Raw genomic sequence first — 72,089 nt, 5'->3', positions numbered from 1 at the left:
TGATGTGACCTCTTTACCAAATTGAAGTAGCTGTAGTTATTTTGAATGTTTTTCCCCCATTTAACGTTTATGCTATAATTAAGTGCTTAACAACCTATTCTGATATAGAGTTGGAATTTTCTGATTCTATTTGTCCGTTTATCACCTTTCTCAACATTTTGTGTACTTTTGCCTTTTTGTTTCAGGTAGAAGAGCTCCTTTCAACATTTTTTTGGTAAGACAGTTCTAGTGGCATTGAACCCCTTCAGCTTTTGTTCGTCTGGGAAAGCCTTTATTTATTCTTCATATCTGAAGGATAACTTTGCTAGCTAGAGTATTCTTGGCTGACAGTTTTTAATCTTTCAATATTTTGAGTATGTCATTCTCCTCTCTTCTGGCCTGTAGAGTTTCCTCTCAGAAATCTGCTGATAGCCTAATGGAGGTACCTTTGTAGATTACTGTCATTTTTCCCCCCTGCTGTCTTTAAAATCCTTTCTTTATCATTGACTTTTGACAGTTTTAATATAGTGTGTCTTGGAGCAGGTCTTTTTTTTTTTTTTTTTTTTTTTTGCGGTACGCGGGCCTCTCACTGCTGTGGCCTCTCCCGTTGCGGAGCACAGGCTCCGGACGCGCAGGCTCAGAGGCCATGGCTCACGGGCCCAGCCACTCCGCGGCATGTGGGATCTTCCCGGACCAGGGCACGAACCCGTGTCCCCTGCATCGGCAGGCGGACTCTCAACCACTGCGCCACCAGGGAAGCCCGGAGCAGGTCTTTTTATGTTGAGATAATTGGTTGTTCTATTAGTGTTGTGGACTTGTATATCCAGTTCCTTTCCCAGGTTTGGGAAGTTCTCAGCTATTATTTATTTAAATAAACTCTGCTCCCTTCTCCCTCTTCTCTTTCTGGAATACTCATTATTTTAATGTTGCATTTTCTAATGGAGTTGGATAGTTTTTGTAGAGTTTCTTCATTTAAAAAAAATCTTAGTTCTCTCTCCTCTTCTACCCGAATCATTTCTAGATTCTGTTTTCAACTTGCTAATTCTGTCTTTCATTTGGTCTACTCTATTTCCAATGCTTTGTAATGTATTCTTTGTCTCATGTATTGAGTTGTGCAGCTCCAGAATTTCTACCTGGTTCTTTGGTAAAGTATTCCTTAGGTTCATTAATTTTATTCCTGAGCTCATTGAACTGCCTTTCTGAGTTTTCTTATAGCTCATTGAATTTCTTCATGACAGATATTTTGAATTCTCTGTCAGTTAGATCACAGTCTTCCATGACTTTAAGTTTGGTTTCTGGAGAACTGTTATTTTCTTTTTGTGATACTGTATAACTGTGGCTTTTCATGGTGCTCGATGAGTTTTCCCTCTGCCAGTGCATTTGAAGTAGTGAACACCTTTCTTATTTAGGTAAAGCTTTGTTTAATTTGATTCTAACAGTTCAAGAGATTGGTAATTAAAGGCATTTATTTTATTTTTCAGTAGGTTTCCCTATAGCACAAGTTTTTTGTTTCATTTACCTGAGCTGCCTCTGGCTACATTTGGAAATTGGCACTTTCCACCCTCTGCTGCCTGTGCCAGAGGTGTTGCTGGTGCCCTTGTTGTTGCTGCTTGTGCCTCTGGGTTTGCTGGTACCTTGCTGCCAGTGTCACTGCTGTCACTGGTGTCATTATGGGGGCACGAGGATGGTGGGCACCTCTGCTGCCTCCAGGATCACCTAGGGCATGGGCACCACTGTTGCAGTGGGGGGAGGGGGAAAATGGAGGGGGGAGCCAGGATCTCTGGCACCTACACCACATTTGGGTTTGCTGGGCTTTTGAGCTCTGCTGCTGCAGGTGGGGTGGGGTGCAGAGTCACGTGGCTAGAGGGACCAGGGTTTGGGCCCTGCCACTGCTGCTGTTCACTTCCTTGTGGCCATGGGCATGGCTGCAGTCAGGAGGCGGGTTCATGTGCGCTGCCTCCACTGCTGCTACTAGGTTCTCTGGGCTGTGGGACTCAGTCACTTCAGCAGGGGAGCCAGGATCGTAGGCACTGGTTTCACTCTTCCCCGGGTTCTGCCTCCTTTATGTGTTCCAGTCCACCCACCTTCAGAGATGCAGATGTACAGATCTTTCCGGGGTCCTGGTGTGTTGGTCAGGGGAAACTTTGTTGAGTTATAGTTGTTTTAGATGGAAAGGGAGAGACAAAGAGAGTGTCTCATGCCACCATGATGCTGACATCACTCGGCAATCTTTTCAAAATCATTTTAAATATAAAAGTAACGCAGATGGTCTGGTCTCATATTGGCTGAACACTGATAAGAGACATACCTGATTCATATTTTTGGGCACTGAACAAATTCAGTAATTAAAACGTGCTTTCTTATGTGGTGGTGGTGGTCTGAGTCAAGTTGAGAACAGATTCCTTTCCTATCCTCTTTGTTTTTTTAACAAAGTTGGGAAGAATGTGAGAACTATCAGTGAGTTTATAATTTAGTTTGAATTATTTGACTGAGTTCCTATTTTAAGTTTGATAAAAATTAACTGCAAAGCAGAATTAAATCCAAATAGTTTTGAACAGGGAATTAATTTTTACAATGGGAAGAGGCCTTAAGATTGTAAATGACTTAGAGAACTACAGTGACCCTTGAACAACACAGGGGTTAGGGGCACAGACCCTTTGTGCAGTCAAAAATCCAAGTATAATTTATAGGTCCTCTGTATTGCAGTTCTGCGTCTGCAGTTTCAGCCAGCCATGGATCGTGTACTACTCTAGTATTTACTATTGAAAAAAAAATCCTTGTATAAGTGGACCTGCACAGTTCAAACCTGTGTTGTTTAATGGTCAACTCTACTTCTAGTTTTGGAGGGCCTACTCAAAGGAAAATCATGAGGCTTAAAAGCTCTGGGTAATATTCAACTCTGGAAGTACAGTGTAAGTAACAATATTTAAAAAATATTTCTATCATGAAATGTAGTAGTATATGAAGTTAAAAATGTACAACCCAGTGAAGTTTCATAAGATAAGCTCCCCTGGAATCACGAGCCAGACTCAGATCTAGAACTTTGCGGGAAACTCAGAAGTCCCCTCCTGCCATTCTCGATCAATTCCTCTTCCTTCCCTTTCCTACAAAGTAAACTATATTCTGATGTATTGTAACAATTTCCTTGCATTTCTATCTTTTTACCACCTAAACACACTCCCCTAAACATTATAGTTTTGCTGTTCTTTGTTTTGTGTGTGATTTTACTTTAAATAGATGGGACCATATGTATTCCTTTGTGTCTGGTTCCTTTTCATCCAAACTTATGTTTGTGGGATTCATTTCTGTTGTGTACCCCTGGCTGTTTCATTTTTGCATGAAAGTGTAGGCAGCACAAGTGGTCACAGAAGATCTCAGCAGGTGAGCTTTTCAAAGTCCTGACAAGAAGACTGGAAAGTAAAGTGCCATAGGAAAGGAATAGATACTCTTTTTTTTTTTTTTTGGTACGCGGGCCTCTCACTGTTGTGGCCTCTCCCGTTGCGGAGCACAGGCTCCGGACGTGCAGGCTCAGCGGCCATGGCCCACGGGCCTAGCCGCTCCGCGACATGTGGGATCCTCCCGGACCAGGGCACGAACCCGTGTCCCCTGCATGGGCAGGCGGACTCTCAACCACTGCGCCACCAGGGAAGCCCAGGAATAGATACTCTTGATCACTCACCACCCTAAAATTTCCTGGAAGTTAAGCCTTAGTTGTTTTCATCTTTCCAGCTGAGATGAAGGGAAGTTTTGGATGTGGAAATTTTGCTGAAGAAAGGAAATCGAACAGACAACCCAGTGGAATCTTAGGAGCTATTCTCAGGACCCATATCTGTGGGGTCTGGTGGGGATATAAGGGTAAATGCCCAAGGAGGGAGAGTGGGGTTCAGCAGTTCAGGGAATATGTGCTGGATCCTGATCTTAGATGGACCAGACCTGGGGAAAGAAGGTTGTAAAGTCAAGAATCATCAGCTTAGGGAATTCCCTGGTGGTCTAGTGGTTAGGACTCAGGGTTTCCACTGCCGTGGGCCCGGATTCAATCCCTGGTCAGGGAACTAAGATCCCACAAGCCTTGCAGCGTGACCAAAAAAAAAAAAAAAAGAATCATCAGCTCATTTTCCTCGTCACCATAGCAAATGTAGCACCTCAGGTCCCGTGCTGGCTCCATGGGTGTGCAGTTGCACAGGGCCCCGTGCTTAGAAGAGCTTCACACTTGCTTTAGTGCTCTGCTGTCATTCTTTAGAAATTCAGAATAATTTTGAACATTTTGCACTTGACCTGGCAAATTATGTATCTGGTCCTGATCAGATCACAAGGCAGCCCCAAATTAATACTTCAGAGACCAGCACTGCCCACTGAGAGTGGCTTTTGTGAGCTGAGAATTATCTGAGACTTGAGGCAGCCCCTTTGGAAAACATTTTGGTGGTTCCCCAAAATGTTAAATGTAGAGTTACCATACGACCCAGAAAATCTCATGTAAAATTGTCTCTTGTGGCCCCTTTAAATACACAGAACATAAATATGAATATACAGAACAAAGAATGGAGTTTTGGAAGACAATGGTCACCCTAGCCTAGTTGAGCCAAGTTTATTTCCCGTACTGACATGTTATGTGTCTAACCAACATGTTTAGAGTAGTTGCTACTTCTACATGGCAGGTCTCATCACCATAATATCATCAGTATAATGGACCAGTGTGGTATCCTGTGGGTGGAAAAGTGATCCAAGTACCTGTAAACTAGATGGTGACTAGGGCTTTTGAGTTGATATAGCGCTGAAGTAGCGTGAAGGTGTATCCAGCTGAAAGCAAACTAACTGCTTTTAATGGTCTTTACTAAAAGGTATAGAGAAAAGATTTTGCCAGATTAGTAACTGCAAATAAGGTGCCGAATGTGTTAATTTGCTCAGCAACAAAGCTACATGTGGAAACAGCAGTTGCTCTTGGAGTCACTGCGTGATTAAGATCATCCGCTGTCCTTCTCCAAGATCCGTCTGTTCCGCACAGGTCATGTAGGCGAGTTGAATGGGGATGTGGTTTCAAGTCTTTGATGGTGGCACTAATCTAGGCAATCTCTCCAGGGATGCAGTATTGCTTCAACTTACTACTTTTGTGGGTAGAGACAGTTCTAGTGGCTTCCACTCGGGATTCTGCCAGCTGCTGAGTATGTCTGTTCCAAATATGTATTCCAGACTGTGAAAATAATCACAGGATGGGTTCACAGTAGGATGTGCCTACTGTGAGATGGATCTGAGCCAAAACTCCATTGATCACTTGAACTCCGTATGCTCATACGCTGACCAGGGGACCACAGTGCCATTCTGAGTCTCCCATAATTAGTGTCAGTTCAGAACCAGACTCTGGCAATCCCAGGAAAGTCTGATTATATGCCCTTCCCAATGCACAGTCACTCTGATAAATGTTCTTGGGTGCCTTTGGGGAAGAGGAGGATTAAAAGTATAAATACTTCTCATTGGTAGCAGGGTTCTGCTTCAAAGGGACCTGCTTACTCTTCATTCAAGCAGTTCTAGGTCTGTGAACTAGCTTAAGTCTGGAAACTGAGTGATGGATTGTAACTCTGTTTTTGTGACTCAGGTCAGACTTCTATTTACTAGACCTGGAGCTTTTCCACTTACTTAGATCAAGTAAAACTTTAGTAGGCTGCTCCATCCATTTCAGTTCTAAGGATACCATGAGCAACGAGCTAACATCAAAGGCCTCTGTGGGTCAGACTCTGCAGTTTACTCCTTTGACTCTGTTGTTTAGTACAGTAACCACACCCACCTTCTCTTTGGTGAGTGTTACCACATGGTTGCTGTCTCCTCAGGATTCCATCAGCCCCATTGCATTTAGGTAGTGATTCCCAGTCTATAGACCTCCTTGTTTTTTTCTATGTAGATAATCTGAGCAACTATACTAATGGCAGTTTTGTTTCTTCCTTTCCGATCTTTATACTTTTATTTCTTTGACACATGTTAATGAACTGGCAAGTTTTGCAATTTGAATCCTCATCTGATTCCTGATTTTAAAGGGAATTATTCTCAGATTTCACTATTAGGTATGATGTTTGTTCTATGATTAAAATACTAGCCTTATTGTGTTAAGGAAGCTCCCCTATAGTTTTAGTTTGCTGATATTTTAAAAATTATGAGTGGGTGTCTTATTTTGTCACAAGCTTATTCTGCTTCTGTTGAGATGTGGTGACTTAAATGGATTTCCTAATGTTAAACCGTTTGTGAATTCTTAAGATAAATCCAAAGATGTATTTTTAAAAGTATCTATAAGCTGTTAGATTTGATTTGCTAATATTTATAATTTTGCATCTATGTTCATGAATGAGATTGGCCTATAATTTTTAATTTTCCTTATCTAAATTTGGTGTCAAGTTTATACTAGCCATATAAAATAATTTGAAATATCTTCTGTTTCCAACTCTCTGGAAGATTCCATATACAATTGGTGTGGCAGTGACCACTAAATGTCCCCCATGTTTTGGTCTCCCTTCTTTTTCAATAGTAGAAGGCTTAGCTATTTATAGGACCACTGAAATTAAAGACTCTAGGTCCCAGCCTTTTTTGAAGCTAGGCATGGCCATGAGATGTCCACTTAGTGTTGTAGGGGTTTTCTGGGATCTTCTTCAAGAGTTAGCAGACAAAATTGTGGCTCCTACTTGAACTCTTCCTCCACCATGTGGTTTGGAATGCAGATGTCACTTTCTTGTACCAGAAGGACAAGGTTCAGTCCCTAGGGATGGCAGAGGGTGAGCTGGGAGGATCATGCATGCTCAAGGATTTCCACACAGCACATGAGATGTAAACTGCACATTTCTGGACTTTTATGTGAGCATGCAATAAATAAACTTGTATCTTTGTTAGCTTACTGTTACTCATTGGCCAACCTAATCTTAATTAACGTAATTGACATTTTCCATGCCTTGTATGTTCGCTCGATTTTTCCTATAAAGTTCCTATGACTTTGCTTTGTATGTGTGTGTGTGTATCTTTTTTTGTTTACTGGAGTATAATTGCTTTACAATGTTGTGTTAGTTTCTGCCGCCCAGCGAAGTGAATCAGCCATATGCAATGTGTATCATTTTTAACTTCTCATTAAACTTCAGTGAGGAAAGAGCTACTTAGGTTTTATATTTTTCTTTATATAGATTTTGGAAAATGAGATTGTTTCAGGAAATTGACCATTTAATCTAAGTTTTAAATATAATATCAAAAAGTTATTCAAAGTTATGTAATATCAAAAAGTGGATTTTATTATTTTAATTTTTGCTATAGCTAGACTTACACCTGTTTTAAAATTTCCATGATTGTGCTTTTTATTTTTCTCACTCTTTTAAATTGAGTAATCTTACCAGTTTTCTCACTTTCTTTCTTTCTTTTTTTGTGCTCAGAGAACCAAGATTTGCTTTTGTTGATTCCTTAGATAATATCTTTGTTTTTACTTTATTATTTCTTTTATCCTTTACCCTTTCTTTGTATTTATTATTTTTAAATCTTAAGTCAGATACTTACTTAGCCTATTAATTTTCAACCTTTTCTATTAAATAGAAAGCATTTAAGGCTATACTTTTCCTGTAAGTACCATTTGAGCTGTGTTATACAAATTTTGATTTGGAGTATTTTCATTATAATTTAATTCTGATTTTCTTATTTCCATTTTGTTTTCTCCTTGGCCCATGAGAATGGCAGATTTCCTGACTGTCAAGATCAAAGTTCTCTAAATTGGATCATGTTTAGGAATTGTGTTATTCCCATGATTGATAGCCTTACTAATTATTTTCTGCATCCTCTCTCAATTACTGAGAAATACATGTTTTTTAAACCCCTCAATGTGATGGTAGGATTACCATCCTCTCCATGTAAGTATATCTATCTTTGTTTTGTCATGTATATTTAGGACAACATTAATGAGCTGAATTCACACTTAGGATTGTTAAACATTCCTGGAGAATTGTTATCTTTTATCATTATGTGAACCTCTATATCCCTGATAATGCTTTTTGCCTTAAGGCAGAGGTTGACAAACTATGGTCCATTGGTAAATCTGGCTGCCACCTGTTTTTGTATGGCCTGCAAGTAAAGAATAGTTTTTACATTTTTAATTTTTTTAAAAAAGTTTTTGGCTGTGGCATGTGGCATGTGGGATATTAGTTTCCTGACCAGGAATCGAACCTGTGCCCCCTACACTGGGAGCTTGGAGTCTTAACCACTGGACTGCCAGGGAAGTCCTGGTTTTTACATTTTTAAATGGTTGGGAAAAGAATCGAAGGAAGAATATTTTGTGACATGTAAAGATTATATAACATTCAAATTTCAGTGTCCCTAAATGAAGTTTCACTGCAACAGAGCTACACTCACTCATTACATATTGTCTATGGTTACTTTCACTCTTCAGGTCAGAGATAGCCCACAACTTTTACAGAAAGTTTCCTAACCTTTGCTTTAAAGTTTTTTGTTTTGTTTTGGTATGGGAGCTCCACCAGCATGTTTTGGTTAGTATTTTTATTGCAGACCTTTCCCCCTCCTTTTACTTTCAGTCGGTGTCCTTATGTTTTTGGTGTATATCTTGAAAATATCATTTAGTTGCATTTTTCCTAGTCTGACCATTTACTTGCCTTAAAAATATCACATTTACTGATATTCTTGGAATCAGTTCTATAATCTTATAGTGTTTTAATTTGTCCTGCTTTATCTAAGGTGTTCTTTTCTACTTTTGTTTGGATTCATTGAAGCCTTTAAATTCAGTTTTTCCTCTATACTGTTATATGCTGTTTCTACTATTTGAAAAGATCATGCATTTTTATACTATATAAACACACTTGTATTGTACTTGTATTAACTTATAAAGTTAATACATCTACCTCAATTACTTTGAAACACTATCTTTAATCACTCTCCATCTTTTAAATGTTTTTAATTTTTGAAATTATTTTTAGCCAAAAAAATTAAAATTAGCAATTATTGCTTACATAATATAAAGTTTTATAAAGAAAGAATTAATCAGATGCTCAACCAGAACTGCTTGAATCTCTCCCACTTCCTTTTTTCATTTAACAATATATCATGGACTTCCTTCCAAGTCAGTATATATAGACACCCTTTATCTTATTATCTAAATTTTTATTTTGTTTGGTTTTTATCCCATAAACTGGACATTTTTATTATTGGTTTCTACAATGTTTACTACCGATGTAGACATCTTTAAATATAGTTTATTTTTTCCTGTTTTTTTAACTTTTTTATATAAATGGAATCAAACTGTTTTCTGTCCTTCATCTTGCTCAAAATTATGTCAGTTTTATGCATGTTTCTACTGCATGTCACTGTGCTTTATTTTGTTTTATGATATTCTGTATGATAACACCACAATTGATATCCAGTCTACTCTTTTTAAAAAATTATTTTTATTTATTTTTATTTATTTTTTTATGCACTTCTTTCATTTTTAATTTTTTTATTTTAAAAATATTTATTTATTTATTTGGCTGCACCGGGTCTTAGTTGCTGCATGCGGGATCTTAGTTGCTGCGTGTGGGATCTTTAGTTGCGGCATGCGAACTCTTAGTTGTGGCATGTGGGATCTAGTTCCCTGACCAGGGATCGAACCCGTGTCCCCTGCACTGGGAGCGTGGAGTCTTAACCACTGGACCACAAGGGAAGTCTCATATCCAGTCTACTCTTGATGAACATTGGGCTCTTTCCAGTTTTTGTCCTGGCTTATTGAGAATGCCTATGTCCTATGCTCTAAAATAATGCCAAATTGGAGCAGTTCTCATTAATGCTTGATTTTTTGTGAGCTTTCTTCACATTTACCAATATGATAGATGTTACAGAAAAGCAACACCCTTAAACTCATCTTTGCTAGCAGCACCAGTGTTATCTTCTGCAAAGTCTGCCTCTTCATAGCCACAGCTAATAACTGCCTTGGCTGAGTATATAGAAGTGGTTAGTTTTCTCAGACTTGTAAGGAAAAAACTTATTCAACTGTCTGTGTATGGCAGGCCACAATTGGATGTTAACTACATTAGCAACACTCTGGATCCTTCCAACTCTCATTGCATACTGGCTAATTCCAGCCAGGGACCACTTTTCTCACAGGACTTTGCTAAGAGCAGCCAAGGAGCAGCCAACAAAACTACCATTCTGGATTCTTATTACCATTTTCTTTTCTTTCTTTCTTTCTTTTGGCTGCACCATACAGCTTGTGGGACATTAGTTCCCCCACCAGGGATTGAACTTGGGTCCACAGCAGTGGAGTCACAACAGGACCACCAAGGAATTCCCTTATTACCATTTTCTTAATGCCACAGATGTGTTCAAATTGTGGTCTCCCTTCCACACAGATGTAGAGAACAAATGTATGGACACCAAGGGGGGAAAGTGGGGTGGGTGGTGGTGGTGGGATGAATTGGGAGATTGGGATTGACATGTATACACTAATATGTATAAAGTAGATAACTAATAAGAACCTGCTGTATAAAAAATAAATAAAATAAAATAAAAAATTAAAAAAAAACCAAACAGGGCTTCCCTGGTGGCGCAGTGGTTGAGAGTCCTCCTGCCGATGCAGGGGACACGGGTTCGTGCCCCCGTCCAGGAAGATCCCACATGCCGCGGAGCGGCTGGGCCCGTGAGCCATGGCCGCTGAGCCTGCAGGTCCGGAGCCTGTGCCCCGCAACGGTGGAGGCCACAACAGTGAGAGGCCCGCGTAGAGCAAAAAAAATAAATAAATAAAAATAAAAATAAAAAAAACCCCAAACAAATTGTGGTCTCCCTTCCAAATTAAGATTGCAACCTGACCAAACATTTTAAAGCACTGGCCTTCCTGTCTCTGCCCAGCTGAAATCCGGGATTTCTATTACTAAGGAAAAGCCGAGAATGGACATTGGTGAACCCTAACCTTGTCTTTCTTCCAGCAAGCTCTGGCATCATTTTCTTTCTTCCTGAATAACACCCTTTAGACCAATGGTTTTCAACGAGGGGACATATGGCAATGTTTGAAGACAATTTTTGTTGTCACAACTAAGAAGGGTGACATCCAGTGGACAGAGGACACAGGTACTGCTAAATATCGTATTGATACAATACACAGTACTGCCCCCCAACCCCCCACAAGAAGGAATCACAGCTGACCCTTGAATAACAGAAGTTTAAACTGTGGGTCCATTTATACATGAATTTTTTTTTTCAACAGTAAATACTTCAGTAGTACATGATCCCTGGTTGGTTGAATCTGAGGATGCAGAGGCACTGTGGATACCTGGATTTTCCACTGCATGGGGGGTCCGAGCCCCTAACCCTTGTGTCTGGCCCAAAATGTCAAGGGTTCTGAGGTTAAGAAACACTGCTTGAGGCATTCCTTTAGTCTAGGTCTGATTGTGATAAACTTTTTATCTCGAAAGTCTTTATATTTTCCAATTCTTGAAAATTTAGGTGAGCACAAAAATCTGGGGTAACTGGTTTTTCTAAGTATGTTAAAAATGTTATTTGATGAAATTCCATCATTGTTGATGTCATAGGTTATTTACTTTCTTTAGCTGTTTTCAAGATTTGTCTTCAGGGTTCCATGGTTTTGCCACAATGTGAGTGTGGATGTTTTTAATTAGCCCACTTGGGATTCAGTGGAATCTCTGAGAATTCCTGTTTTGCATCAGTTTTGGAGAATGCTCAGCCTTCTATCTTTGATGTGGTCTCCTCCCAGCTCTCTGTTCTGTAATCCTCAAGCTTTCTTTCTGTGATTTGTATATTGTCTAACTTCCTCATCTCTATACCCCTGAAGGAAAATGGCACTTGAGATCCCGTTCAAGTTCACTTAGCCCTTCTGCCATCTGTGTCCTATCTTACATTCAATCTGTCCACTGAGTTCTTATTCCTAATGAGCATATTTTTTCTTTTTTAAAATGGAAAACACATAGTAGCACAAAGACTCAAACGTTGGATATTATTTTTTTAAATTTATCTAAAATAACATTTAAAAGAATTTTATGTATGTATACATAATGATAAAAAGAATTTATTAAGAAAGCCTTCAATATTAGATTTTGAGAAATTTTAAAGGTCAAACCAGGTCATGATTTGTATCAGGCTGGGGGCCTCTGAGGACCCTGTGCAGGGTCCTGTGAGTAACGCTAACAGCCTGGAATATGACTTTCTGGGGGATGAAGGATGTCACCTTCATGGACAAATTATTAAAGTAGGAATGCCCTTGAGCTGGGGGAGTGCCTGGAAGGGAGGGAAATGTAGAGGGCAGTGGCCGAGGGGGTGGTACCAATGGCCTACAGAGCAGGGGAGGGCCTGTGTCTGGCAGCGAAGGAGGGCTGTTGATGGCAGCAGGCACCCAGCCAGCGCCTGGAGAGTAGCCAGGGCTCCTTGGGCTTTCTTTTGGGGAAGCGGCAGTAGGGGGTGCCACTGGACTCCATGTCTGTGCAGGGACAACAGGTGGGCCTCTGGAACAGGGGGGAGCCACATCCCCAGCCCTAAATCCAGATAGAGGTTCATATCTCAGGCTCAGCAGAGAAGCAGGAGATGGTGCCAGAGGATCTATCTTCCACGTGGGGTAGGTGATTTGGGTTGTGACTTCATTTACCCACATAAATGTAGGTAGAGGCCGGTTCTTTGACCCCACCTGACTTCTAGACATCTAAAGGAGAGGAGAGAAAACCTGGGTGAGTTCTCCATCAGTGGGCAATGGAGGGGCCACCCATCACACAGCATGCGTTCTTACATAGCAAGGAACCCCATGGTCCGTGGGCTTCAATGAACTAACCCCATACCCCGTGGGGCTACAGCTTTTCAGAAGCTTTTGCAGGAACAAGAGAGGTCTCATAAACTGTCCAAGGTTCATTTTTAGGTTTGATCAGAACTCCAGTAAGAGAAACACTGGATGTCTCCAAGTCCACTCCTGCTCTAAATAACTGACACGTTTGCCAAAGGCTATTTCTATGCATTTATAAGTTCTATTTCTTTTATAAGGTATGAAGTGACGTTCCTTCCTGGTGAAATCTGAAAGCCCTTACCTTCTAGGTTAGAGTAGGTTTCAAGGTCTGAGCAGCTTTTCAGCTGTTAGATGCTGGGTGGGAAATGTGGGTCCGACTGAGGAGCAGTGAGAAGTCTTCAGGCCTGGGACTGGGATGCTACATGGGTTCCAAGGCCATGTTCACTGGGTCTGGGGGAAGGAAAGCTGCGCCCACTTCCCATGGGAAGTCCCCTCTCCGCCCCATGGCCCTCTCCTTTTATTCTCTGGCACTAGCACCTGGCCTTTATGACAGCAAGGTCTTCATTCAGCCAATCACAGCACTCACCCTTCGCTGTCACAGTGGACTCTCCAAGGCAATTTGTGGAGGAGAACACCTTTGCTACCAGTGTAAATATGTACCTCTTTGCTTTTGCCAGTTGGCATGCCTGGGCAAGGGCAACTATTTTAGTCCTGTGGACTTTAATTTTGGGAAATTTAATTTTGGGGAGTGGTCTATATTTTTAAGGGTGAATTTATTTCCATGATATTTAAAAATATGAACAAATAAAATTAGATCAGAGCTATGCAAGGGAATCACTAACAAGATGATTTAAGTGTATGCCAAAAGTACCAAGAGTTAACAGAATAGTTTGGTGACAAAAAAGGAACCTCTATAATTTGGGCATTTAAAAAAGTAGTCATGGGCTTCCCTGGTGGCGCAGTGGTTGACAGTCCACCTGCCGATGCAGGGGACACGGGTTCGTGCCCCGGTCCGGGAAGATCCCACATGCCTCGGAGTGGCTGGGCCCGTGAACCACGGCTGCTGAGCCTGCGCGTCCGGAGCCTGTGCTCCGCAACGGGAGAGGCCACAACAGTGAGAGGCCCACATACAGCCAAAAAAATAAAAATAAATAAAAAATAAAAATAAAAAAGTAGTCATTTTACCTGAGAGACTGTATTAGGGTTGTCCAGAGAAACAGAACCAGTAGGATGTATGTGTGTGTGTATGTGTGTGTGTATGTGTGTTTATGTGTGTGTGTATAGAGAGTTCTTATAAGGAATTGTCTCACATGATTATGAAGGCTGAGAAGTCCAGACCTAAGAGGGCTGCTGGTGTAGTTCCAGTAGATGTTGGAGGGCAAAGGCATGAGAAGACAGACGTCCTGGCTTGAAAACAGCCACACAGAGATTTTTTTCCATTCAGGCCTTCAATGGATTGGATGAGGCCCACTTTCCACTAAGTTATGGAAACAGTAGAAACATATTTAACTTATGAAACCAGTATAGGAAATATAGGAAGTCTGAATCATGAGAAATATAATATTGGTCTTAGTCAAACCAAAATATTGTGCTAACATGTTTTTAAATGATAAAGTAATAAAGACTGAATAATGCTAAAGTCCTTTTTAAAAAATTGATGCCTTATTATCTCATAAGTAGTTACAAAGGCTATTAGGTAAATATACTTTTTTTTTGGTACTAAATTACTGGTTTATTATAAAAGGATATAACCCAGGAACAGCCAGATGGAAGAGATGCACAGGGCAAAGTATGGGGAAAGGGTATGGAGTATCCATGCCCCATCTGAGCAACTGCTGTCCCAGCATCTCCATGTGTCCACCAGCCCAGAAGCTCCTAATTATACTTTCTAATGTCCGTAAATAGAAACACTTTAATAACGTTTCTTTCCTTTTTCTCATTTAGACAATTTTGGCTTTATCCAAACTAAATGTTCGTGGAGTATATGTATAACAACTGAATGCATTTTTTGATGAGTAAATCCTTCCTGTCTTCAAGAGAGGGAAAAGAGAGGAAGTGTGATAGAAAAAAATAAGAGGGAATTGGCTTTAGACAGATAGCTAATCATTTTTCTCTGTAAGGAGAGAGGAGAAAGTTTAGACATGCACACACACAAAAAAGAGTGTCATATATCTGGTTCTGACATAATTTGGTCCTTGAAAATTATATCCAGCCATGAGATATTTAAAGCCAGCACTTATTAATTCCTTATGTGTGGAAAGGAAGGAAGTAATGCTTCCTGAGTGAAATAAAATTATGTGTTGCTCAGGCAAACAAAATTAATCATTTCCTCATGAGAATTCTTTCATATTTTGGTGTCTAAAGTCTCCTTAAAATATATAACCGAATGTCAATGTTTGTTGATGAAAATTCAATTAACAAGTTAAGAAAAAAAATTTGTTCAAGCCAAACTGAGGATTATAACCTGGGAGACAGACTCTCAGAAGCTCTGAGAACCGTTCTGCCTGTTAGAAGTGGAAGGCACAGTCATACACATTTTTGAGACAAAAGATTGTACATCAAAATGACATTGACATTTTATTTAAAGTTCAACAAATATACATAATCCAGGTAACAGGTGCAAAGAGAGAAGCAAGTCACCATGACCCCTCACAGAATTGGGAAAGAATGTTCATCTTTTAAGAAGTTACATTACTAGCATCAGAAGAAAGGAAAAAAAATTGAACTTTACAGTTGAGCAGGCATTCCCACCTTTGAGGAGGTCCGGTTAATGTATAAGGCAGATGCACATTAGGGAGGGAGGGAGGAGGCTGAAACAGAAAGAATTTTATGTTTAAATTTTCCTGTCCTGCCTTAAAATATAAAGTTTATTTCATCATGCCACGGAGTGATTTACCAGCCAACATTTTTGTTTACCTAATACATCTATGATTTCTGACTTTTAGCCATTAACCAACAGTGGAAAGAGCACTGGAAATAACATCAAAAGCTAATCCTGAACACTGTCTGAAGGTGCTGATGAAGGAGAAGATTCTCATATTTTACATTAGTTTTCACTAAGTAATATTTAGGGAGGCAATTTTTGAGTTCAAGTTGTGTTTAGAATCCTTCTCATACCAATTAAGAAAGCACACCATTGGACAGTTAGAATTTTGCTTTGTTTTTTGTTCTAAGATGCTTCTCAAATGAGTAATTTTGTCCATATCAAATTTCCTCAAAAGTGGCTACTAGGACTTCCCTGGTGGCGCAGTGGTTAAGAATCCACCTGCCAATGCAGGGGACATGGATTCTAGCCCTGGTCCAGGAAAATCCCACATGCCGTGGAGCAGCTAAGCCCGTGCGCCACAACTACTGAAGCCCACGTGCTTAGAGCCCGTGCTCCCCAAAAAGAGAAGCCACCACAGTGAGAAGCCCATGCACCGAAAAGAAGAGTAGCCTCCGCTTGCTGCAACTAGAGAAAGCCCACGTGCAGCAACGAAGACCTAATGCAGCTACAAATAAATAAATAATTTAAAAAGTGGCTACTATAATTCCAAATTATAATTGCTGAAATTGAGCCAGTGAGAAAGATACGCACAGGCATTAGCATCATAGTGAGAACACATTCAGGGAGTAGGTGTTTCAGAGTTTTAGATGGATAACACCCCAGAGAACTGGGTGTGTGTCCAGAGGTGTGTAACTTTTCCTCTTGGAACTTGTCAAAGGCCAGTCATCACCAATCAGAGTTTTCAGATGCGTGGAAGACAAAGCTCTCAGAGCACGAATTTTAAGAGCTGGACACTGTGGTGAGAGCAAGTGAAATCTTAAGCTTGGTAATATTCTCAGCAAGCTGAGTTTCCAAGCTCAGTGAGATGAGGTCTGAGTTAACATTCCTGGGGGAAGCTGCCCTTGTGTGTACATGTTACTGAGTCCAAACTCATACTGCTCGCCACAAGACAGGCCAGTAAATCGAGAGACGAGTTGTTGGGGCCAGGTACAGTGACTTTATTTGCAAAGCCAGCTGACAGAGAAGATGGTGGACTTGTGTCCCAAAGAACCATCTTCCCTGAATTAGAATTCAGGCCTCTTTTATGCAGGAAGGGGAGGGAGTAAAGTCCTGGTTCCTGTCAAACTCTGGAGGGGATGTGTTAATTTCTCCCTTCCTGCAGTCATTCACAGGTGGGCCTGGTCAGGATGTTTGCTGCGAGCTAAACAGGTATATTTGCTTAATGCTGGTTACCTAGGAGGCAGGGTTCCCAGAGATGGGCCATTATGTATAATTTAAGCTTATAGACAACATCCCTTTAGTGATTAACTTGTAATAGAATACAAAGGTTCTTCCCTATCACAGACAGAGATGGGAGTGCTGGGGAAAGAAGTGGGAGACTCACTTAGGCCTAGACAAGTAGCAGGAGGGGATAAGTAGAGCCAGGGAAGGAGGAGACAGAGGGCTTTTCCCTCAACTTAGCAATGGCCTCATGCAAAGGACAGGCTCACAGCACTCCCTGGGAAGAGTCAAGGCCACAAATGCCCAGGGGAGAAAGTTGTCGGTGGCAGGCTGCTGGGTGGAGAACACCTGGGGGCATAGAGGAGACTCAGCAGTGCTTCTGGACTGCCCTCCTTCAGGTGGGCCGCACCAGGCAGATGAGAAGAGGGGAAAACCTAATGGGATGACCTGGGGCCAGTCTATGAGGTCTGCCATTCCATCTCCACCAGCGTGATGGGCTGGCACCCTGTAACACTTGGCAGCTGCTGGGTCCACAGTGTGGGGCAGCCCCAGGTCAGAGGCAGCTTGGTGAAGATTCAAGGTGGTCCTGGGCTGGGGCAGAATCTCAGTGAGCAGATGGTAACATGGGGAATGGGTCTAATTCTCAGGGAGCTGAGGCCGTGAAGAGGTTGTGGGCCCAAGGCTGAGCCAAACCCAGCTGTGAGCCAAACCCAGGCAGTGGCTCTGTGAGAAATCCCTAACTGAAGAACCCCTGGTATCCACTACGCTAAAAAGAAACTAACCTTGCCAGAGGAGGGCATCCTCCCTTGTCTGTAAGTTTATGTCCTAGAAAAAACAGACACTGCTTGTGGAGCCACACAGTGGGACTGGCAAAAGTCAGGAACTATGGGAAGGGGAAGGGTGGGTGTCAGGGACACCTCTAGGTTGGGGATATCAGACACTATGACAGAGGGGACTGGAGCAGGAGTGAGGTGTGTTTGTGGCTGTGCTGGAGAGATCTGAGGTCACCAGGTGGAATCAAGGCTGGGATAGGGTGGGAAACACTTTACACAATAAAGATTGGGTTGCTAGGAGCCCCTGGTCTTCTACTGCTCCTTCTCCTCTCTGAAGCTCCCTCCACAGACTTCTCCCCCCAACACCTCCTGACAGGTGAGTTTCAAACCCTTCATACCTTTTTAGTCCCCTAGCTCCTGGCCAGCCCCTACCTGTTCAACCCACTGAGCCCTTGCTACCAGCCACCCTGACTCTGGGAATCCCTACAGGATGTGCTGACTTCCCCATGGCCTTGTGGACCATCAGGGGAAGGTGGGGGAAACCCTCTCTTCCTGAGGGCAAATTGGAGCTTCACGTAGGATGCAGGTGTCAGGACCTTGAAAACTCGTTGACTTGGTTGATGTTCTAGGTAGTGTAACTTGATGTTTCTCAGGGGTGACAGTTACTGTCCACTTTCAAGAAGGTGAAGCAATTATCAAGCTTGACAGAAGGAAAGTAGGAAGAGTCCCCAGACTGGCTAATAGGCCCACACCAAAGGCAGGCTTACCCTGAGCTCAGGAAGAGTCAGCTTTGAAGCCTCTCTCTTGCACTGTTCCTGGAAAAGTGTTCTCATGGTGTATGAGTTTGTTGCTGCAGTAATAAATGACCACAAATTTAGCTGCTTGGAACAAGAGCCATTTACCATCTCACAGAGCCTGAGTCTGGCAAGTGTGGCTTGGTACGCCACTTAGGGTCTCACAAGACCACCATCAAGGTTTTGTCCACCCTGGGCTCTTACCTGGACACTCCGAGGAAAATCCACTTCTAGGCTCATTCATTTTGTTGATAGAATTGATTTCCTTCTCATGGTCTTCACTTGGTCCCTGCCATCATCAAGCCAGCAATGGTGGGAAAGTCCTTCTCATACTTAATCTGTCTTCCACTTCTCCTTCTGCTCCATTTCTCTGATCCCAGCCAGAGAGATCTCTCTACTTCTCAGAGCCCAAGTGATTAGATTGGGGCACCCAGGTGACACAGGATAATATCCCCCTAGTTTTAGGTCCATAATTTTAACTACATCTGCAAAATCCCTTTGGCCATGTAATAAAACATATTTACAGGTTCCGAGGATTAGCGCAAGGACATCTTTGGGGAACAATTCCACAGACTACACATGGTCATGTTTTTGTAAAATTTGTAAGAGTGATTTTTTTGTCTTCATTTATAGAAGCTCCAACATTCTCCATTCTCCTCTTAATCTCAGACTGTTTTTGAAGCTATAGTTTATTAATCATTGCTGCTTCCCTTATAAAATGAGTTTAAGGAATGGCAAAGAGCATTTTTTAAAGGAATATAGGAAAACTCAATTGCATAGAAAAATATCAGAGACCGCCGCACACAACCACTCACATTCCATGAAATTGTTATCATTCATCCATACACACATGCACATGCATTCACACACACACGCACACACACAAATATATCTGAACTAGATCAAGATGTAAAGAATACTTTTTAGTATGCTTGGTTAAAATTTTAAAATTTGAAAAGATAATTAAGAAAAGACCCTAGGGACTTCCCCTGCAGTTCAGTAGTTAGGACTCCCTGCTTTCACTGCGGTAGCCTGGGTTCAATCCCTGGTTGGGGAACTAAGATCCCACAAGCCCACGTGGCACTGCCATTAAAAAAAGAGAAAGAATAAAAGAAGAAGAAGAAGGAGGAGGAGGGGAGGGGGAGGAGGAGGAGGAGGAGGAGGAGAAGAAGAAGGAGAAGGAGAAGAAGGAGAAGAAGAAGAAGAAGACCCTCAAAATCATCGGAGCCTCCAGGTAGGCCTGCTTTTGGTCCTGGGAAGATTTCTGGAGCATCTGAGACGACAGAAGCCCAGCACAGTTTGTTTACAGAAGCCCAGGGCTGGTGGCTCCCTTTGATGCTGGTTGTGTAGGTGGAGCCCTCCCTCAGTATGGACGGCTGAAGACCCTCCTGTGTTGTCTCCATTTTCTCCTTTGCAGCGATGTCAAAGAGTCAGGACAGGGGAAGAAGCCTCTAGATACGTTTTTCTGGGTAAACGAGATAACTAGAGAAATCACCTACCCCCCGCTGAGGACAGACACACCCGCAGCTTCTCCAGCTCCGGTAGAGAAGCCAGGAGAGAGACCCACATCTCAGCGCGGGAGCGTGCAGGGGGGTCCTCCCGGCGCCCAGGGCTCAGCCAGCACACGCGCAGAAGGCCGCCCCTCCACCCCGTCCTAGGGCTTCACTGGAAGAGATTGGCTCCCGAAACTCCATCCCAGCTACGCCGACCCATCTCCCGGCCAAAGCTGGAGCCCGGAGCCCCACGCTGTTCTCAGCAATTCCTGTCACCATCTCACCGCCAGGAGGCGCTCCTCCGCCATTCGGCCCCCTTGGGCTACCGCCTCTGCCACAAGCCTCTACCTTTCCTCCCAGCCCTTCTGCGCCCCCACCTGCGCCTTCACCTGCAAGCTGAAAAACGTCCTTACTGGGAATAACCGATTTTCCTTTTGAGGCTGAGAGAATGTGCCGGGGCACGCCCTCTGAGCATCTTTCTGAGCCATTGTCCCCTGCCACCTGTACGCCTTCATGCCCTGCAAGGACCATTCTGCCTCCCCTGGAAGCACTCAGGACCCTCTGTGGAGTTCTTATAGGAATGTGCCCAATGTTTTCAAACCCCATATAAATTTAACTTAGATTTTGACAATGTTTTCTAGAACTTCCTTTACCTCTTGAGACATCTTGGTGTTTTTAACTCTTTGGGGTTCAAGAATCCAATTCTAATGTTGGCAGCAGAGTAATAGTTCCCAGCCAGAGCCAGAAGGATCCCCCACTTGGTTGAGATAGGAACAAGCCAGGATGAGTGGGACTCGAAGGCCTGGTGTCCCTGGGCACAACCTGGGGCCACCTGGGCTTGGGGGCAGCATTGAGGGCCAGCCTGGGCCCTGATCAGAAAGGAGCTAGAGCCGGGGCTGGAGGGACGGCCTGAAGCCAGGGGGCCTTTGGGCAGAGGGCCCCACCCCCAGCCCAGCTCTGTGCCTTCCCTGGTGGAATAGGCTCTGGGTGATGCTTTGGGGGGCCAGTGAGCAGCCTCTCGGCCCTCCAGGAATGGAGTGACTGCTGCCTACTGATGCAGCCATGCTGGGCAGGAGGTGGTAAGTGGAGGCTCTGAAACACACTGTCCCAGCCTGAGGATCCCCAGAAATGTCAGTTCTCTGGGCTGGAGAGTAAAGGCCTGGGGTCCAGCGTTGATTCTCTGGCTAATGGCCCTCTGACGCAGCCAGGACCCCTCCTCTCTTGGCCTCAGTTTCCCTCCCTGCATGACATGGGGGTGAGCAAGCATGTCTGCACTTCTGTTCAACTGCACAGTCTGTGACTGTGTTCCCAGGAACCAGGACTGGGTGAGGCCCCGGGGACACAGGGGGCCTGGAGGTCAGGCCTGGGGTGGGGTCAGCTGATGCCAAGGGCATGACTGCTTCTGAGAGTGGCAGGGGCCATTAGCTCCACAGGGTGGGTGGTGGGAGGACCAGAGTACACTCTCCGGGCTCCCTGCTGGTTGGCCTTGACAAAGACCTCGTTGTCATGGCTGGGGGTGCTGGCTTCTCAGGCAGAGCTGTTGGGGCCAGGCCCCCAGCCCTGACCTTGCAGGGGCTTTTAGCCTCACTCCCATCCAGCCCCCAAGAGTCCCAACAAGTGTCTCAGAGAGGCCCAGAGAGGTTCAAGCTCAGCCTGGGGCAGGGACCAGGGCTCAGTCTACACCAGTAGAGTCCCCAGGGTAACAGTGACTGTTATAAATCCCATGGACAAAACCGTCCAAGCCCTTCTGGGACAGCATGGCTTGGTCCTCTACTTCATGACCTCTCAGGGCCACTTCCGCTGACAGTGTATGTGTGAAAAATTCTTGGCAGAAGTTTCCTGTCAAGTTTGGCCTGATTGTCCACAGGGTCTCTAATCTGGAAAACCAGCCAGCAGTGGGTATAACCCTCACCTCCAACCCTCTCCAAGCAAGTGGATAACAACAAAGGCCCTGCAGTTAACGAAACCTCCAAGGCTGGAGGTACTGCTGAATCAGGTGTGCATGTCCTACTTCCTCAATGGCCTCCTGGCTCTATTTTAGAGAGCTCTCTTAGCAATACTGGCTCCATTTTTATTTTCCTTTCACAACCTGGAGATAGCATCGGATTTCACAGGCCAAGGGTTCAGTCCTACAAGACTGCCCACCCTGTCCCCCACTTCAGACACCAGTTGCAGGGCCAGGTTGTCACCTGTGCATCTGACCCACTATAGATCAGAGGTTCCCACAACCCCTTCCTCAAGTTTGATTAATTTGGTAGAACAGCTCACAGAACTCAGAGGAACATTTTACTTCCTAGATCACCAATTTATTATAAAGGGATAAAACTCAGAAACAGCCAGATGGAAGAGATGCCTAGGGCAGGGAACGTGGGAAGGGGCACAGAGCTTCCAACCCTCTCTGAGAGCCCCACTCTCCCAGCACCTCCACGTGTTCACTAACCCTGTCTATTGGGGGGTTTTATGGAGGTTTCATTACCTTACAATGGTTAAATCATTGGCCAATGGCAATTGATTCAACCTGTAGCCACTTTCTCCTCCTTGGAGGTCAGGGGGTGGGACTGAAAGTTCCTACCCTCTAATCACATGGTTGGTTTCCTGGGCAACCAACCCCCATCTTCAGGTGTTTGCAACAGTCACCTCATCAACGTAACAAAAGACACCTTTACACTCTCAGCACCCAAAAAATTCCAAGGGTTTTAGGAGCTCGGTGCAGGGAGTGGGGACAGGGATGAAGACCAACAATATATCTCTTATTATAAATCACCATATCACACTGATTGAGCAGGACCTCTTATTCCCTTTGTGTGCTAATGTTTTCATGCAGCCATCAGCCAACCCTGGGAGACCCCGAGCACCTTATGGCCCCTTCACTGGGTGAACCTTCCAATGTTATGCCAAGCCTGGTGCCTGCCCAGAGAAGGCCTTGGGAAACACTCCACAAAGGATTTCAAGACCCCCAAGACTGCAGGACTCCCTTCCTCAGGGTGCTCATGACCCTGTAAAGTACCTGTTCCCCTGGGGCTGGGCCCCTTTGGTATCCTGATCTTACCTGTTCCAGGTCACTGTGGGCTGCAGGATGCCTTTGCTGATGGGCTGACCTGGAGCCAAGAGCCCCCGGGGCCTGCACATCCCCGCTGGTGACCTGCATGGACGGGGGTCCTGAATGGGGAGGGGGCTGTGAACCTCAGTTGCTCTGACACTGGCCGCATGAACACGGGCAAGCAGCCCATGAGCCCACCCCCTGCCCCACCCCAGGTGCTGGAAAACAGGGCTGTCCTTGTGCCCCCAGCAGGTCGTCACTGAGCCTCTGAGTTACTCTGGTGGTCTGTGTTGCTTCCCAAGTGATAGAATCACCACGTCCTGATTCTGGTGAGTTCTCTGATGGTCAGGAAGTTCTTCCTCCTGTCTAGCCACTGCCTACCTTGCTTTGACTTAAGCCAATCCAAAGGTACCTGGTTAACTGTCCAGGATGATAGACCAGGATAATAGTCCAGTGTGTGAACAACATGCAAACCTCAGGCTATCAGGGGGAAAATGGCCCCAAATTCTCTGCTGCCCCCTTGTAGAGTTCACCTCTCCCCAAGGAAGCAGTTTTGGTCAGAGCAGAGTGATCCAGCCATCCCAGGCGATGGCCAGGGACAGAGGGTAGGACTGAACGGCTGGCCCTGCAGATGGGCAGTGGGGAGGGTCCTGGGCTGGGAGATGCTGGATGGCTTCAGCTGGCTCTCTGTACAATGATCCCCTGGCCCTGGGTTCCAGGGTCACGTGCAGCACAAACGACCCTGGCTTGGCCCAGTCCTCCATCGCACTTTTGGTGTGTGTGTTGCTGGTCAAGTGCACAGGGTCCTCTGTGCGGTTTCCCTGAACGTGTCGTCAGGCATGTTTCAGAGCCAGCTTTGCCCGCTATCATGCGGTGACAGGTGCTGAACCTTCCTGCCCAGGGCTGTGGCTGGGCAGAGCATAGACGGCTTGTGCTCTGTTTGTTTGTTTTGGCCACACCACTCGGCTTATGGGGTTTTAATTCCCTGACCAGGGATCGAAACTGGGCCTTCGGCAGTGAGAGTGCAGAGCCCTAACCAGTGGACCGCCAGAGGGCTCGTGCTCTGGAGCCAGTGGGTCTGGGTTTGACGACCGGCCTCTCCACTTCAGGGCATGTTGAACCTCACCTAGAGGATGGGCTGCGCCTTGCCCTGCCCCCGCTCGGGAGGCTTTAGCAAAGACTTCAGCTGGGGTCTCGCTCCAACAGCTTTCTGTGCTGAGACCACTGGCCCACTCCCTCCCTCCTGTACCTCCTGGACGCTCCTTTCAGGCTTGCCCTCCAATCCCCGTGCCTCTCCTGCTGGCTGAGAGCCGAGTGGGTGGGTCCTGCCCTGACCCCCGTGGATCACTGCATGCTCTGGGGAGACTGCTGGGTGGGGACAGCCCCCACCTGTGCCATCTCCTGTTCCAGGCCACACGGTGGAGGGGCTATCGCACCTTCCTGGTCTCATCTCGGACTTGGCTTGGTGAGACAAGGCGGGAAGTGAGACCCAGCCCGGGATGGACCATGGGTGCTGCATGGGTCCCAGAGTGGGGGACGAGGGGCTGGCCAAATGGGCTGCACCCTGAGCCATGTGGAGCTGTGCATCACCCTTGTGGGTCATGCACTGGTTCTGGCTGGGATGCACCTGATCTTGGAGAGACAGCAGGGAGTGGTAGCTTGAAGCAAGATCTTCGTTCTCTGCCCAGGAATTGGACCTGGGTAGCATGGATGAAAATCAGGAATCCTAGCCATTAGTCCACCAGGGGCTAGAGGCTGGAAGCTAAATTCCCCTGGTCCTTGCCTCCATTGAAAAATGCATTTCTCAAGAAGGCAAAAACTGTAAAAACAGGTACAAAGTTTATTATTAGAGACACAGCACAAGTGGGAAAGCACACAGAGAAACAGTTTGTATAAGACAGAAGCAAGGCAGAAATACACACCTGGAGAGGGCGTCTCCGCTACTGAGGGGGAGCACGGGAAAGAGGCAGTTAAGTCATTTATATAGGGCAGTTCTTCCGGCTCTTTGTTTATCTTTGGCCCATTATTTGGTTTCTTTTTCCACACCTGCCCTGCCCTAGGATGCTCCCCGACATGGATTCCAGCCCAGAGGCCGACGGGGGGCCTTGGCATGACCTATTATGGGGTGGCGCCTCCTCCTTTTTGACCCCCAAGGAGGCTTTCTGCGCATGTGCAGTGTCTCCCTTGCCCCAAGGATGGGAAACATGTGACCTCTTTATTTTTTACTCAAATAGGGTTTAGCCCCTCTCTGTCCCCACCATGACTGTTATCTTAAAGTGTCCTCAGGAGACAAAGTCGAGCTACTTACCCTGTTGCTGTTGTTATTTCTATCTCCTAGTGCAAACAGGAGGCTGGTTGTAAATATCTAGCCTAGAGCCCATCTGCCTGCTTCCTCAAGAAATGTAAATAGGAGGCCAGTTGTAAATGCCCAGCCTGGAGCCGGACGGACAGCCGGTGGGAAGCAACCAGAGCAGGGTTCTCCAGGGCACTCCCAGGTCCTAAAATCCCCCATGAGCCCTCTCTTGGCCTGCCTTGGCTTCACAGTGCCTTACTTGATTCAGAAGCCCTGAGTGTTTCTCTCCTGCCGGTTTATACCCAGGCAGGTTCAGGTTCAGGTTCACGCTGCAGGGCCTAACTGTGCAGACAACACCACAGCAGCTCTTCCTTCCAGAACACATTCAGGCTTCCCCCACCTGAGAAATGTCACAGAGCCTGTGAGCTTTTTTTTTTTTTTTTGCGGTACGCAGGCCTCTCACTGTTGTGGTCTCTCCCTTTGCGGGGCACAGGCTCCGGACGCGCAGGCTCAGCGGGCATGGCTCACGGGCCCAGCCGCTCCGCGGCATGTGGGATCTTCCCAGACCGGGGCACGAACCCGCGTCCCCTGTATCGGCAGGCGGACTCTCAACCACTGCGCCACCAGGGAATCCCGAGCCTGTGAGCTTTATGTCCTTTGAGGAAGAGGTGGGCTGCTGAGGCCGAGCCAGCCTGCTGTATCTCAGCACCAAGGATATAGTCAATTTTTTTTTTTTTAAATGAATGACCAGTATGCTAGCTGAAGGCTGGAGCATCTGTGCAGGATCCTCTAGGTGGGGAGCACCCAGGAGGAGCGAAGCCTGGACTCATCCCCAAGGCTGGAGGTACTGCTGAATCAGGTCTGGGTCCAATCACAAGACGGTTTAAACGGAGAAACAATATAAAAATTGGTAAATTTTGTCTGATCAGGTCACCCAAGATGGCTGTTCTCTTGCTCTCTGTATATCCCCTGCTCGATCAGCCCCTGCTTTACCTATACCTTATTCACGTGACTGACCTTCCCTCTCAGTCGTAGAGCCTGATCAGTAAATGCCTGTGTACTTGCCTCTGGCCCCAGCTGGTGATTGTTCTAATCTTTAGATCAGAACTCTCTCCACTATGCTGGTTTATCAAAGGGGCAGTGAGGGGCGTGCTCCTCTGCTGGTTTCTCTGGCAACCAGTGAGTCAGTCTGACGTCAGTTCCTCCTTTAACAGGTAACCTCTCCCCGCTCCTCTCCCGCTGGAGTGAAGACTGCCGCCATGTCCCGCCCACTGTTTGCTGCACGCCATGGGTGTCTCGCTCCAGGACCTTGCTTCAGACGTGTAAGATACTCCTATCCATTAAACCATTGAGGATGCTCTTGCTGACTCTGGGCTGCTTCTTCTGGCTTGAGGCTGGGCAAGCACAGGGCTTGCTGGCTTGAGGGGTGCGGCCCAACAACTTAAATAAAAGAATGACTGTAAGATGTAATGAAACTCAATATGGGCCTTAGGGCTGAGGGAGAGCCCCCCAGGAAGAAAAAAGCTTGGAAGGGGTCCTCTCTCAAGGTCCTGTGTTCAGGCCTCATTGGTGGCAGAGAAGTTGGCTGGGTTGCTCCTGCCGTGGCTCCCCAACCACTGGGTAAGCAGGAAGCAACTCTCTGGGGCACAAACCAGGTGCAGGCAGGTCAGCTGATGGATAGGCTTGTGGACAAGCAGAGGAGGTTGGCGTGCCAGTGTGGGCAGGAGGCCCAGAGTTTGCAGTGTGTTGACGTTACTGAGTCCAAGCTCATACTGCTTGTCTCATGACAGGCCAGTAAATTGAGAGACAATTTGTTGGGGCAAGGAATAGTGACTTTATTTGGAAAGCCAGCACACCGAGAAGAGGGTGGATAAGTGTCCCAAAGGTCCATCTTCTCTAGAATTCAGGCTTCTTTTATACTAAAAGGGAAGGGAGTAAAATCCTGGTTCTGTTCAGACTCTGATTTCTTCATTCCTGCAGCCATTCACATGTGGGTCTGGTCAGGATGTTTGCTGTGAGTTAACAAAGATATTTTAGCTTAATGCTCATTACCTGGGAGGCAGGCGTCCCAGAGGTGGGCCATTATGTATAATTTAAGCTTACAGGCAACATCCCTTTAGTAATTAACTTGTAGCAAAAGCAGTAGGATACAAAGGTTAAAGTAAAAGAAACAGATCCGATATGGAGTCAGATTTGTCTTCTCTATTACACTGTGAGGGCCACGGGTTCTGCGCCCATGGCTGGGCAGGTCTGCACCAGATGCCACCACACCTACACTTGTGACCAATCAATCTTGCAGCCTCCAAAACCAGCAGGAGGGCCCTTCTCTCTGCAGTGTCCCCATAGCGCCCTCTACTGGAAAAGCTTACCATTGTGCTCACCCTGAAGGACAGAAGCTTAAAGGAATCCTGTTCATTACTGCAGAGCATGTGTGAAAGGTGGGTTGGAAGTTGAGCAGCAATAAAGGGGAACTGGCACAGAAGACCCATGACGCAGCTCTATCCTGGAACCCATTGGCCCAAGGAGAAAAGAGAAGCGCTGTGCACAAAAAACTCACAATTAGCCAATTAGAAAAGTGAGAGGCTGGATCCAACCCAAGTGCCCAATATAGGGCAGACTCAGTAGAGGCTGGAATCATGGGAGACCCTAACTTTGGGGGTGTGAGTGGATGTGAAATAATGCCAGGTGGACTTGGCGTGACACCCACAGATGGTGGCTTCTCTCTGCAGAGTCATTCAAAGGCAGAATGAAACAAAGGGGAGTTTATAATGGTGATCCCGTCACCAAGTGTAATGGATTGCATGCTGGCTCCAAAGGATGTGTCATGTCCTAATTCCTGGAACCTGTGAATTTTACCTTGTATATTAAGGTACGTGACTTAGTTACAGATTTCGAGAGGAGGTGCTTATCCTGGATTATCCCATGAGCCCTGGATGCAGCCACATGCTTTTTTTTAAAACTTCATAGGAAGAATTTTATATTTTTCAATAACTTGTCTTTAATATGGGTGCAATTTACATCATTTTCACTTTCATTTTACCTAAAGATTTGGTCATGCTCTTTTTTTAATTAAAATTTTTTTTATTGAAGTATAGTTGATTTATAATGTTGTGTTAGTTTCCAGTGTACAACAAAGTGATTCAGATATATATATGTATACATATATATATATACACACACATATATGTGTGTATATATATACATATATATGTGTGTATATATATTCTTTTTCATATTCTTTTCCATTATAGTTTATTATAAGTTATTGAATATAGTTCCCTGTGCTATACAGTAGGACCTTGTTGTTTATCTATTTTATATATAGTAGTGTGTATATGTTAGTCCCAAACTCTTAATTTATCCCTCCCCCACTTCCCCTTTGGTAACCATAAGTTTGTCTTCTATGTCAGTTTTCCCCTGACTCTTGTAGGGCACGTTCATCCCTTTCTAAGGGAAAGAGGCATAGAGTCGCATGTAGTCGTGGCATCAGGCCAGGATCTCAGAGTGAAGCACAGTTGTTGCTGTTTTATCCTCTTAATTTTAATTCAGTTTTAAAATAGGCAAAACATGTATAGGTTTCAAAAATCAAAGCTAAACACAAAGTTTACTCAGGAGTTTCACTCCCATCCCAATTTCATTTACCCCAATCGCATTAACTTCCTGTTGGCAGTCATTTTTATTCTTTTCTGGGTTGTTCTGCCTGTTTTTGTTTTTGGCAAAAATGGAAATATGTATCAAAAAATAATTTTGAAGATTTAGTCCTTCACTAACAGGAAATTCTCTCAGCTGCTCATGGGACTGTCATAGCTGAGAGTGGTGTATTATAATAAATTAAACAAAAATAAATGGACTGTTCCTAATTTCAGATCACACTGTGTTTCTGAGAAGAGACCTATAGGGATAAGAAGAAAAGTTATTATTTATGCCATTTCTTGGAGCTGTTACTTCACTAAAAGACATTTCTTTTTTCACTTAACAGTATATCCTTGAAATCACTCCATGTCCTTTCATATATATTGCCCATGTCACATTCTTTCCCCCTTTCCTTCTTTTGGTTGTGTAGCACTCCATTGAATGAAGATACCATAATTCAACCAATCTCTGGATAGGCATTTTAAGAGCCTTTTATATAGAAAGAAATTAACTCTTTACTATGAAATAACTTGCAAATATTTATTCCCAGTCAATTTTTGCCTGTAGACTTGTGTGTGTGTGTGTGTTTTCCTTAAAAATGTGTGGTTTTTTATGTGTTCTTTTTTTAAGATCTTAAAAAAATTTTACAATATTGTGTTAACTTCTGCCGTACAGCACAGTGATTCAGTTATACAGAAATATGTATATAGTTTTTCATATTCTTTTCCATTATGATTTATCACAGGATATTGAATATTGTTCCCTGTGCTATATTGTTTTTAAACTATCTTAGGTAATTGGATTTATCAATCATTTATTACTTGAGATATTCAGTCATAGTTAGGCTTTTCCCACATCTAACTCAGCCATGTTTTCTCTAGTTCTTATATGCACTTTTTTTTTTTTTTTTTTAACACACATCTCATCCCTATGGAGTTCCATGTTGTGAGGTGTGGATCCAATTTTATCCTGTACTGAGGAGCTATGAAATCCCACCATTTTTAATACTAAATTCTTTAATACACTCAATAATGTGTTTAAAAGGTCAGGATATAATTTCTGATGTTTCCTTGTTCTATTTTGTGTATAAATGCCTCTTAATATTTTTTTCCAGGAAGTCAATGAAAATTCTCTTAAGAGATTAAGTGCCTGCTTAGAAAACCTCCAGAAACCAGGCTTCAAGTCTTTGAAACCAACCCAGCTTGTGTTTTATGTAAGAGAAACAGACCAGAATTCCTCTGATGGCCAGGAACACTTAAGCACTTCTGGTACATTTCTTATTTCTCGTGTGTCCCTTGCAGGCTTGGTGTGATGTGTCCGATCTGTCTAACGTTGCTAGAAGACCTTCGGATTGAAGCCTTGTCATAGGAAATAATATCATTTAATTGAGTGTTTTCCTGGAGTTAGATTCTATTCCTGGCTGCATGTGTTTGATGAGCCATTTTTTATGTTTAAACTTTTCTGACTAGAAAACTGAAGTGTTCCTATTTCTTCCCTTCCTATTTCAGTGCTGTTTTAAGTATTAAATATCTATATAACAATTTATATCTTTAAAAAATATAGCTTACATTCTCTAATTTAGTCCTCAAAGTACCCTGTGAGGAAGGTAGAATTTGCCCAATTGTAACTTAGTAATGTCCCAGGACCATGGAGACAGAATAGGGGTCTTGAGCCCTTTAACTCTAGCCTCATGCTGTTTCTAAAATCTGATCACTCCTCATGTACAGCCTTCTCTTTTATCCTTTGTCACTGCTTTAGCCATGATCCAGTGATCCTTTAAACTAAGGATGAATGTGGGTCTGTCCATCCTTTTCGTGATCCTTGAGGAAATAACTTTATTTTTAGAATGAACTTTAAAGCAGTTTAAAGATTTACTAAGAGCTTTCTGTGAACAAATGCTAACACAAATAGCTGTCAGCTCTGGCTGAGTAAAGAGAAAAATGCTCTACTTTCAGTTAATGGTTAACTTTGAACCATTTATTAAATGAAAATAGATTATAAAACAATAAATTAGTGGGAATTCCCTGTTGTTCCAGGGAATTCCACGCTCTCACTGCCAAGGGCCCAGGTTCAATCCCTGGTCAGGGAATGACGATTCCACAAGCTGCATGGTGCAGCCAATAAATAAATAGATAGATAGATAGGTAGATAGATAGATAGATAGATATATGGATAGATAGTTAGACTTCTCCGGTGGCGCAGTGGTTAAGAATCCGCCTGCCAGTGCAGGGGACACGGGTTCCATCTCTGGTCCGGGAAGATCCCACATGCTGAGGAGCAACTAAGCCTGTGCACCACAGCTACTGAGCCTGCACTCTAGAGCCCGCGAGCCTCAACTACTGAGCCCGCGTGCCACCACTACTGAAGCCCAGGTGCCTAGAGCCCGTGCTCCACAAGAGAAGCCACCGCAGTGAGAAGCTCGCGCACCGCAACAAAGAATAGCTGCCGCTCGCCACTAGAGAAAGCCCATGCGCAGCAGGAAGACCCAACACAGCCAAAAATAAATAAAGTAATTAAAAAAATAAATTATATATATATGGAGTTCTTAGAAGTCAAAAAGAAAACAGAGTAGCTTGGTTACAAAAATGGGCAAACACAATGACTAGACAGTTCAGGAAATAATACACATAAATTGCCAATAAGCATATAAAAATGTTTAGCCTCAGTAATCAAATGCAAACTAAACTAATTAGGTAATATTTCCCAATAAAAGTTGTGTGCAGTCTGGCACAAGCATCCCACACTATAAAGTAGCATTTACATTGGATTAAATAATTAATGGAATTGATAAGAGAGAAACTGAGATTATTCCTTGACTTACCTCTTCTGAAGATAAACTATTTCTTCCTAACTTCAAATGCAGGAATTTGGATTTTCCTTTCCTCTTTCACTGACTAGAATAATTTTCCTACCAGTATTTCTCATTTTACCATCAATGATTCAACTAAAAAGTCTTTCTTAGTTTGCATGTTATAGATTCTATAAATCTATGTGACAGGCATAGCAGGTATATCTGAGAATGATTTAGATTGTGGTGATGGTCATCGTGGCAAAGAAAACACAGTCTTGTATGGAATGGTGAAAAATTAAAAACAACTTTTATGGTCATCAGTTTTGGAAGTGTTAAATAAATTGTGCTACATTGATTATGTAGATTAGTATAGAGCTACTAAAAAGAAAGAGAATGATGTATACATACAGATAATGGAAGAGTCACCAAGGTTAAATAACAAAAGCAAGTTCAAAGTAATAGATCCAGGGAATTCCCTGGCAATCCAGTGGTTAGGACTCTATTCTTCCATTGCAGAGGTCCCAGGTTTGATCCCTGGTCAGGGAACTAAGATCCTGCAAGCTGTGTAGAGCGGCCAAAAAAATTAAAAAAAAAAAAAAAGTCATAGGTCCAGAATGGTGCAGTTTATATGTTAAAAAGGAACAATTCACACTGTGGGTGTGTGCTCATGCAGACACAAAAGTGTATATATCATATATAACATACACACAAAGCACATAGAAAAGGTCTAGAGCAGTGCTGTCCAAGAGAACTTTCTGCGGAGATGTAACTGTTCTGTATGAGCGCTGTCTGGTACAGCTGGCACTAGCCCCATGTGGCTACTGAGCACTTGAAGTGGAGCTAGTATGACCAGGAACTGAATTTTAAATTTTATTTAATTTCAATCAATTTAATTTTACCAATAAATAGCCACATATGGCTAGTAACTACCGTACTATACAGTGCAGTTCTAAATGCTTGTGTACCTAAATGTTAATAGAGTTACATCTAGCGAAAGTGTGAGGTTGTGTGCCTGTCAACAGGAGACTTTTACTTTGTATATATAATTTTACAAGAAGGATGTACTTTTATAACACTTGTATAATTTTCAAAACCAATTTTAAAAATTTTTCCAAAGAAAGAAAAAAGAGTCAGCATGTTATAATGGGGAAAATGCTTGGCTTGGTGGCAGCTCAGATTTCAGCCCACTTCACGCTTCTTAACCTCCTTGAACCTCTGCTTCTTCACATTTGAAAAGAGAGATAATAATGGCACTGGTGAGAGTGTTCATTGAAAAGTTATGTAAATTCAACTAGCGCCATGTTTAATACCCAATAAAGGTGCAGGGGAACCAGTAGATTTCCTACTGTTGACGTAAGTTAGATTACTACCCTGAGCCCAGTGACTACTTGCATTAAAGTCAGATTGTGAAGTGCTAATTTTAAAATATTAGGGAATTTTGAGTCACTTCTGAAAATATTGTGTCCCTAGCTAGTTGGATGGGGGAGTATGAGGACAGTCTCTTTCAACTGTACAGAAAATTTGAGATGGGTTTCTGTGACCCCTGAGACTGGATTGGCCCCCCTCCTTGAACCACTGTCGCAGGGCAGCCTGACCCATCCTCCCCCTTCTCTTTAGCGCTGGACACCCTCTCTGGTGGACACTTGCTCATAGGAGAGCTTTTCCATCCCTTAGACTGTAGAGACCAAATTTATGAACAACATTGAAAATACTTTCAATCCCCTTCTTGGGCTGGGGTGGGTTTGGTCACTGGCGCCAAACTAGAAAAGGGAGCTGACAGAGGACTTCATGAAGATGGAGGTAGTGTGGTACAGTTTTGGAGAAGGGATGTAGTTTTCCATTTACAGATGGTTTTCCAATAGGATGAATTTTAATCAGTAATGGAGTGTTTTAAAGATTTTGATTCTATAAATGTATGAAAAGAAATGTTTTTCAAGTAAAGCAAATAATCATCTGTATTAACTGTTTGGGGGAATTATATTCTCTAGGATTTCGAGCAGTCAAATTTACTTTGCACACCAGAGATCTGCTAAGCACAGCGTTATATATTCTCAACTCCTGCAGTTTATCTATTGAACATATCCAAAGCTTGAATACTAATGTGCACTCCCAGCCTCTCAGAGAGGCGAAAAGGACATCTGACCGGCCCATCAAATGGGACAAGTCTTACTACTCGTTTACTGGATTCAAGGACCCTGATGAAGACCTCGAGCAAGTCTGGAGAATGGAAACAACCCTAACGTATGTAAGAGTTTTTATTTAACTAAACTTGTAGTTAGTAGCCCCCACTCGCCTCAACTAGAGAAAAGCCCGCATGCAGCAACGAATACCCAACACAGCCAAAAATAAAACAGAAAAAACAAAAAACATGAGCTAGAAGAGAGGGTCTCAGCCTTGCATGCACTGGGATCCAGCCCATGAAACTTCTGCTTATACCCATTGCTCTAATTATCTCACAGTGTGTCCAGATGAACAAAAACTTGGGAATGTCTGACCTACCTTTTGGTATAGAAAAAAAGTGGGATTGGATAAGTCACGGCATAAAAGCAACAATGAGAGTTGTTGGACCTGAAGTCAAGAGGCTTTAGAATAACATATTAAAGAAATTCAGCAATTAGTCTGTGGTTCAGTTGAGTGTTTCATAGGGTACAATTTTGGTCTGGAGCTAGATGTGTAGCCATCATGAAAAGATTGTCCCGGGACCCAGAACTCAGAGTTAGTCAGCTGGCGAACAATGAAAACAGACTGGAACTGGGAAAAGCTAATTCACCAAGATAAGTGCTATTCCACTGGTTCCTTGTCCAAGCTGAGTATTTATAATTTCCTTATTTGTATGTAGTTCACCCAGTAAAATTCTTCAGTCTTTAATAAAAGTAGACACTCTTACATTATATTATATTACATGTTACTAGATAATGCATTTTTAAGAGTAGGGAACATGTTTTAATCATCTTTCTACTAATCTGCTTTGTAGATTCATAAAACCCAACCAGCATTTTTATTTCACTGAATTAAAGAATTGTTGAAAAAGTGTGAATGTGAAGTACTGGAGGCTGGGTGTGGAGAACTCAAGGTTTAATATGGAAATGTAAAGTAGTTTAATACAGATGGTAGCAGTAGAAGTGACTCAGCAATGAATGTAGAGGACCATTTTTTTTTTAAAACAGTGCCTCTGTTAGTTTCATTAGTGTTGACTTAAAAGTATCTGCTGTTTTTAGCAAGAGATACATTGTCTTAAGGAAATTTTCCAGTGTACATGAGTTGTGTTACTATGAATTCTTCATTTCCTTCAGAAGTATACTTTGTTTTAAATTCAAGCTCTCATGTTGACAATTACCAGGACAAGCTCAAAACGTGTCATTTTGATTTGTCTACCCTTAAAGAAGATAGCAACATAAATTAAATAGACCACTGTTTTAGAAATTGAAATCAGTGGAAATATAACTGTCTAATTTATTGATCATTATTATCCAAATTCAGTTGTCAATAGCTATGTATCTTGTCAAAGAATGAAGTAAATCCATTCATAGCCAGATAGAACCTTTGTTTTCTTAGCTTTGACAAATGAAATTAACAACAATAAAGCATTACATGTTTTAGCCTTGTTTATAAGAGAGATCTTGCATTTGCTTTAAAACTGTGATTTAAAATTAATATTGAATTATCCTAAATGAAACAGACAGTATTTAGAGTTGCTTACAAAAGAGCTGGAATAAGGCTGTGGCTGGTTCTTGGTGTAATGCTGTTTCATATCTTTTACTTCCATATATGTTTCTTGGGCTAGAGAATATTGAGAGTTGACTGGTATCACCTTAAATCTTCCTACTCAGAGCTTCTCTTCTAAAATCGACCGGTTAGAGATTTCTGTTTTGTTTAGTTTTTGATGCTTGTATCGGAGGTGCTTGGGTTATATTTCTTGAACGTTGATATGTTAGTGACTTACCTGAACCAGATCATCACACCTCATAGAGTTTGAGTTTAGCTTATTAGGTATAATTTTAGAGCAGAGGGTCCAGGCTGGGTAGGAAAGGAGAGGACAGCTCTACACTGAAAAAAGGCAAGAAAAGGAATACATACTGCTCTTTGGGCCCTTTGGGTAAATTACAGTATAGACTAAATGCCGCAAAAAAAAATCTGTTGCCTTTACCAGCATGCTTTAGAGCGCCGATGCCCCGGTTACGACAGTTGTATGAATTTGGAAGATTTCATATCTCTTATTTCCATACCCTAACCTGGTCTCCCTGGTCCAGTGTGTTCACACAGGCCCAGCACCCCTTTCCAATCTTGACCTTTTCCCAAATATGGATGTTGCCCAGTTTGCAGGAGCCCTGATGAGGGTTTGTTCAAGGTTTTGTTTTATGTTAGTTTTTCCCAGTAAGGATTCCAGGAGCTTATGCCATCAAAGCCAGAGTGGTGTTTGTATCAGTTTCTTGTTTCAGTTATTAATTTTCTATTTGGCCATGCCACGTGGCACATGGAATCTTAGTTCCCCAACCAGGGATCAAACCCGAGCCCCCTGCATTGGAAGTGTGGAGTCTTAACCACCGGACTGCCAGAGAAGTCCTAATTTTTTAGATTTGTTATTATTTTGCAAATAATTATAAAATTGTTGAACCTTTGAGAGGTTTCAAACCATATGAATGGAGTGACTGTCCCATAGTCAGGAGATTTAGGGGCTGTAACTCGGACAAAACTTATTCACCACCATGGTCATTTTGGCCATATATGGTTTGTTTTTATTTTTATTCTTGTATTGTTTACCTCATCTTTATTAATATGAAGTTATACAAGAGGATGCATAAGGAGCACATGCTGAATTATACAGTACAGAGGGAGCATAAAAATAATTCTGTAAATTTACATCCAGCTGATCTTCACCTGATTTACAAATTGCATTCACCTGATCAAAATTTAATCTTGAAAACATGTTTTTTCTAATATTTCAGAATGTAATGTTAAAAAGAGAAAATATAAGTTTTATTTAGTGTAAACTTTCAAATAATTTTCCTTATGTTTCCGCAGAGACATGCAGGCTGAAATAAAACAGAGAAATTATGAAAATAAATTAGTTGAGTTTTAAAAAATACAAGATAGAACAATTATCAGGTCATAAAAGCTCCATTTAATCTATTTTCTTCTTATATCTGGCAGTTACATTTCAATCTACATTTTAGGACATGCTGTGTAATTTTGTATTTCTCAGCAAATTATGCTTTATCTTACTGTAAAATCACTTTATAGTGATAAAAACACTACAATGAAATGTTTAATATGTAAGGTTTTCTAATTATATACTCTAATATAAAGAATTTACCAGTCTAAAAAAAATTAGAAAATGCTACTTTGTGTTGTAGCTTTTAGTATTTCCATATTTTGCATATATTCTCTGATTATCAAATAATTTTATAACTAAAATGTATTGCAATTATAGAATTTGTGTTTGGAAGGAGACAACAGGATACATTTGTATCTAAGCAAAATTATCCCATATGTAATGTCTACCCCACTGAAAAAAAAATGTCATTGAACTATAGAAAGACCATTGAAATGCTATTCTTTTTTTTTTTGACAAAGAACATGTCATGTTAACTTTTCTTTTTTAATACAACAGGTTCTTATTAGTCATCCCTTTTATACACATCAGTGTATACATGTCAATCCCAATCTCCCAATTCATCACACCACCATCCTCACCCTGCCGCTTCCCCCCCTTGTGTCCATACGTTTGTTCTCTACATCTATGTATCGATTTCTGCCCTGTAAACCAATTCATCTGTACCATTTTTCTAGGTTCCACATATATGCGTTAATATACGATATTTGTTTTTGTCTTTCTGACTTACTTCACTATGTATGACAGTCTCTAGATCCATCCACATCTCAACAAATGACCCAATTTCATTCTTTTTTATGGCTGAGTAGTATTCCATAGTATATATGTACCATATCGTCTTTATCCATTCGTCTGTCAGTGGGCATTTAGGTTGCTTCCATGACCTGGCTATTGTAAATAGTGCTGCAATGAACATTGGGGTGCATGTGTCTTTTTGAATTATGGTTTTCTCTGGATATATGCCCAGTAGTGGGATTGCTGGATCATATGGTAATTCTATTTTTAGTTTTTTAAGGAACCTCCATACTGTTTTCCATAGTGGCTGTATCAATTTACATTCCCACCAACAGTGCAAGAGAGTTCCCTTTTCTCCACACCCTCTCCAGCATTTGTTGTTTGTAGATTTTCTGATGATGCCCATTCTAACTGGTGTGAGGTGATACCTCATTGTAGTTTTGATTTGCATCCCTCTAATAATTAGTGATGTTGAGCAGCTTTTCACGTGCTTCTTGGCCATCTGTGTGTCTTCTTTGGAGAAATGTCTATAGGTCTTCTGCCCATTTTTGGATTGGGTTGTTTGTTTTTTTAATATTGAGCTGCATGAGCTGTTTATACATTTTGGAGATTAATCCTTTGTCCACTGATTCGTTTGCAAATATTTTCTCCCATTCTGAGGGTGGTCTTTTTGTCTTGTTGATGGTTTCCTTTGCTGTGCAAAAGCTTTGAAGTTTCATTAGGTCCCATTTTTGGTTTTATTTCCATTACTCTAGGAGGTGGATCAAAAAAGATCTTGCTGGGGCTTCCCTGGTGGCGCAGTGGTTGAGAGTTCACCTGCCGATGCAGGGTACGCAGGTTCGTGCCCCGGTCTGGGAAGATCCCACATGCCACGGAGCGGCTGGTCCCGTGAGCCATGGCCACTGAGCCTGCGCATCCGGAGCCTGTGCTCCACAACGGGAGAGGCCACAGCAGTGGGAGTCCCATGTACCGCAGGAAAAAAAAAAAGAAAAGAAGAAAAAAAAGATCTTGCTGTGATTTATGTCAGAGAGTGTTCTCCTTATGTGTTCCTCTAAGAGTTTTATAGTGTCTAGTCTTACATTTAGGTCTCGAATCCATTTCGAGTTTATTTTTGTGTATGGTGTTAGGGAGTGTTCTAATTTCATTCTTTTACATGTAGCTGTCCAGTTTTCCCAGCACCACTTATTGAAGAGACTGTCTTCTTTCCATTGTATATCCACGCCTCCTTTGTCATAGATTAGTTGACCATAGGTGCGTGGGTTTATCTGGGCTTTCTATCTTGTTCCATTGATCTATGTTTCTGTTTTTGTGCCAGTACCATATTGTCTTCATTACTGTAGCTTTGTAGTATAGTCTGAAGTCAGGGAGTCTGATTCCTCCAGCTCCGTTTTTTTCCCTCAACACTGCTTTGGCTATTCGGGGTCTTTTGTGTCTCCATACAATTTTTTTTTTTTTTTTTTTTTTTTTTTTTTTTTGCGGTATACAGGTCTCTCACTGTTGTGGCCTCTCCCGTTGTGGAGCACAGGCTCCGGACGCGCAGGCTCAGTGGCCATGGCTAACGGGCCTAGCTGCTCCGCGGCATGTGGGATCTTCCCAGACTTGGGCACAAACCCGTGTCCCCTGCATTGGCAGGCGGACTCTCAACCACTGCGCCACGAGAGAAGCCCTCCATACAAATTTTAAGATTTTTTGTTCTAGTTCTATAAAAAATTCCGTTGGTAATTTGATAGGGATTGCATTGAATCTGCAGATTGCTTTGGGTAGTATAGTCATTTTCACAATATTGATTCTTCCAATCCAAAAACATGGTTTATCTCTCCATCTGTTGGTATCATCTTTAATTTCTTTCATCAGTGTGTTATAGTTTTCTGCATACAGGTCTTTTGTCTCCCTAGGTAGGTTTATTCCTAGGTATTTTATTCTTTTTGTTGCAGTAGTAAATGGGAGTATTTCCTTAATTTCTTTTTCAGGTTTTTCATCATTAGTGTATAGGAGTGCAAGAGATTACTCTGCATTAATTTTGTATCCTGCAACTTTACCAAATTCACTGATTAGCTCTAGTAGTTTTCTGGTGGCATCTTTAGGATTCTCTATGTATAGTATCATGTCATCTCCAAACAGTGCCAGTTTTACTTCTTCTTTTCCAATTTGTATTCCTTTTATTTCTTTTTCTTCTCTGATTGCCGTGGCTAGGACTTCCAATACTATGTTGAATAATTGTGGTGAGAGTGGACATCCTTGTCTTGTTCCTGATCTTAGAGGAAATGTTTTCAGTTTTTCACCATTGAGAATGATGTTTGCTGTGGGTTTGATAAATATGGCCTTTAGTATGTTGAGGTAGTTTCCCTCTATGCCCACTTTCTGGAGAGTTTTTATCATAAATAGGTGTTGAATTTTGTCAAAAGCCTTTTCTGCATCTATTGAGATGATCATATGGTTTTTATTCTTCAGTTTGTTAATAATGGTGTATCACATTGATTGATTTGCGTATATTGAAGAATCCTTGCATCCCTGGGATAAATCCCACTTGATCATGGTGTATGATCCTTTTAATATGTTGTTGGATTGTGTTTGCTAGTATTTTGTTGAGGATTTTTACATCTATATTCATCAGTGATATTGGTCTGTAATTTTCTTTTTTTGTAGTATCTTTGTCTGGTTTTGGTATCAGGGTGATGGTGGCCTCACAGAATGAGTTTGGGAGTGTTCCTTCCTCTGCAATTTTTTGGAAGAGTTTGAGAAGGATGGGTATTAGCTCTTCTCTAAATGTTAGAATTCACCTGTGAAGTCATCTAGTCCTGGACTTTTTTTTTTTTGGAAGATTTTTAATCACAGTTTCAATTTCATTACTTGTGATTGGTCTGTTCATATTTTCTATTTCTTCCTGGTTCAGTATTGGGAGGTTATACCTTTCTAAGAATTTGTCCATTTCTTCCAGGTTGTCCATTTTATTGGCATAGAGTTGCTTGTAGTAGTCTCTTAGGATGCTTTGTATTTCTGCGGTGTGTGTTGTAACCTCTCCTTTTTCATTTCTAATTTTATTGATTTGAGTCCTCTCCCTCTTTTTCTTGATGTGTCTGGCTAATGGTTTATCAATTTTATTTATCGTCTCAGAGAAGCAGCTTTTCGTTTTATTGATCTTTGCTATTGTTTTCTTTGTTTCTATTTCATTTATTTCTGCTCTGATCTTTAGGATTTCTTTCCTTCTGCTAACTTTGGGTTTTGTTTGTTCTTCTTTCTCTAGTTCCTTTAGGTGTAAGGTTAGATTGTTTACTTGAGATTTTTCCTGTTTCTTGAGGTAGGCTTGTATAGCTATAAACTTCCCTCTTAGAACTGTTTTTGCTGCATCCCATAGGTTTTGGATCATCGTGTTTTCATTGTCATTTGTCTCTAGGTATTTTTTTGATTTCCTCTTTGATTTCTTCAGTGATCTCTTGGTTATTTAGTAACGTATTGTTTAGCCTCCATGTGTTTGTGTTTTTTACATTTTTTCCCCTGTAATTCATTTCTAATCTCATAGCATTGTGGTCAGAAAAGATGCTTGATATGATTTTAATTTCCTTAAATTTACTGAGGCTTGACTTGTGACCTAAGATGTGATCTATCCTGGAGAATGTTCCGTGCGCACTTGAGAAGAAAGTGTAATCTGCTGTTTTTGGATGGAATGTCCTATAAATATCAATTAAATCTATCTGGTCTATTGTGTCATTTAAAGCTTCTGTTTCCTTATTTAGTTTCAATTTGGATGATCTGTCCATTGGTGTAAGTGAGGTGTTAAAGTCCCCCATTATTATTGTGTTACTGTCGATTTCCTATTTTATAGCTGTTAGCAATTGCCTTATGTATTCAGGTGCTCCTATGTTGGGTGCATATATATTTATAATTGTTATATCTTCTTCTTGGATTGATCCCTTGGTCATTATGTAGTGTCCTTGTCTCTTGTAACATTCATTATTTTAAAGTCTATTTTATCTGATATGAGTATGGCTACTCCAGCTTTCTTTTGACTTCCATTTGCATGGAATATTTTTTCCCATCCCCTCACTTTCAGTCTGTATGTGTCCCTAGGTCTGAAGTGGGTCTCTTGTAGACAACATATATATGGGTCTTGTTTTTGTATCCATTCAGCAAGCCTGTGTCTTTTGGTTGAAGCATTTAATCCATTCACGTTTAAGGTAATTATTGATATGTGTATTCCTATGACCATTTTCTTAATTGTTTTGGGTTTGTTTTTGTAGGTTCTTTTTTTCTCTTTTGTTTCTCACTTAGAGAAGTTCCTTTAGCATTTGTTGTAGAGCTGGTTTGGTGGTGCTGAATTCTCTTAGCTTTTGCTTGTCTGTAAAGCTTTTCATTTCTCCATCGAATCTGAATGAGATCCTTGCCAGGTAGAGTAATCTTGGTTGTAGGTTCTTCCCTTTCATCACTTTAAGTATATCATGCCACTCCCTTCTGGCTTGTAGAGTTTCTGCTGGGAAATCAGCTGTTAACCTTATGGGAGTTCCCTTGTATATTATTTGTCATTTTTCCCTTGCTGCTTTCAATAATTTTTCTTTGTCTTTAATTTTTGCCAATATGATTACTATGTGTCTCGGCATGTTTCTCCTTGGGTTTATCCTGTATGGGACTCTCTGTGCTTCCTGGACTTGGGTGGCTATTTCCTTTCCCATGTTAGGGAAGTTTTCTACTATAATCTCTTCAAATATTTTCTCTGGTTCTTTCTCTCTCTCTTCTCCTTCTGGGACCCCTATAATGTCAATGTTGTTGCATTTCATGTTGTCCCAGAGGTCTCTTAGGCTGTCTTCATTTCTTTTCATTCTTTTTTCTTTATTCTGTCCTGCAGCAGTGAATTCCACCATTCTGTCTTCCAGGTCACTTATCCATTCTTCTGCCTCAGTTATTCTGCTATGGATTCCTTCTAGTGTAGTTTTCATTTCAGTTATTGTATTGTTCATCTCTGTTTGTTTGTTCTTTAATTCTTCTAGGTCTTTGTTAAACATTTCTTGCATCTTCTCGATCTTTGCCTCCATTCTTTTTTTTTTTATTTTTTTTTTATTTTTATTTTTTTTTTATTAGTTTCTGCTTTATAACAAAGTGAATCAGTCATACATACACATCTGTTCCCACATCCCTTCCCTATTGCGTCTCCCTCCCTCCCACCCTCCCCATCCCACCCCTCCAGGTGGTCACAAAGCACCGAGCTGATCTCCCTGTGCTCTGCGGCTGCTTCCCACTATCTATCTACCTTACGTTTGGTAGTGTATATATGTCCATGCCTCTCTTTCGCTTTGTCACAGCTTACCCTTCCCCCTCCCCATATCCTCAAGTCCATTCTCAAGTAGGTCTGTGTCTTTATTCCCGTTTTACCCCTAGGTTCTTCATGACATTTTTTTTTTTAAATTCCATATATATGTGTTAGCATACGGTATTTGTCTTTCTCTTTCTGACTTACTTCACTCTGTATGACAGACTCTAGGTCTATCCACCTCATTACAAATAGCTCAGTTTCGTTCCTTTTTATGGCTGAGTAATATTCCATTGTATATATGTGCCACATCTTCTTTATCCATTCATCCGATGATGGACACTTAGGTTGTTTCCAGCTCCGGGCTATTGTGAATAGAGCTGCAATGAACATTTTGGTACATGTCTCTTTTTGAATTATGGTTTTCTCAGGGTATATGCCTAGTAGTGGGATTGCTGGGTCATATGGTAGTTCTATTTTTAGTTTTTTAAGGAACCTCCATACTGTTCTCCATAGTGGCTGTACCAATTCACATTCCCACCAGCAGTGCAAGAGTGTTCCCTTTTCTCCACACCCTCTCCAGCATTTATTGTTTCTAGATTTCTTGATGATGGCCATTCTGACTGGTGTGAGATGATATCTCATTGTAGTTTTGATTTGCATTTCTCTAATGATTAATGATGTTGAGCATTCTTTCATGTGTTTGTTGGCAGTCTGTATATCTTCTTTGGAGAAATGCCTATTTAAGTCTTCTGCCCATTTTTGGATTGGGTTGTTTGTTTTTTTGCTATTGAGCTGCATGAGCTGTTTATAAATTTTGGAGATTAATCCTTTGTCAGTTGCTTCATTTGCAAATATTTTCTCCCATTCTGAGGGTTGTCTTTTGGTCTTGTTTATGGTTTCCTTTGCTGTGCAAAAGCTTTGAAGTTTCATTAGGTCCCATTTGTTTATCTTTGTTTTTAATTCCATTTCTCTAGGAGGTGGGTCCAAAAGGCTCTTGCTGTGATTTATGTCATAGAGTGTTTTACCTATGTTTTCCTCTAAGAGTTTGATAGTTTCTGGCCTTACATTTAGGTCTTTAATCCATTTTGAGCTTATTTTTGTGTATGGTGTTAGGGAATGATCTAATCTCATACTTTTACATGTCCCTGTCCAGTTTTCCCAGCACCACTTATTGAAGAGGCTGTCCTTTCTCCACTGTACATTCCTGCCTCCTTTATCAAAGATAAGTTGGCCATATGTGCGTGGGTTTATCTCTGGGCTTTCTATCCTGATCCACTGATCTATCTTTCTGTTTTTATGCCAGTACCACACTGTCTTAATTACTGTAGCTTTGTAGTATAGTCTGAAGTCCTGGAGCCTGATTCCTCCAGCTCCGTTTTTCGTTCTCAAGATTGCTTTGGCTATTCGGGGTCTTTTGTTTCTCCAAACAAATTTTGAAATATTTTGTTCTAGTTCTGTGAAAAATGCCAGTGGTAGTTTGATAGGGATTGCATTGAATCTGTAGATTGCTTTGGGTAGTAGAGTCATTTTCACAATATTGATTCTTCCAATCCAGGAGCATGGTATATCTCTCCATCTATTTGTGTCCTCTTTAATTTCTTTCATCAGTGTCTTATAATTTTCTGCATAAAGGTCTTTTGTCTCCTTAGGTAGGTTTATTCCTAGATATTTTATTCTTTTTGTTGCAATGGTAAATGGGAGTGTTTTCTTGATTTCATTTTCAGATTTTTCATCATTAGTGTACAGGAATGCCAGAGATTTCTGTGCATTAATTTTGTATCCTGCTACTTTACCAAATTCATTGATTAGCTCTAGTAGTTTTTCGGTAGCATCTTTAGGATTCTCTATGTATAGTATCATGTCATCTGCAAACAGTGACAGCTTTACTTCTTCTTTTCCAATTTGGATTCCTTTTATTTCCTTTTCTTCTCTGATTGCTGTGGCTAAAACTTCCAAAACTAGGTTGAATAAGAGTGGTGAGAGTGGGCAGCCTTGTCTTGTTCCTGATCTTAGTGGAAATGGTTTCAGTTTTTCACCATTGAGGACAATGTTGGCTGTGGGTTTGTCATATATGGCCTTTATTATGTTGAGGAAAGTTCCCTCTATGCCTACTTTCTGCAGGGTTTTTATCATAAATGGGTGTTGAATTTTGTCGAAAGCTTTCTCTGCATCTATTGAGATGATCATATGGTTTTTCTCCTTCAACTTGTTAATATGGTGTATCACATTGATTGATTTGCGTATATTGAAGAATCCTTGCATTCCTGGAATAAACCCCACTTGATCATGGTGTATGATCCTTTTAATGTGCTGTTGGATTCTGTTTGCTAGTATTTTGTTGAGGATTTTTGCATCTATGTTCATCAGTGATATTGGCCTGTAGTTTTCTTTCTTTGTGACATCCTTGCCTGGTTTTGGTATCAAGGTGATGGTGGCCTCGTAGAATGAGTTTGGGAGTGTTCCTTCCTCTGATATTGTTTGGAAGAGTTTGAGAAGGATGGGTGTTAGCTCTTCTCTAAATGTTTGATAGAATTCGCCTGTGAAGCCATCTGGTCCTGGGCTTTTGTTTGATGGAAGATTTTTAATCACAGTTTCAATTTCAGTGCTTGTGATTGGTCTATTCATATTTTCTATTTCTTCCTGAGTCAGTCTTGGTAGGTTGTGCATTTCTAAGAATTTGTCCATTTCTTCCAGGTTGTCCATTTTATTGGCATAGAGTTGCTTATAGTAATCTCTCATGATCTTTTGTATTTCTGCAGTGTCAGTTGTTACTTCTCCTTTTTCATTTCTAATTCTATTGATTTGAGTCTTCTCCCTTCTTTTCTTGATGAGTCTGGCTAATGCTTTGTCAATTTTGTTTATCTTCTCAAAGAACCAGCTTTTAGTTTGGTTGATCTTTGCTATTGTTTCCTTCATTTCTTTTTCATTTATTTCTGATCTGATCTTTATGATTTCTTTCCTTCTGCTAACTTTGGGGTTTTTTTGTTCTTCTTTCTCTAATTGCTTTAGGTGCAGGGTCAGGTTGTTTACTCGAAATGTTTCCTGTTTCTTAAGGTGGGATTGTATTGCTATAAACTTCCCCCTTAGAACTGCTTTTGCTGCGTCCCATAGGTTTTGGGTCGTCGTGTCTCCATTGTCATTTGTTTCTAGGTATTTTTTAATTTCCTCTTTGATTTCTTCAGTGATCACTTCGTTATTGAGTAGTGTATTGTTTAGCCTCCATGTGTTTGTATTTTTTACAGATCTCTTCCTGTAATTGATGTCTAGTCTCATAGCATTGTGGTCGGAAAAGATACTTGATACAATTTCAATTTTCTTAAATTTACCAAGGCTTGATTTGTGACCCAAGATATGATCTATCCTGGAGAATGTTCCATGAGCACTTGAGAAAAATGTGTATTCGGTTGTTTTTGGATGGAATGTCCTATAAATATCAATTAAGTCCATCTTGTTTAATGTATCATTTAAAGCTTGTGTTTCCTTATTTATTTTCATTTTGGATGATCTGTCCATTGGTGAAAGTGGGGTGTTAACGTCCCCTACTATGATTGTGTTACTGTCGATTTCCCCTTTTATGGCTGTTAGTATTTGCCTTATGTATTGAGGTGCTCCTATGTTGGGTGCATAAATATTTACAATTGTTATATCTTCTTCTTGGATCGATCCCTTTATCGTTATGTAGTGTCCTTCTTTGTCTCTTCTAATAGTCTTTATTTTAAAGTCTATTTTGTCTGATATAAGAATTGCTACTCCAGCTTTCTTTTGATTTCCATTTGCATGGAATATCTTTTTCCATCCCCTTACTTTCAATCTGTATGTGTCTCTAGGTCTGAAGTGGGTCTCTTGTAGACAGCATATATATGGGTCTTGTTTTTGTATCCATTCAGCCACTCTGTGTCTTTTGGTGGGAGCATTTAGTCCATTTACATTTAAGGTAATTATTGATATGTATGTTTCTATTCCCATTTCCTTAATTGCTTTGGGTTCGTTATTGTAGGTATATTCCTTCTGTTGTGTTTCTTGCCTAGAGAAGTTCCTTTAGCATTTGTTGTAAAGCTGGTTTGGTGGTGCTGAACTCTCTCAGCTTTTGCTTGTCTGTAAACGTTTTAATTTCTCCATCAAATCTGAATGAGATCCTTGCTGGGTAGAGTAATCTTGGTTGCAGGTTTCTCTCCTTCATCACTTTAATTATGTCCTGCCACTCCCTTCTGGCTTGTAGAGTTTCTGCTGAGAGATCAGCTGTTAACCTGATGGGGATTCCCTTGTGTGTTATTTGTTGTTTTTCCCTTGCTGCTTTTAATATGATTTCTTTGTGTTTAATTTTTGACAGTTTGATTAATATGTGTCTTGGCGTATTTCTCCTTGGATTTATTCTGTATGGGACTCTCTGTGCCTCCTGGACTTGATTAACTATTTCCTTTCCCATATTAGGGAAGTTTTCAACTATAATCTCTTCAAATATTTTCTCAGTCCCTTTCTTTTTCTCTTCTTCTTCTGGAACCCCTATAATTCGAATGTTGGTGCGTTTAATGTTGTCCCAGAGGTCTCTGAGACTGTCCTCTATTCTTTTCATTCTTTTTTCTTTATTTTGCTCTGCATCAGTTATTTCCACTATTTTATCTTCCACCTCACTTATCCGTTCTTCTGCCTCAGTTATTCTGCTATTGATCCCACCTAGAGTATTTTTCATTTCATTTATTGTGTTTTTAATCGATGCTTGATTCATCTTTAGTTCTTCTAGGTCCTTGTTAACTGTTTCTTGCATTTTGTCTATCCTATTTCCAAGATTTTGGATCATCTTTACTATCATTATTCTGAATTCTTTTTCAGGTAGACTGCCTATTACCTCTTCATTTGTTAGGTCTGGTAGGTTTTTATCTTGCTCCTTCACCTGCTGTGTGTTTTTCTGCTTTCTCATTTTGCTTATGTTACTGTGTTTGGGGTCTCCTTTTTGCAGGCTGCAGATTCGTAGTTCCCGTTGTTTATGGTATCTGTCCCCCGTGGCTAAGGTTGTTTCAGTAGGTTGTGTAGGCTTCCTGGTGGGGGGGACTAATGCCTGTGTTCTGGTGGTTGAGGCTCGATCTTGTCTTTCTGGTGGACAGGTCCACGTCTGGTGGTGTGTTTTGGGGTGCCTGTGGCCTTATTATGTTTTTAGGTAGCCTCTCTGCTAATGGGTGGGGTTGTGTTCCTGCCTTGCTAGTTGCTTGGCATAGGGTGACCAGCACTCTAGCTTGCTGGTCGTTGACTGAAGCTGGGTGCTGGTGTTGAGATGGAGATCCCTGGGAGATTTTCGCTGCTTGATATTATGTGGAGCTGGGAGGTCTCTTGTGGACCCGTGTCCTGAGGTTGGCTCTCCCACTTCAGAGGCACAGCACTGACTCCTGGCTGCAGCACCAAGAGCCTTTCATCCACCCGGCTCAGAATAACAGCGAGAAAAAGTAGAAAGAAAGAATTAGTAGAAGAAAGAAAGAGAGAGGGAAAGAAAGGAAGAAGGGAAGAAAGGAAGGAAGGAAGGAAGAAAGAAAGGAGGGAGGGAGGGAGGAAGGATGGAAAGAAAGAAGGAAAGAAAGGAGGGAAGGAGGGAGGAATGAAAGCAAAAGGAAGAGTGAATGGAGGGAGGGAGGGAGGGAGGAAGGAAAGAAAGAAAGAAAGACAGGAGGGAGGGAGGGAGGAAGGAAAGAAAAAGAAAGTGGAAAGAAGAAGGGTGGGAGGGAGGGAGGGAGGAAAGAAAAAGAAAGAAGGAAAGGAGGAGCGGAGGGAGGGAGGGAGGAAGGGAAGGTAGGAAAAAAAGAAAGAGCAGGTAAAGTAAAATAGAATAAAGTATGAAATATAGTAGCGTTATTAAAATTAAAAAGTAATTATTGAAAAAAAAAACACGGACCGATAGAACCCTGGGACATATGGTGGAAGCAAAGGTATACAGAGAGAATCTTACACAGAAGATTACACATACACATTCACAAAAAGAGAGCAGGGGGAAAAATAAAAAATCTTGCTCTCCAAGTCCACCTCCTCGATTTGGGATAATTCGTTGTAAAAAGAGGAAAAGGGCGAGAAGTCTGAAATCTTGCTAAGTCCACCTCCTTAATTTGGGATAATTCGTTGTAAAAAGGGGGGAAAGTCTTAAATCTTGTCCTCAAAGTCCACTTCCTCAATTTGGGATGATTCGCTGTCCATTCATACACTCCACAGACGCAGGGCACATCAAATGGACCGTGGAGCTTTAATCCACTGCCTCCGAGGCTACACAGAGAGATTTCCCTGTCTCTGCTCTCACAACTCCCGGGTCTCAGCCTTGGACCTGGCCCCGCCTCTGCGCGTAGGTCGCCGGAGGGCGTCCGTTCTTCGCTCAGACAGGACGGGTTTAAAGGAGCCGCTGATTCGGGGGCTCTGGCTCACTCAGGCAGAGGGGAGGGAGGGGAATGCCCTCTCCTCGCGCACCAGGCAACAAAAGGGAAAAAAGTCTCTTGCCTCTCCGGTAGCTCCAGACCCTTTCCCCGGACTCCCTCCGGGCTAGCACTAACTCCTTCAGGCTCTCTTCCTGCCGCCAGCCCCAGTCCTCTTCCTGCCGCCAGCCCCAGTCCTCTCCCTGCGCTCCGACTGAAAGCCGATACCCGAGCCTCAGCTCCCAGCCCCGCCCGCCCCGTGGGCCGAGCAGACAAGCCTCTCGGGCTGGTGTGTGTCTAAGGGCACCGATCCTCTGTGCCAAAATCTCTCCGCTTTGCCCTCCGCACCCCTGTTGCTGTGCTCTCCTCCGCTACTCCGAAGCTTTCCCCCTCCGCCACCTGCAGTCTCCGCCCGCGAAGGGGCTTGTAGTGTGTAGAAACCTTCCCTCCTTCACGGCTCCCTCCCACTGGTGCAGGTCCCGTCCATATCCTATTGTCTCTGTTTATTCTTTTTTTCTTTTGACCTACCCAGGTATGTGGGGAGTTTCTTGCCTTTTGGGGGGTCTGAGGTCTTCTGTCAGCGTTCAGTAGGTGTTCTGTTGGAGTTGTTCCACGTGTAGATGAATTTCTGATGTATCTGTGGGGAGGAAGGTGATCTCCGCGTCTTACTCTTCCGCCATCTTCCTCTTCCGCCCGGTCTGCCTCCATTCTTTTTCCGAGGTCCTGGATCATCTTCACTATCATTATTCTGAATTCTTTTTCTGGAAGGTTGCCTATCTCCACTTCATTTAGTTGTTTTTCTGAGGTTTTATCTTGTTCCCTCATCTGGTACATAGCCGTCTGCCTTTTCATCTTGTCTATCTTTCTGTGAATGTCGGTTTTGCTCCACAGGCTGCAGGATTCTAGTTCTTCTTGCTTCTGCTGTCTGCCCTCTGGTGGACGAGGCTGTCTAAGAGGCTTGTGCAAGTTTCCTGATGGGAGGGACTGGTGGTTGGTAGAGCTGACTGTTTCTCTGGTGGGCAGAGCTCAGTAAAACTTTAATCCGCTTGACTGCTGATGGGTGGTGCTCGGTTCCCTCCCTGTTGGTTGTTTGGCCTGAGGCAACCCAACGCTGGAGCCTACCTAGGCTCTTTGGTGGGGCTAATGGCAGACTCTGGGAGGGCTCATGCCAAGGAGTACTTCCCAGAACTTCTGCTGCCAGTGTCGTCGTCCCCACGGTGAGCCACAGCCACCCCCCACCTCTGCAAGAGACCCTCCAACACTAGCAGGTAAGTCTGATTCTGTCTCCCCTGGGGTCACTGCTCCTTCCCCTGGGTCCTGATGTGCACAGTACTTTGTGTGTGCCCTCCAAGAGTGGAGTCTCTGTTTCCCCCAGTCCTGTTGAAGTCCTTCACTCAAATACCAGTAGGCTTCAAAGTTTGATTCTCTAGGAATTCCTCTTCCCGGACCCCCAGGTTGGGAAGCCTGATGTGGGGCTCAGAACCTTCACTCCAGTGGGTGGACTTCTGTGGTATAAGTGTTCTCCAGTCTGTGAGTCACCCACCCAGCAGTTATGGGATTTGATTTTACTGTGATTGCACCCCTCCTACCATCGCATTTTGTCTTCTCCTTCGTCTTTGGATGTGGGGTATCTTTTTTGGTGAGTTCCAGTGTCTTCCTGTCGATGATTGTCCAGCAGCTAGTTGTGATTCTGGTGTTCTCACAAGAGGGAGTCTGAAATACTATTCTGTTAGTTACTGAGATATTAGTAAATGTCAAACTTCCATTTTTTCACTTTGAAGTTTGCGCGCAAAGTTTTATTTCACTTTCATTGTCTAAGCTCTGAATCCTCTTAGTGTCCACAAAATGCCACATTGGACAATTACAATATTGGAATTATTTCTGTAGGATATTTGGAAATGTTACAGTCATGCTTTAACTCATATCATACATTTATTCAGTCTTCTTATTTATAGGCTAAGTCATTGTTTTTCAAATTATGTCATAACTTTAGTCTCTGTAACCTCCTTTAATCGGGAATGGTTCCTCAGTGTTTTCTTGTCTTCCATTACCTTGCTGTTATTTTGTAGAATGTCCCTCAATTTGAGTGTTTTGATTATCTGGTATTTCTCATAATTAGAGTCAGGTTATTCATATTTGGCAGGAATACCCGGCAAGTGAAGTGTGTTGTTTTCAATGTTATATAGGAGGCATATGATGTTGATTATCCCATTACTAGTGATATTAACTTGGATCATTTGATTAAGGTGGTGTCTCCCAGTTTTTTCCCCAGTAAAGGAACTATTTTTCCCTTCAGTTAGTTTCTTTTGAGGAGGTGATTAGGGCTATGTAAATATCCTTTGAACACTGAATTTTTACCCCTTAGCTCTAGTGCTCATTGATGATTTTTGCCTGAATCACATATTATGATGATGGTTGCCAAATGGCAATTTTCTAACCTTATCATCCCTTCAAGCCGGCTCCTATGTCCCCATCATTCTTTGAGAACTCTCTTACTTCCTGGTTCACCAAGGTGTTCCAGGCTCATCTGGACTTTCCCTGGCCCAGTGTTTGATTGAACCATTTTGCTGAGAAGCTCTGGTTCTTTTTAGGAGGGAATGATTTTTAGAAACCAAGATCTGGGTGGTGCATGTCCTAACTGCTACTGAACTTCTCAGTGGCAGAACTACGAAACATGTATCTTTGTCTTTTTTTTTTTTTTTTTTTGCGCTACGCGGACCTCTCACTGCTGTGGCCTCTCCCGTTGTGGAGCACAGGCTCCGGACGCGCAGGTCCAGCGGCCATGGCTCACAGGGCCAGCTGCTCCGCGGCATGTGGGATCCTCCCGGACCGGAGCACGAACCCATGTCCCCTGCATCGGCAGACGGACTCTCAAACACTGCACCACCAGAGAAGCCCCTATCTTTGTCTTTATATCTATAGATAGATCTAATATCTACATAGATAGATAGAAAGAAAATGCCATGTGTAGAACCTTCATTTTTAGCTTAGTGATTAGATACAAAACACAAAAATTGTTAAACTAGATCAGTTAAATTTTATACACTAAATGTAAGAATTCCAACAATCAGGTCATGAATATATGGTCATAAGATTATATTTCAGTCTGCAGTTTAAGACATTTGGTCCCCAAACCCAACCTGGTATGCCATTTGATAATTCATTTGTCAAAAAAAAATCACCCTATTACATAATTTAAAGTAAATTGATTAACAGGTATGAGTTAATAAATGAGGAAAATGTTGAAAAATTGTTATAGCTAATAATCGTGACATAAAATAAGATATTATTTTCTTATTTCTCACACAGAAAGCAGAAATAAAATCTTTACCAATATTCTTAAAGGGGGAGTAGGAAGAATTATTAATGACTGTACACATTTAGTGAATCAAAAAAATGTGGAATATAGGGAATTCCCCGGTGGTCCAGTGGTTAGGGCTCCGAGCTTCCACTGCAGGGAGCACATGTTCAATCCCTGTTCCAGAACTAAGATCCCTGCAAGACCCTCCGCATGGCCAAAAAAAAAAAAAAAAAAAGAACATCTTTAGTTAGAGGAAAAGGTCCTAATTCCTTATCCCAATGTGCAAGACCTTTTGTAATCTCACACACACACACACAAACACACACACACACACACACACATGCCTCTCCAGTCTCATCTCGCACCCCCCTCCCTCTAGGCATTGTGTGATCTGGGCACGTTGGTTCATCTTATACTTCCCTGTGCACTGGCGTGGTTGGCATGCCCTTTCCTTTCACTAATCTGCTTGGAAAAATCTGGTCCACCTCTCAGGTTCAGGTCACATATCACCTGCTCTATAGAACCTTCCAGGCAGAATTAGTTAATTCTTCCTCTGTTCTACTAGAAGCGCATATATTCTCTTCCAGTTGCTTCTCTCTCTATTCCTTACTAGATGTATCTTCCTTATATTCCCAACACAACACACTGTTAGGCTTTCAGGATAAATATTTGATGCCTGCATAATGATCTGATTGGTTCTGAGAGTTTCAACTTGATTACTATTATTTTTGTGGCCGCGCTGTGCAGCGTGCAGGATGGTTGTGCCCCGACCAGGGATAGGACCCAGTGTCCCCTGCAATGGAAGCGGGAGTCCTAACCACTGGACCGCCAGGGAATTCCTTGAACTTGATTATTTTTTAAATGTTTTAGATCACAACATCTCAAACCTTTAAAGTGACTTAATAATTAAGGAACCTTAAAAAGGTTTATTTGGCAAGCACTTTTGAGATGGACATATGAGCCCTTCTGCAGAGTTATCCTAACACCTGACCATCAGTCACTGACAGGTGTCCCACAGGGGGTGTCAGGTGGCCTGGGGATGGCGTGCTTTAGACCATTTTTCTCCTAACCCCCTGGAGCTCTCTCTTGCACGGCTGTACCAGGGCCCACTCCACCACTACCATCTTGGACCCAAAATGTTCCTCTGATCCCCGAGTCACCTTGCCATTCTGCCCTGCCTACCCTGCGGCAGCCATTCAGCCTCCTAGGCACCACCCAGGCCTCTCGTTTGTCCAGCCTCCCCTAGGGGACTAGAGGCTCTGAGCGACAGCCAGCATCCCTTGTGCCATGACCATTATAACACCGAGGAAGTGATAACCTCCCAGGGGGCCGTGCTGCTTGGTACGAGGCCACCTGGGCTGCCCTCAGCTCTTTTCAGAAAGCTCTCCCCTTCTAATCCTTATGCCGACTTTGATGTTTATTTTCTCTTTTAAGACTTCATTGAAGTAAACGTTCTAAGAAATGCAGAATTAAAAGAACATCTTTCTGCTGAGCCTATATGTAGTTGATGGGGGAAAAAATAAAGATGGAGAGAGGTGAGACTAGAGCTGGGCATTTGGTTGGGTGGAAAGGAAGCGAGGGGCCAACAGACCCACCCGACAGGAGCATGTGGATGGAGACACCGAGACTGGTGAGGTCTGACCAGTGAGAGCCCTTGGACAGAGCGCTGAGGGGGTGAGCAGGGAGGCTCAGGGTGCTCACAACCAAGATGAAAACAAAGGAAGAGACTGGATCTACCCAGTTAGAATCCACAAAGTTCCCTTCACAAGTCCCTTCATCAGGAAATACTGCCTTTTGAATGTCACCAGTACCATTAGGTGCATCTTCTGAATTGACTTTTTCACCGTCTGGCTGCACTAGAACATCATCTGCTCATTTGCTCCAGTAGGAAAAGGGTCGCCTGTAGATGACTGATGTAAGTGACGGTCTAGTATAGCCTGCCTAAAAGTGCAATAAACATAAGTGAGGTTTGAAGTATCTTTAATTCTTTAAAGATCATCCCATCTCTGGAAATCTAGCAACAGGCTTGGTGTAATTTAAATTGAATTTGTTTGATAGACAAAGGAAGTTGTCATAAGTAGAATATGATTTATCAGATGCTGGAAGTTCCCCAAGAAACCTACTTTAGAAGTATTTACTCTAAAAGAATAGACTTGGCAGCAGTACTTATAATTTGGTAAACGTTTGATGGCAAACTCGGTTTAACACTGGGGCTGCTTTAAGTCAATGAACACGTCATTCAATAGTAGAAATGTTTGCATTGTAGTTAGTATATCAAAGTGTATATCTCTGTTTTTTTCTTTCTAGATAACAATGGGAAAAGTGCTGTTAAAAAGCTGAAGAATAGTTTGCCACTTAGAAAAGAACTAGATCGTTTAAAAGATGAACTGTCCCATCAATTGCAGCTCTCGGATATCAGGTAATGAAGAAGAGAAAACCTAATTTAGAGATTAAAATAAACATGCTTTACCTATTGGTAAGGGTTTGTTTCTAACAGTTAAATATTTGCATCTTTAATTATTCTGTTAACTAAATATTCTTTTGTTATCTTTTTATGAAAGTAATCAAATGTTTATGTAAGAAAAGTAATATGAATTTCTTGTTTAAATTAGTGAAGTAAAGTTTAGATACTGACATTTTTAGCATAATAGTTTTTTTACACAATGAATTTGTAATAAAAATATCCTTTTCCATATACCCATAATGTATAAAAAATAATTATTTCCCCCTCATATACGATTGGTATTCAAGTTTAAAAAGATAAAGGGAAGCTGTGACAAAGGGAGAGAGAGGCATGGACATATATACACTACTAAACGTAAAATAGATAGCTAGTGGGAAGCAGCAGCATAGCACAGGGAGATCAGCTCAGTGCTTTGTGACCACCTGGAGGGGTGGGATAGTGAGGGTGGGAGGGAGGGAGATGCAAGAGGGAAGGGATATGGGGACAGATGTATATGTATAAATGATTCACTTTGTTATAAAGCAGAAACTAACACACCACTGTGAAGCAATTATACTCCAATAAAGTTGTAAAAAAAAAAAGACAAAGGGAGAGAAAAAATAAATGTTGTATTCTTTGGTTCTATGTTATATAGCATGACTTTTTTTCTAATTGAGGTATAATTGACATATAACATTATATTAGTTCCAAGTGTTTTACATAATAATTCATTATTTGTATACATTGCAAAGTGATCACAATAAGTCTAGTTAACATCTATTGCCATAAACGGTTACAAATTTTTCTTTCTTGTGATGAGAACTTTTAAGATCTACTCTTTTAGCAACTTTCAAAAATGTAATACAGTATTATTAACTATTGTCACCGTGTAACATGACTTTTTAAATAAGTTTTTATAAACTTAGGAATCATAGTTATATAAAGATACGTGCTGAAGTTTATTATAAAAATAGATTTAACAGCTGTTACAACCCTAAGGAGAGTGTGGTGTGATTCAGTCATGGGACTGTGCATTACAAGAACTCTGAGATATTGTCATCTGGCCTGGAGTTTAAACTTCTATTACTCTTTGCTGTAGCCTGTTTTGTTGTTTTCAGCCATCATTATCAGGACTTTTTACTTGTATTGAACCAAATGACCATTTGGGTACCATAACAGCACCTTTTTCCTGGGCTTGCAGAATACATAGAGTACTTATATGTTCTGTTCTTGTGTATTCAAATCATAGTTGTCTAAGATAATTGAAATTTCAAAGGAAAGTGTTTACTCTTGGACTGTGTGGGATGTTTGGGTTTGTGCTGATAGCTGCTGTCTTTTCATCACATCCAAGCTTTGATTAGAGGGGCCCTTCCAATTCCATAATCTAGTAACATAGACTTTACCAACTAAAAACAAAATAATAAGATCCTTGGGCTTCCCTGGTGACGGAGTGGTTAAGAATCTGCCTGCCAATGCAGGGCACACAGGTTCAAGCCCTGGTCCAGGAAGATTCCACATGCCACGGAGCCACTAATCGCATGAGCCACAACTACTGAGCCTGCGCTCTAGAGCCTGTGTGCTCCACGACAAGAGAAGCCACCACAATGAAGAAACCCACACACCACAATGAAGAGTAGCCCCTGATCGCCGCAACTAGAGAAAGCCCGCGAGCAGCAACGCAGACCCAACTCAGCCAAAAATAAATAAAATTTAAAAAGAGTAATAAAACATTATTTTACAATATAGTGGAGAAATTTCTCAGCTTTAATTCTTAATATGGTAAATATCAATAGCTATAACCCATTTAAACAAAAGCTCTTCGAGGTTCTCAGTTTTTAGGAGTGCAAAGTGGTCCCAAGACCAAAACATTTGAGGACCGTGGACGTGAATGTCTCGGCTTACTGGGAAATTAACTAAGTATCCAACGAAAGGAAGCATTGTGACTGATGGCATTGTGTGTTAAAGGAATAATTTTGAAAGCGGATTTCACTTTATCAGAAATGACGTTCATCAGAATTGGTGTTAGGATGAAGAAGGAACCTAAGTTTTCTGAAAGCCTGTTGAGCGCCTTCCTCCTTCACATGTTCATCCCCTATGATTTACACTACCTGTGCTATAAGAAGTGTCCCCACTGGGCAAGCATGAAGGGAAACCTTAGGAAGACTAGAGGCAGTTTGTTGAAGGTCACAGAGCTAGTAAATCACAGAATTAGAATTCGAAGGTTGGTTTTCTGATACCACTTAACACCGGTGCTCTTTTTTTTTTTTTTTTTTTTTTTTTGTGGTACGCGGGCCTCTCACTGTTGTGGCCTCTCCCGTTGCGGAGCACAGGCTCCGGACGCGCAGGCTCAGCAGCCATGGCTCACGGGCCCAGCCGCTCCGCGGCATATGGGATCCTCCCAGACCGGGGCACGAACCCGTATCCCCTGCATCGGCAGGCGGACTCTCAACCACTGCGCCACCAGGGAGGCCCAACACCGGTGCTCTTTACACATACACAGAAGTGCCTCTGTGACATCATGTGAATATCAAGTTCCATTTTGTCACTGAGATGTAATAATGTTCATCTATAAAATGAGCAGATTACACGATGTCGTAAAAATCATTTTCTCTAGAATATGATAAAAAAAAAATTCTGATAAACCAAACTGGAATTCCTAGTTGGAACTTAAATCTAAGACAACATCATTGTCATTAAACAATGTAAAGAAGAAAAAGATCTTTGTCAAAGTATTCCCCATGTCATCCTCTATTTTAAGAGAAACAACACAGTGTATTTGCTTGTTTTCAGTCTTTGGATAGCTGAATATAGTGCTAAGATTTTTACCCTCTGGTAAACGATTCATTTCCCATTTGGCTGCTTCTTGAAAAATGAGTTAGTTTGGAAACATGTTGTGTGTCTCCTTGAGAAAGCAACTCCTTGGCTTTCACGGGAGTCAAGCAGTGGGGGCGAGTGTGTGCCTCCCTCTGTGGGGACACGGGTGTTAATGGGCCGTGTGCTCTGTTGGACCAGGTGGCAGAGGAGCTGGGGCATCGCCCACCGCTGCAGCCAGCTGCACAGTTTAGGCCGCTTAGCCCAGCAGAACTTGGAAAGCCTTAAAAATGCAAAAGGTAAACAATTTCCATTCACTTCCGAAATCCATATCCCTTAACGGCTATACACATCTGTAAATTCTAGAGGAAAGCTACGTGTTAAAAGTCTTTGTATTGATAGATGTGACTTTGTATCAGCTGAATTTTAAAATCTGTTCCTTTGACTTAAACAGTGACATAAAATTAGGGTTTAAGCTTCTACCGAATTTAATCCTGAGTTGATACGTGAAGTTCACATAATTATTTGCACAGTGCTGAAAGAAGGAAGCCTCTCTGGACAGTGACCAAAGGTTTGTGTTTTACCATCAGGATGTACGATAATATTTACAGACCGGTCCGGGATGAGTGCAGTGGGCCATGTGATGCTGGGAACAATGGATGTCCATCATCACTGGACAAAAGTAAGAAAAAGTTTAAAAGCAAAAAAAATCTCTGATTTGTCATTGACATACTTTTGTTTCAAACTACGCTAATATGTCAGTAAACTGAAAGAAATTTGAATCATCTGTTTGCAGATCAGATGCGTAATATTTTGTAGTTTAAATTCTTAGAGGACTGATTTTTCAGTCTGTTTTTATTTGGAAATTTTATAGTCTTTTCTGAAGCATAGCCTAAAGGCCTTCATTCTGTCGTTTTGTTTGTTTTGTTTTTAGCAGATTTACTGTGGTATAATTGACTTACAATAAACTGTACATATTTAGTGGGTTTAATTTGATGAGATGTGACATATGTAAATACCCGTGAAACCGTTACCATAATCAGGATAGTGAACACATCCATCACCCACAAAAGAATGCTCATGTCCCTTGTAAACCATCTCTTCCATCCACCACCCGCTACCCAAGCAACCACTGGTCTGCTTTCTGTCACTATAGATTAGTGTATATTTCTAGAGTTTTATATAAGTGGAATCAGAGTATGTTGGGGTTAGGATCTGATTTCTTTCATTTGGCATAATTTGAGATTCATCCATGCTATTGTGTGTATTTATTCCTTTTTATTTCCACATAGTATTCCATCATATGGATATACCAGTTTGTTTATCCATTCACTTATTGATGGATGTTGGGTTGTGTCAGCTTTTGGCTACTAGAAATAAAGCTGCTATGAACATTTATCTACAAAGTTTATATGGACATATATTTCCTTTTCCCTTGGGTAAATACCTAAAAGTGGAATGGCCAGATATGTTAGGGTATTTTAACTTTTTGAGAAACTGCCAACACTTGCTATGGTCATCTTTTTAATTTTAGCCACTCTAAGAGGTGTGTGGTTCTATCTCATTGTGGGTTTAATTTGCATTACTCGAATGACGAATGGTGGTGAGCATCTTTTCATGTGCTCTTTTGCCATCCATATACCTTCTTTGGTGAAATATCTGTTCAAATCAAATATTTGGTAGAAAATATTTGCAAACCACCTATCTGACAAAGTCTTTGTATCTAAATATATGAAGAACTCTTAAAGCTCAACAGTAAAAAAATAAACAATGAATCAGGAAATGTGTAAAATACATGAACAGATTTGTCACAGAAGAAGACATATAGATGACAAATAAGCACATGAAAAGCCATAGGGAACTGCAAGTTAAAACTGCAGTGATGGACTTCCCTGGTGGCGCAGTGATTAAGAATCTGCCTGCCAATGCAGGGGACACAAGTTCGAGCCCTGGTCCGGGAAGATCCCACATGCCGCGGAGCAACTAAGCCCGTGTGCCACAACTACTGAGCCTGCGCTGTAGAGCCCATGAGCCACAGCTACTGAAGCCCATGCACCTAGAGCCCGTGCTCCGCAACAAGAGAAGCCACCGCAATGAGAAGCCCGTGCACCGCAACGAAGAGTAGCCCCCGCTCGCCACAACTAGAGAAAGCCTGTGTGCAAAGCTTTCAGGCATCTTAGTTCCCTGACCAGGGATTAAACCTGTGCCCTCAGCAGTGAAAGCACAGAATCTTAACCACTGGACCACCGGTGAATTCCCACTATTTTTAGTTTTTTAAGGAACTTCCATATTGTTTTCATAGTGACTGTACCAATTTCCATTCCCACCAACAGTATAGGAGGGTTCCCTTTTCTCCACACCCTCTCCAGCTTTTTTTCTTCTTAATTTATTTTTGGCTGCATTTGGTCTTTGTTGCTGCATGCAGGCTTTCTCTCTAGTTGTGGTGAGTGATGGTTACTCTTTGTTGAGGTGCGTGGGCTTCTCAGACCGGTGGCTTCTCTTGTGGAGCGTGGGCTCTAGGGCATACGGGCTTCAGTAGTTACGGTGCACGGGCTCAGTAATTGTGGCGCATGGGCTTATTTGCTCCACGGCACGTGGGATCTTGTCTCCTGCATTGGCAGGTGGATTCTTAACCACTGCACCATGAGGGAAGTCCCTCCAGCATTTATTATTTGTAGACTTTTTGATGATGGTCATTCTGGCCAGTGTGAGGTGGTACCTCATTGTAGTTTTTTTTTTGCGTTACGCGGGCCTCTCACTGTTGTGGCCTCTCCCATTGCAGAGCACAGGCTCCGGACGCGCAGGCTCAGCTGCCATGGCTCACGGGCCCAGCCACTCCGCGGCATGTGAGATCCTCCCGGACCGGGGCATGAACCCGTGTCCCCTGCATCGGCAGGCAGACTCTCAACCACTGCGCCACCAGGGAAGCCCTCATTGTAGTTTTGATTTGCATTTCTCTAATAATTAGTGATGCATCTAACCTTCTGTAAATCCTCTTAATCTTTTCATATTGGTTATGTTAGACGTCCTTGGAAACCTTTGCTTGACCCTCCAATCGCTTCACCCTCATGTGGCACTTAGTATGCTGAATTCTGATTCTTGTTTTGCTTCCCTGCACCCTGACCATAAGCCCCTGGGAGACAGGGACACAAATTCTTATAATCTCTATACTCCAAGGGCCCAGTTTAGTGTTTAAGTACATGGTAGGTGCTTCATAATAGAATTTAGTTGAATTAAGGGAAATTCTGAGGAAATAGATTTGCAATTGAAATATGTAGACTTTATTTGTAAAACCCTTCTTTATTATACCATTTAATCTTTCTAACCTAATTTGAGATTCTTACCTGAATATTTAAATATTAGGACTTATTTTTATTTGGAACATATTTCTTTTCTTCTGCAATCTCTTCAATTCCTAGCTAAAAGTTCCTAAGATTTAGGGTAGTTTGTTTTGAATATTAATATTTACAGCATTCCATAGCTTTTTTCTTATTGCTTACTTGAACTTCCGTTCTAGTAAAATAATTTATAATTTTCTTGTTAGAATTTCTCAGTACCATTTATTGGAGTCCTAAACTTGGACTGTTAAAGTACCATAAAACTAAATATTCCTTCCCTTTTTTTCAAAAAAAAAAATACTGTAGCTATTTGAAAGATTACCGAGTTATTTTGACCTGCAGAGGAGGCTGATGCTTCTGGAGGACCAAATAAGCTATCTTCTAGGTGGCATCCAAGTTGTTTATATCGAAGAATTACAGTCAGTGTTGACACTTGAAGAATATTACTCTCTTCTCGACGTGTTCTATAATAGACTCTTGAAAAGTCGAATACCTTTTCACCCTCGAAGTTTGCGTGGTTTGCAAATGATCCTAAACAGGCAAGTATCTAAAACAATTACTTTTATTCATTCACTCAGATGGGCTGTGTGTGTCCATGCATGAAATTGTTTTGTATTTCCATGTGTGATTCTTAGGAATTAAAGAAAGGAAGGTCACCACCTCTGTTGGCAACACTCTTTTACACATGAGAAAAGCCAACATGAGAGGATTGAAAGATTGAGTCTCTAGAACATTCTGTAAATATATTGCCACTTACAGGGCAAATCAGTCCTGTGGAAAACTTTATAGGATTATACTAATGTGAAATCAACAGTGTGCATATCAGGCACCGTGCTTAGTACTTAAATGCATTATCTCTTTAGCACTCACAACCTCACCATGGAGTGGGTTACTACTCCATCTTACAGATGAGGAAGGTCACAGGGCCAGGAGGGTGTGGTCATCCTGATAATGTGTCCCTTTGGGGACAGCAAAACTTCAAATCAATTCTGCTATACAGGAAGTCCACTACATATGAACCTTCAAGTTGCAAACTTTCAAAGATGCAAACATGCGTTCACCTGTCCAATCTCATAAGTTAGTTCATGTGTCTGCTGTACATTGTCACATGCATGCATTCTCTACAAGTGGTTGTGCTTTTGTGTATTTCACTGTACAGTACTGTAGAGAGTACAGTAGTACAGTATCTTTATTTCAAGTGTTTTTTATGTATTATTTGTGTGAAAATTATTATAAACCTACTACAGTACAGTGCTATATAGCCAATTGTGTTAGTTGGGTACCTAGGCTAACTTGTTGGACTTACGAACAAATTAGACTTAGGAACGCACTCTCGGAAAGGAACTCATTCATATGTAGGGGACTTACTGTACCTTTAAGGTAGATCTTCTTGATGAGTTCCTTTTCCATTAATCAGACTAAGAAAATCGTTTCTTTGGGGGTGGAATGGGGGTGGAGAGGTCGCTGAGTTTTCCTTTTTCGTATGCTTTATTACAGTGACAGATATGCTCCAAGTTTGCACGAACTTGGGCATTTTAACATTCCAATCCTCTGCGATCCAGCAAACCTCCAGTGGTTTATTCTCACCAAAGCCCAACAGGCAAGAGAGAACATGAAAAGAAAAGAAGAGTGAGTGCTCTTAGCCCTCTTCCTGTCTTACCATTCCGTCTAATCGTTAAAAATATTCAGGTAGTCAGAACTCATAAGTATGGGAAATTAAAACTGTATTGAACTTAGGAAAGCGACTGTATTAAACTGTATGTCACTTAGGAGTAACATATTTATTTATTCCCCCCCGGTTGTGCCAGGGATTGAATGTGGCTGTTTTCTCAGTATAATAACCTCAGTTGCATTCCCACCATGTACCTCAATTTGAGAAGCAGGGCTTGCTAATATAAAAGTCAACTCAGGAGCAGAATGAAAGATAAGAGTATCAGAAAGAAACTGTGCAGATGGAAAAGGGTGGCAACAAGGGGGGAAAACTCAGTTACTACTTGATTAATTGGAATCTTCACTGTTTAAAATTTTGAAATCTGCTGATAGAAAACAAGCCTCGTCTGCACTGTCATTAAATGGAGAACAAATCTTAAAGTGAAAAAGGGTTTTGGCTCATAAGCAGTGCTGTCTCTATGCCATTTGTATCTTTGAAGGAATCCTGTTATAGTCAGTAGTTTTGTAGGCAGTAAGATAGTGTTGAAGATGTTTCATGGATCTACTATGAAGAAAGGGAGAGTATTATATTCAAAACAGGGTGGTTTTCCTAAAGATGTGGCCTAAGGAGGTTTGGCTAGCAAGGATTCATTCATTCATGCAGCCGTCATTTGCTGTGACCGTTGTGGATCAGAAGCTGTGCAAGGAGCCACTGGTAGAAAGATGAAGGCCTGGTGCCCAGGCTCACAGGAGACGCAGGTGCCCTCGGTGTCAGGGGTGGTGGACGGAGAGGCGTCATGCGTGAGAGGAGCCAAGGCTGATGCTCTGGGAAGGGAACAGGAAGCAGAGGCTGTGGCGAGGAGGCCGAGGCTGACGTGTCCGGGGCGGAGGGTAAGGAGGGCGGGGGCAGGAGCCTGGTGGGTGGAGGACTGGGGTGATTGTCCGAGTGTGCTGCTGGGGCCCCCCTCTGGTTACTTACTTCTCTGGCCTCGCTGCCCGTTCTCTCCTCGATCTACACAAATTGCTTGTTTAAAAAGCCAAGGATGTGAAACAGAGAAAGGGTGGCCACACGGGAGGGCTGTGGACATGATCCGTTTCCCAGGAGATGATGGGGTCATTTTATGCATCAAATAAGTGAAGGAGTCACATATCTGTTTCACTTGTGGAATTGGTGACAGTTCCTGGCCAGATCCTATTTAACAAATAGCCTGCTTCTTGACTGGTTGGTGAGCAGTTGTGTTTGTGTCGTTACCTTTTCTAACCATGAGTTTGTTTTCGAACTCTATGAGTCTGTTTCTGTGTTGTTAATAAGTTCATTTGAATCATTTTTTCTTTAGATTCCACATGTAAGTGATATCATATTTGTCTTTCTCTGACTCCCTTCTTTCCCTTAGTATGATCATCTCTAGGTCGATCCATGTTTCTGCAAATGGCATTATTTTGTTCTTTTTAATGGATGAGTAATATTCCATTCTATGTATGTACCACATGTTCTTTGTCCATTCTTCTGTCAGTGGACATTAAGGTTGCTTCTCTATCTTAGCTCTTTTAAATAGCTCACGAATGTTCTGGTGCATGTGTCTGTTGAAATGATGGTTTTCTCCAGATATACGCCTAGCAGTGAGATTGCTAGATCATATGGTAGCTCTAGTTTGAGTTTGTAAAAGATCCTCCACTGTTCTCCATAGTGGCTGTTACCAATTTCCATTCCCACCAAGACGTAGTAAGGTTCCCTTTTCTCCACGCTCTCTCCTGAATTTATTATTTGTAGACTTTTTGATGATGGCCATTCTTAATGGTGTGAGGTGGTGTCTTGTTGTAGTTTTGATTTGCATTTCTCCAATAATTAGCAATGTTGAGCACATTTTCATGTGGTTTTTTTTTTTATACAGTGTGAGGAAAATGTACCTTAAGAAGCTGGCTTCCTGAAAGCCAGCCCTGTTTTGAATTCTTTTTCCTTTTTTTTTTTTAACATCATTATTGGAGTATAATTGCTTTACAATGGTGTGTTAGTTTCTCCTGTATAACAAAGTGAGTCAGCTATACATATACATATATCCCCATATCCCCTCCCTCTTGCGTTTCCCTCCCACCCTCCCTATCCCACCCCTCTAGGTGGTCACAAAGCACTGAGCTGATCTCCCTGTGCTACGCGGCTGCTTCCCACTAGCTATCTATTTTACATTTGGTAGTGTATATATGTCCATACCACTCTCTCACTTCATCCCAGCCTACCCTTCCCCCTCCCTGGGTCCTCAAGTCCATTCTCTATGTCTTTATTCCTGTCCTGCCCCTAGGTTCTTCAGAACCATTTTTTTTTTTTAGATTCCATATATATGTGTTAGCATATGGTATTTGTTTTTCTCTTTCTGACTTACTTCACTCTGTATGACAGACTCTGTCCATCCATCTCACTACAAATAACTCAATTTCGTTTCTTTTTATGGCTGAGTAATATTCCATTGTATATATGTGCCACATCTTCTTTATCCATTCATCTGTCGGTGGACACTTAGGTTGCTTCCATGTCCTGGCTATTGTAAATAGTGCTGCAATGAACATTGTGGTACATGACTCTTTTTAAATTATGGTTTTCTCAGGGTATACACCCAGTAGTGGGATTGCTGGGTTGTATGGTAGTTCTATTTTTTTTTTTTTTTTTTGTGGTACGCGGGCCTCTCACTGTTGTGGCCTCTCCCGTTGTGGAGCACAGGCTCCGGACACACAGGCTCAGCGGCCATGGCTCACAGGCCTAGCTGCCCCGCGGCATGTGGGATCTTCCCGGACCGGGGCACGAACCCGTGTCCCCTGCATCGGCAGGCGGACTCTCAACCACTGCGCCACCAGGGAAGCCCTATATTTGTTCTTTTAAGGAACCTCCATACTGTTCTCCATAGTGGCTGTATCAATTTACATTCCCATCAACAGTGCAAGAGGGTTCCCTTTTCCTCACACCCTCTCCAGCACTTATTGTTGTAGACTTGTTGATGATCACCATTTTGACTGGTGTGAGGTGATATCTCGCTGTAGTTTATTTTTAAAAATTTTTATTTAATTTTATTGTTTTTTGGCTGTGTTGGGTCTTCATTGATGCCCGTGGCCTTTCTCTAGTTGTGGTGAAGGGGGGCTACTCTTTCTTGCGGTGCACGGGCTTCTCATTGCGGTGGCTTCTCTTGTTGCGGCGCACGGGCTCTAGGCGCACGGGCTTCAGTAGTTGCAGCATGTGGGTTCAGTAGTTACTGCGTGTGGGCTCTAGGGTGAGTGGGCTTCAGTAGTTGTGGCATGCAGGCTCAGTAGTTGTGGCTTGTGGGCTCTAGAGAGCAGGCTCAGTAGTTGTGGATCACGGGCTTAGTTGCTCTGCAGCATGTGGGATCTTCCTGGACCAGGGCTTGAACCCATGTACCCTGCCTTGGCAGGCGGATTCTTAACCACTGCGCCACCAGGGAAGTCCCTGTTTATCTATTTTAAGTGTAGTAGTGTGTATATGCTAATCCCAAACTCCTGTTTTATCCTTCCCCACCACCTTTCCACTTTCGTAACCATAAGTTTGTTTTCTAAGTTTATTTGTATCATGTCTTTTTGTTACTGAGTTGTATGAACTATTTGTATATTTTGGGAATAAGCCTTTTCAGTCAAATTGTTTGCAAATATTTTATTCCAGTCCACAAGTTGTCTTTTCATTTTGTTTATGCTTTCCTGTGCTGCACAGAAGGTTTTAAGTTAGATTAGGTCCCATTTGTTTATTTTTGCTTTTATTTTGTTTGCCTTGGGAGACTTACCTAAAAAAATATTGGCACGATTTATGCCAGAGACTGTTTTGCCTGTATTCCTTCCTAGGAATTTTATGATGTTACGTCTTATATTTCAGTCTCTAAGTCATTTTGAGCTTATATTTTTGTATGGTGCAAGGGAGTGTTCTAACTTCGTTGATTTACATGGCCCTATCCAGCTTTTGCAGCACATTTTGCTGAAGAAACTGTCTTTTCTCCGTTGAATATTCTTGCCTCCTTTGTTGAAGATTAATTGACTGTAGGTGTGTGGTATTATTTCTTGTCTTTCTATTCTGTTTCTTTGACCCATATGTGTGTGTTTGTGCCAGTACTGTACTGTTTTGATTACTGTAGCTTTTTAGTATTGTCTGAAGTCTGGGGGGGGTTATGCCTTCAGCTTTCTTCTTTTTTCTCAGTTTTGCTTTGGCAATTCTGGGTCTTTTGTGGTTCCATATCAATTTTAGGATTATTTGTTCTAGTTCTGTGAGAAATGTCATGGGTAATTTGATAGGGACTGCCTTAAATTTGTAGATTGCTTTGGGTATTATGAACAATATTAATTCTTCCAGTCCAAGATCATGGGATATCTTTCCATTTCTTTGAATCATCTTCAATTTTTTAAAATAAATGTTTTATAAGTCTCAGTGTATAAGTCTTTCACCTCCTTGTTCAGGTTTATTCCTAGGCTTGTTTTTTCTTTTTTTTTTTTAAGACGCACTTTTAAAGGGGATTGTTTTTTTACTTTTCCTTTCTGATATTTTATTAGTGTAAAGAAATTCAACAGATTTCTGTATGTTAATCTTGTATCCTGCTACATTGCTGAATTCGTTTATAAGTTCTAGTAGTTTTTTGTGTGGAGTCCATAGAGTTTATACATACAATATCAAGTCATTTGCATATAATGTCAAGTTTACCTCTTCCCTTCCACTTTGGATATCTTTTATTTCTTTTTCTTGTGTTATTGCTGTGGCTAGGACTTCCAACACTCTGTTGAATAGAAGTGGTAAGAGTGGGCATCCTTGTCTTGTTCCACATTTTAGCAGGAAGGCTTTCAGCTTTTCACTGTTGAGTATTATATTGGCTTTGGGTTTGTCATAAATAGCCTTTATTATCCTGAAATATGTTCCCTCTATGCCCACTTTTGTAAGAGTTTATGTCATGAATGGATGTTGCATTTTATCAAATGCTTTTTCTGCATCATTTTAAATGATCATGTGGTTTTTGTCTTTTCTTTTGTTGATGTGGTGTATCACATTGATTGATTTTGTGTATGTTGAACCATCCTGTGACCCTGGTATGAATCCAACTTGATCATGGTATATAATCCTTTTTATGTGTTGTTGGATTCGGTTTGCTAATACTTTGTTGAGGATTTTTGCATGTATGTTCATCAAAGATACTGGCCTGTAATTTCTTTTTTGGTAGTGTCTTTGTCTGCTTTTGGTATCAGGGTGATGGTAGCTTCATAGAATGACTTTGGGTGTGTCCCTCCCCTTCAATCTTTTGGAAGAGTTTGAGAAGGCTTGGTATAAGTTCTTCTTCTTTGTATGTTTCATAGAATTCCCCAGTGAAGCCATTTGGTCCTGGACTTTTGTTTGCAGGGAGTTTTTACAATTACAGATTCTATTTCACTTCTAGTTATTAGTCTGTTCAAATTACCTATTTCTTCTTGATTCAGTTTTGGCAGGCTGTATATTTCTAGAAACTTGTCCATTTCTTCTAGGTTGTCCAATTTGTTGGTATATAGTTGTTCATAGTATTTTCTTATTGTTTTTTGTATTTCTGAGGTATTGGTTTTTATTTCTCCTCTTTCATTTCATATTTTGTTTGTTTGGGTCCTCTCTCTTTTCTTGGTGAGCCTTCTCAGAGGTTTTTTGATGTTGTTTATACTTTCAAAAACTGGCTCTTGGTTTTATTGATTTTTTTCTATTTTTTTAGAATCTCTATTTGTTTCCTCTCTGATCTTTATTATTTCCTACCTTTTTCTGACTTTAAGTTTTGTATGTTTTTCTTTTTCTGATTATTTTAGGTGATAGGTTAATTCATTTATTTCAGATTTTTCTTATTTTTTTGAGGAAGGCCTGTATCGCTATGAACTTCCCTCTTAGGACTGCTTTTGCTGTATCACATAGATTTTTGTATGGTTGTGTTTTAATTGTCATTTGCCTCGAGTATTTTTTTTTTTTTTTTTTTTTTTCAGTATGCAGGCCTCTCACTGCTGTGGCCTCTCCCGTTGCGGGGCACAGGCTCCGGACATGCAGGCCCAGCGGCCATGGCTCACAGGCCCAGCTGCTCCACAGCATGTGGGATTCTCCCGGACCGGGGCACGAACCCGCGTCCCCTGCATCTGCAGGTGGACTCTCAACCACTGTGCCACCAGGGAAGCCCTGTCTCGAGTATTTTTAATTTCTTCTTTGATTTCATCATTGACCCACAGGTTTTTTACTAACATGTTGTTTAGTCTCCATGTAATAACTTTTTTCTTGTTTCTCTTTCTGTGGTTGATTTCTAGTTTCATGCTACTGTGGTCAGAAAAGATGCTTGAAATAATTTCTATCCTTTTAAATTTGTTGAGGCTTGTTTTGTGTCCTAGTATGTGGCCTATCCTAGGGAATGTTCCATGTATGCTTGAAGAGTATGTGTATTCTGGTTTTTTGGGGGATGTAATGTCCTGAAAATATCAATTGAGTCTAACTGTTCTATTGTGTCATTTAGGATCTCTGTTGCTTTACAGATTTTTCTGTCTGGAAGATCTCTCCCTTGATGTCAGTGGATTGTTAAAGTCTCCTACTATTGTTGTATTCCTGTTAATAGCTCCCTTAGTCCATTAGTATTTGTTTTATGTATTTAGGTGCTCCTATATTGGGTGTATATATGTTAATAAGTATAATATCTTCTTCTTGTATTGATTCTTTTATATAGTGCCCTTCTTTTATGGCCTTTGTTTTAAAGTCTGTTTTGTCTGATGTGAGTATTGCTACCCCTGCTTTCTTGTCATTTCCATTTGCATGAAATAACTTTTTCCATCCCTTCACTTTCAATCTATGTGGGTCTCTTATAGGTAGCATATTGTAGGCTCTTGTTTTATTATCCAATCTGTCACTCTGTGTCTTTTGATCAGAGCATTTAGTCCATTGACATTTAAGGTAATTATTGTTAGATATATATTTATTGCCATTTAAAATCTTGCTTTCCAATTGATTTTGTATTTCTTCTTTGTTCCTTTATTTTTCTTTTTGTTTTCCTTTGTGGTTGGATGGTTTTCTTTTGTATTATGTTTGAGTTCTCTTTTTTTTGGTTTTTGTGAATCTATTATATGTTTTTGATTTGTGGTTACCCTGGTTTTCAAATATGTTAACCCATTATTGTATCTAATTTCTTTAGACTGGTAGTCACATAAGCTCAAAAACGGTCTAGAAAAAACCCTACATTTTCTTACTCCCCCTCCCACATTTTATGATTTTTGATGTCTTTTACATCTTCATGTTTTGCTGTTCATTGTAGTTGTAATCACTTTCACAAAAAATATATTTTAATCTATGTACTGGCTTATTTAAGTGATTTGCTTTCCTATTTTGATTTTATCTTTATAATAGATTCTTCTTTTCTGTTTAGAGAAGACCTTTCAATATTTCTTTAGGATAGGTTTAGTATTGCTGTATTCTTCTAATTTTTGCTTGTCTGAGAAATTCTTTATCTGTCCTTCTATTCTAAATGATAATCTTGTTGGGTAGAGTATCCTAGTTTCCCTTTCAGGACTTTGAATATATCTGGTCACTCCCTTCTGGCCTGCAAAGTTTTTGCAGAAAAATCCTCTGATAGCCTTATGGCGGGGAGGGGGTTCCCTTGTAATTGACTCTGTTTTTCTCTTGCTGCCTTTAGAATCTTCCCTTTATGTTTAAATTTTGCCATTTTGATTATAATATGTCTTGATGTAGGTCTGTTTGGGTTCATCTTCTTTGGAATTCTCTGTTCTTCCTGTATCTGTATATGTGTTTCCTTCTTTAGATTTGGGAAGTTTTAAGCTATAATTTCTTCAAATAGATTTTCAACCCCCTTTTCTCTTTCTTCTCCTTCTGGGATCCCTATTATGTGTACGTTGGCTCTCTTTGTATTATTAGAGGTCTCACATACTGCTTTCATTTTTTAAAATTTGTCTTTCTGTCTGTTTTTCTGATTGGGTGATTCCCATTATTTTATCTTCCAGGTTACTTATTTGTTGTTCTTCTTCACTTATTATTTAGTTTGCTATCCATTGCCTTTAGCTCGGTTTTCATCTTGGCAAATGAGTCTTCTAATTTTGATTGGATCCTCTTTATAGTTTCTAATTCCTTGTTACAGTGATCTGCATTTCTATTGATAGCTTTTCTTAATTCCTTCAGTATTTTTATTATCTCCTTTTTGAACTCGGGGTCTAGTAGACTGGAAAGGTCTGTTTCACTGTTTGTTCTTTCAGGGAAATTCTCTTGTTCTTTTACTTGGGAGTGGTTTCTTAGTTTCTTCATTTTCCTTATTTCTTTGACTCTGAATTTAGGAGTAACAGTTATCTACTCTGCTCCTGAAGGGCTGTTTTTATGTGGGAGCATCCCTGTGTAGCCTGTGTGAGTCTAATATTTTTGGTGTGAGGGCTGTCTTTAGTATGGATACCTCCCATGTCTTTCCTCAGTGTGTACTGGCCATTATCCCCTGGATAGGGAGTGTGATTGTTTTTGTGATGACCAGAGCCTGCACTGGATGTTGAGTGGGGCTTCTTGTTTGCTCTGTGGTTGTCACTGCCCTGTGACAGAGTCTGCTCCCCAGCTGTCAGAGTAGCAGCCTCCAGATCTGTCTCTAAGCTGTGGTGTGAGGTAGGTGAAACTGGAGTGCTCCCACTGGGAGAGGAGCTGCTGGGTATTCCTCTGCAATAGGTGTCCACTGGGAAGTGTGCTTTACGGCATTGCCCAGCACCCTTTGTGTGTGCTCACAAAGTACACTGTTGTTGGCACTGCCCTCAGCCCCGCCTCAGTCACGGGGACGCTGGCAGTTGGCCCAGGTATTCCTCAGGCACTGTGCTTACAAAGCCACAGGTGCAGATCTGCCAAAGTCTGGCACCAGACCTGCTGTAGTCACACACCTGGACCTACTGTGGGAACTATGGAATCAGCATAGACCCTGGCCCTGCCTCTGTGTGTGCGCCTGCAAAGCCCGCCGCTGCTAGTGCCGGGCCCACCCCAACCATGGAGCACCAGTAATCCACATAGATGTTCCACAGGCACTGTACTTACATAGTCAAACAGCCCCTGGGAAATGGCTCTGATTTCAGGCCCACCTCCACATGTGGGCCACCTGCTGGGCTTGTGTGCTCCCAGAGCTCATAGCAGCAGAGCCGTGCCCACTGTGAGCACACCGAGAATGAGGCTGCTATGGCAGGGACATGCCCCTCCCTTTGCCATGTGTTAACAGTGGGGCTTCTGTGGTGGACCCAGGCTCTGCCCTGCGCACACCCCCAGTTGTGGCCTGGACTACATTCTAGTGTCTTCAGGCTGTTTCCATGCAGTAAACCCCAGTCCTCTCCCCGGGTTTGTCTGCTGAAA

The 72,089-nt window shown here is 41.8% G+C and overlaps 1 protein-coding gene across 1 annotated transcript; it reads left to right on the top strand.

Annotated features, from left to right (window-relative positions):
- Window positions 1-25,080: 25,080 nt before the first annotated feature.
- On the top strand, window positions 25,081-62,729 carry LOC307058910 (T-cell activation inhibitor, mitochondrial-like; the record flags this gene model as incomplete). The annotated part of the gene is made up of 11 exons (XM_079712613.1): window positions 25,081-25,177; window positions 26,515-26,622; window positions 28,731-28,804; window positions 30,048-30,201; window positions 33,713-33,965; window positions 53,751-53,845; window positions 54,812-54,923; window positions 57,960-58,057; window positions 58,349-58,440; window positions 61,403-61,635; window positions 62,594-62,729. 11 exons carry the CDS (start codon window positions 25,081-25,083, stop codon window positions 62,727-62,729), a joined length of 1,452 nt encoding a protein of 483 aa, XP_079568739.1.
- Window positions 62,730-72,089: the final 9,360 nt, after the last annotated feature.

The sequence above is a fragment of the Hyperoodon ampullatus genome (genome assembly GCF_949752795.1).
Source record: "Hyperoodon ampullatus genome assembly, chromosome: 10".
Taxonomy (NCBI): domain Eukaryota; kingdom Metazoa; phylum Chordata; class Mammalia; order Artiodactyla; family Ziphiidae; genus Hyperoodon; species Hyperoodon ampullatus.
The sequence above is the reverse complement of the archived record's forward strand: the minus strand, read 5'-3'. Positions and strand labels throughout refer to the sequence as shown.